This window comes from Lathamus discolor, chromosome Z (genome assembly GCF_037157495.1).
Source record: "Lathamus discolor isolate bLatDis1 chromosome Z, bLatDis1.hap1, whole genome shotgun sequence".
NCBI lineage: Eukaryota > Metazoa > Chordata > Aves > Psittaciformes > Psittacidae > Lathamus > Lathamus discolor.
Genome location: NC_088909.1, coordinates 54,871,385 through 54,943,473, shown reverse-complemented (window position 1 = coordinate 54,943,473; position 72,089 = coordinate 54,871,385). Strand labels below are relative to the sequence as shown.

The window sequence follows — 72,089 nt, the reverse complement described above, 5'->3', positions numbered from 1 at the left end:
CAACAAGGTGCTTGGTGACAGCCAGCATGGCTTCACTAAGGGGAAATCCTGTCTTACCAATCTGGTGGCCTTTTATGAAGGGGCTACAGAACTGATGGACAGGGGTAGAGCAGCTGATGTCATCTACCTGGACTTGTGCAAAGCATTTGACACTGTCCCGCATGACATCCTTGTCTCTAAATTGGAGAGACATAAATTTGATAGATGGACCACTCGGTGGATAAAGAACTGGCTGGATGGCCACAAGCAAAAAGTTGTGGTGACTGTCTCAATGTAGAGCTAGAGACCAGTAATGAGTGATGACCCCCAGGGATCAGTGTTGGGACCAGTCTTGTTCAATATCTTTGCTGGGGACATGGACAGTGGGACTGATGCACCGTCAGCAAGTTTGCCAATGACACCAAGCTATGTGGTTGGTTGATACACTGGAGGGAAGGGATGGCATCCAGAGGGACCTTGACACGCTTGTGAGGTGGGCTGATCCCAACCTTATGTAATATAACCATGACAAGTGCAATGTCCGACACCTGGGTTGGAGCAATCGCAGGCACAGCTACAGGCTGGGCAAGGAAGAGATTCAGAGTAGCCCTGCGGAGAAGGACTTGGGGGTGTCAGTCGACGAGAAAATGAACATGAGCTGGCAGTATGTGCTCGCAGCCCAGAAAGCCAACCGTATCCTGGGCTGCATCAAAGGGAGTGTGACCAGCAGGTCGAAGGAGGTGATCATGCCCCTCTGCTCTGCTTTCGTGAGACCTCACTTGGAGTATTGTGTGCAGTTCTGGTGTCCTCAACATAAAAAGGACATGGAACTGTTGGAACGAGTCCAGAGGAGGGCCATGAGGATTATCAGGGGATGGAGCACCCCCGGTATGAAGACAGGCTGAGAAAGTTGGGGCTGTTCAGCCTGGAGAAGAGAAGGCTGCGTGGAGACCTCATAGCAGCCTTCCAGTATCTGAAGGGGGCCTATAGGGATGCTGGGGAGGGACTCTTCATCAGGGACTGTAGTGACAGGACAAGGGGTAACAGGTTAAAACTTAAACAGGGGAAGTTCAGGTTAGATGTAAGGAAGAAGTTCTTTACTGTAAAGGTGGTGAGGCACTGGAATGGGTTGCCCAGGGAATTTGTGAATGCTCCATCCCTGGCAGTGTTCAAGGCCAGGTTGTACAGAGCCTTGGGTGACCTGGTTTAGTGTGAGGTACCCCTGCACATGGCAGGGGGGTTAGAACTAGATGATCTTAAGATCCTTTCCAACCCTAGCTATTCTATGATTTTATGATTTATATAAACTGAAAAAAAGAGTTCTATATAGCAAGGGAAAACACAAAAAAGAGGGGAGCTGTTCTGCACTCTTCTCACAAGAAATTCAAGGACTCAAGGACCACCACCTACGCACCCACACCACAGCTGTACCTGGGAGATGTTTAGAGAATACCGCAGGAGAATGTTTTACACAGTCACCACTTTGGGAGATGTGGTGACAAGAATACCACATTTTTTCCACTTCTTTGAAGCCCACTTAGCTTTTAGATTTCACCTGAAAAACCCTAGAGACTCAAGAGAAAAGTCAGTAAAATGCCTGACTTGCAATAGCTCCTTTGCATTGCAAGAAGCAATCCAAAGCCCTCTTCCCCTCAGGTAGCAGTGCAGTCAAAAGGACAAAGAAAATAGACCTTGTGAGAGGACTAGCAGGAGTGTGGGAGAGAGAAAGAAACAGGTGCAGGCATGTTTATGCAGGCCTTAAACAATAGCAAAGAGTTCCAGTGTTAATCATGAAACACAGCTGGACAAAGCACATGATCTTGCAGTGGAAATCCAGGAATCAGTAGTATAGTGTATGTTTTGGGCACAATAAGGAAAAGGGTCTTGAAGAAATACACTGGCCACAGTAGCTCTGAAAAGAGCTTTCTTTTGGTCTAATCAAATATAGGTTGAATGGTCTTGGGCATGCACACACAGGATCCACAGAGGAACAATTGTCAAATGCTAAAATACTTGGGCCTTTACACCAAAACGCAGAAAAAGACAGATGTAATTATCACTTTATTCTGCTTGGCAAAACAGTGTAAGACTGGATGCTCCTGTTGAGTTCAGAGAATGGCAGGAGAACAGAGTTTACAAGATGAGACTTGTTAGAGCTTGAAATGTCCCCCTCTGCCTATCTATTCAGCATTTTTTTAGAAGCACTTGCACAGTGGCTCACATTTGACTCAGATCAGTCGCATAGTGTTTATTTCCATAAGAAAAGGAAGAATAAAATAACCCCCAGGTGCATTGTAGGAATATGGCTCAGACTCAGACCTCTGTTATAGTAGATAACACAGCTGCCACTGGGCAGAAGACATAAAGTCCACTTCATCAGTGTGTGCTTTATCTATTCCTTTTTTTTTTTTTTTTTGCATAAGCAGTCACACCTCCTTCAGACAGACATGAGTTATTTTATTTAATTGGAAAACATTTGACCAGTTTTCAGGGTTATAAATTCCACTGTATTAGATATAATTTAAGCACGAGAACAGATGTCTTCATGTTTACAACACATTCTTTTGGCACAGCTTGTCAGTACACAGTCAGTCTTGGAAAATCTGAATATGATTGTTTTCACGTAAGTAGCCCACACAGTTTAAAACCTTGTAGTTTCTAATTAAGTACCCACAGGTCCATTCTGATCACAATATCCTAATACACCCCTTAACTCAGATGCTAATTTAGCTTCTATCTCTCACTCCTTTTAAAGCCAGCAAAACCCAACAGTGCTAGTACCTAATGAAATCGTTTAATAGATAGCTGGTTTCATTTCTGTAGGGAGACAGGGCTGACACAAATGCTCTGAAAGACCGGCACTTGAGTAAGGAAGAGCACTGCTAGAAGCCTTCCCAAAGTCAGACTGGGTGCAGTTCTGGGAGGCAAATGGAAACGACACCACAGCATGTCCTTCACTATATGCTGCATTTCAGTCTTTACAGGTGACTGGCAGCCTCAGCTCATGCACACCCTGGCCTTTACTAAGGCCTCTGGTGTCCTGCAAGGAAAGCTTGAGGACTGTTATCTCACTGCCTCCCTGAGCAGCCAGCTATGCCATTTTCACACCTTGTTATGATGGCACGGGTTTACCATCCCTCCTTACTTCCTCCATCTGAGTTTTGCAATGAATTCAAAATGACATAACACTGACAGGCAGAGAAAAATTCCTTAGCTTAGAAGGCACAAGAAACAAAAATGGGGCTGGGAAAACTAGATTTTAACAGGATGGGCTTAGTGGCCTGAGTGGATGTGGTAATTCTAAATGTAGAATTTTATTTCTTTGATTCAAACTTTCAAATACAATGTTTTCTTCTACACTTACTGGATATTTGTTGTGAGAGCTTGGAATGTTTTATTTATTTTCTTTTTTTAGAAGGATGTGGGTCAATACATGGATTCAAAAACTAGTGTTTTCAAGGGAACTCATGTAAGTAAGACTGTTGTTGCCTCAGGAGGTGGCCATTGATAGATGAAATGCCAGTACCTGAGGTAAATTTGCAAGAACTAACAGAAGGAAAAGCTATTGCACACATGTTTATGAATGACATCGTAGGAAGCCATTGACACAAACTTAGTTCTACCAAATGAGATCTTTTCTACAAAGTTTAGTCCCACTTAGAACTGTTTCACTTTACCCCAACAGCATCTATTAAGATACAGAAATTACCTATTTTTCAATAGTGTTTGTTTCTCTTTTCGCTATTTGGGCAGACAGCAGGCTTTCTATCCTCCAGGCATATTAGCTGACTTTCAAGAAGGAGTCTAGTAATATACGCATATTCCTATGCAGCATGCAGTTCTTTATATATTACAATTTTCTTACATCTCCAGTGATCAGCATTTGGCAAAAGAGAAAACATGTTATGAGGCAGAAAATGAAATATTTCCTTCAGCGTGGTATAGAAAATGTCTTAACTTTGTTCTCGTGGGATTAATACTGTTAATCTTGAAAATGCAATACAAGGAGCACTACACACGTCTGTACTTATCATTACTCATGTTAATCACATCTCTGAAGTTATGTAACAACCGAGACTGTGTTATAATACAATTCAAGCAATGCTTAAGTACTGTAAAGTCAGAAACCATTTGTTGTGTGGATGGCTAACAAATTTCAATACAACAGCTGTGTTTCCATAGCTGCTTAGGTTTCCTTCCTTCTTGGATAATCTTCTGCTTCTCCAAAAGATGTACAGGGACTTCACATCAGCTACCAGCAGATAAGGAAAAGATTGTTTTCTTGGCACTTGTCTAACCATTAATCCATACTTTTCAGTGCACTTATAATCAGCATGTAACTTAGAAATTCCTATAAGTTTAAGAAGTATATTATCCATGTAGTATTGAAAATGCCGAATATGTGAATGCGAAGATTGCACATGCAGAACACAGTATTAAAAGTAAATCTAGTTAAGTAATCTCCAGTTGCTAGAAAAGCTCTAAGGTTTCATGTTGACCCCCAGGACCTCAATGCAGTTGCTTTTGCCTGAGTTTCACTTGTATCACACCATCAGCAGGGGCATGAGACCATGATTTACAGACTGCCAGTAGCTCTGCACAGCTATAAAACCCTGATTTACCATTTGCACTGATCTCCACCCTATATGACAGCCTACAGTGCTGTCTTGAGAATGCTGAAGTTACTTGGTAACAGAAATCAAAGCAAGCAGAAGCATCTAAAGACAGGTAAATGGCTGTTGCCTTTAGCAATTCTAAGCAATCACTGTTACTACTAATAAAGTGTTAGACAGATCACTGCTGCTAACTATAAAGACCATTCATTTTAGTAACATTTTTCTGAGTTTATCAGAGCAATATATTAATATGACTTCAAGGTGGTGAGTTTTATTACATGTGAAACTCAGCCTAGCAATTTGTCCTCACAATACTAACACAGGAAGACACCAGCCCTAGTTTAAGGAAACCATGTCCCACACATGGGACAGCCATGGGACATTGAAGCACTGCACAGCCAGGGAGGTTTAAGTATTGTCACTGAGATCCTAGCTTCACTGAGTAATTCTTCCTCTTCTGTGGGACATATCTCTGGAAAAAGGCCAGAAACTAGAAAGCCAAAGAACTCTCTAATGGGTGTGCTAGTAAAAAAAAATGTGTTTATAAAGAAACTGGATAGAAGAAACTGATGTTTTTGCCATGTCACATTACTTCAGTTCCGCAACACCATCTGGGATAAGCAACTGTATGTTTGGTACTGGACTTGTTTTTGTCTCCTGTGAAGTGCATGTTCCTGATTTCATATTTTTTCCTATTTGGTTTAGTCTACTGGAACTGCTGCAGCTGTTAACACTCCAGAAACTGCAGGAAAAAAGATAACTTCTGAACCTACGGTCTTTGTTTTTTTATGAGAAAGCTCTTACAAGTTACACCACACCATCTTTTATATGAGGAAATTTTACTGCACAGTAGTAGTAGCTGACCCTCTTCTGAGAGGTATGGGGGCACTCATTTGCCAACCTGATATACTCTCTAGAGAGCTGCACTGCTTAGCGGGGCTTGTATCAGTCATGTCACCAAGAGACAACCAAGTGCACGCCACTGACTATTATCCACTGCTGCTATTTCACGTGAGCACCAGCGATACAGCCAGGAGCAGTCTGAGGAGTATCAACAAGGATTACAGAGCCTTGGGAGTGGTGGCAGGGACTCTGGAGGGCAGGTAGTTTTTTCATCAATTTTCCCAGTCAAAGGGATGGGTCCAAAAGGGCCAGCTGAAACTGATGAACTAACAAATGGTTACAGGACTGGTGCCACAGTCAGCGGTTCAGCTACTTAGACCATGGGAATTCGTTGCTCTGAGAAACCTTGTTTATTCAGGTCTGTCAGGAAATTCATTGCTCTAAGAAACCTGGTTTATTCAGGTCTGTCAGGGAAGGGAAAAGGGCATCTTTGGTCAAAGGCTTGACAAGCTGGTGAAGAGGGTTTTAAACTAGATTTCCTGGGGGAGGGGAACCTTAAGAAATCACACCCCTAACAGTTTGATGCCAGTGTCAGCAAGAGATGTCCAGAGCCTGGAGAGGGATCGCAGGTCAGCAGGAGAGCACCTGCAGAGCAGCACAAGGAAATACCAGCCTCCCCAGCCAGTAAGTCTGCTTCATCAGAGACCCAGCTTACAAGCCTTTATGCAAATGCATGTAGCATGGTGAATACACAAGAGGAGTTAGAGATGTGTGTGTGCCTGCAGGGCAATGACTTACTGGCATTACAAATATGTGGTGGGATGGCTCTATGACTGGAGTGTTGGGAGGATGCAGGCTCTTTAGGGAGAACTGGCTGGAGAGACAAGGACTGGGTGTCACCTTCTCTGTCAGTGACCAGCACAGGGCTCTGCCTGGAGATGGATGAAGAGCTGACCAAGAGCTTATGGGTCAGGACTAAAGAGAGGATAGAGGACATGACAATAGGAGTCTGATACAGGCCACCAAACCAGGGACAGTGAGTAGACGAGGCCCTCTATAAATAGATAGGCCTTATGTTGACAGGCCTCAGTCCTCATGGGGGCCTTCAACCACCCCAGTATCTGCTGGAGAGACAGCACAGCAGGACATAAACCATCCAGGACATTCCTGGAATGCACTGAGAACCTCCTTCTCCAAGTGACAGAGTAGCCAACGAGGAGAGATGCTATGCTGGCCTTTACCAACAAGGAGGCACTGGCTGGGAATGTAAACTTTAAGGGTAGCTTTGGCTGCAGTGACCATGAAATGTCAGAGTTCAAGATTCTCATGGCAGGGAGGAGGGCACGCAGCAAGCTCACTGCCCTGGACTTCAGGAGAGCAGACCAGCATCTTCAGGGATCTACTTGGTAGAGTATCATGGGATAAAGCCCTGGAGGGAAGAGGGGCCTAAGAAAGCTGTTAATACTCAAAAGATTTCTTCCTCCAAGCTCAGGAGAGATACATCGCAACAAAGAAGAAGCTGGAGAGGGACTCTTTACAAGGACATGTAATGACAGAACAAGGGACAATGGCTTTAAACTGACAGAGATCTAGATTAGATATGACGAACCGTTCTATGATTCTGTTATTCAGTATGCACTTAGCTCACACAAGATCTATCCCCTTGTCTTCCAATACAGAGAGCAAACAGAGAAAACAAAGATGTGGTTTTCACTTTTTTGTCTGATATGGCTACCTAGCCAATGGATCAAATTAATCTGCGCACAGAGCAACTTCTTATGCCGCAAATTACACCACAAAGCACCAAGAAGAACCTGAGGAAATCAAGTCAGAGGACTCAGGTTTCTGCAGCTAGTTTTGATACCCTACTCAGACCTTTAACATCTTTGGCATCAGTGATGGCCTGGTTGTTTCCACTGCAAGTGCAGGACTGGCAACCTTGGTCATTTCACTGAGAACCAGTCTTGAAAAGCAGCAGAACCGAGTGAGCACAAAGCATCCACAATGCCTGTGCTTGCTTTTTTTTTTTTTTCTTCTCTGCAGCTCATCCAGCCCTTTACAAACTGAAGGAACTAGCTCTACCCTGCTGTAACATGGTAGGTAGGGAAGAGGCTGGAGCAGCTGTTAGGACCCCACAGATAAGGATGGAAAAAGGGTGGAAGGAAAGAGGGCGGAAGGGAAGGGCTGAATGATGGACAGCTGCAGGCAAGGCTGCCTGACAGCTGAAACTCCCCCAAAACGCAAGTGCTAGTGAGGAGGCCATCGGGAAGGTGAAGGAGGAGAGCTCGTTATTCCGCAGCAGCCACACCGCTGGCAACCAGGCCAGCTCCGTGGCTGCCACACACCATCCAGCGCGGCAGACCACGGAGGGCCCCTGCCCGCTGCGCAGCCTCAGGCCCTCACTTCTGCAGGCAGCTGTTCCCCGACCCGGGCTGCCGGCTGAAGGCTGCTCCCGCCGCACACGCTGCCGGCCAGCGCCTCTGTCACGCAGCCCGCCGCCATCTTCCCACCTCACTAGGGGCCGCCATCTTCCCCGGGCCTCGGGCAGCCCTCGGCAGCCAATACGTTATGCAGATCTGCCATCTGCTGGTGACAGAGGGTGAAGGGACGCTTTGTGGTGCTGTGCTGCCCGAGCGCGTTCCGAAACAGCGGAGGATAGGATCATAGGTCGTAGGATCAGCTGGGTTGGAAAGGGCCTTTAAGATCAAGTCCAGCCGTTACCCCAGGACTGCCAAGCCCACCACTAAACCTTTTCACTAAGGACTTCATTTACACGGTTTTTGAACGCTTCCCTGGGCAGATTCCACCACTTCCCTGGGCAGCCTCTTCTAGTACCTGATCACCTTCTCCGTGAAGAAGTTTCTCCTAGTATCCAACCTAAACCACCCCTGGCACAGCTTGAGCCCATTACCTCTTCTCTTAATCACTTGTTACTTGGGAACTGAGACCAGCTAACTCTTCACTTCATCCTCCTTACAGAGAGGTCCCCCCTAAGCCTTCTCCCATTATGAAAATCTGGGTCTTTTTTCCTTTTTTTTTTTTTTTTTTTTTTTTAAATGAGTAGTTTTTCAACTTTTGCATGTAGTGTACCACAACTACTCCCATACACAGCATGCTTCCTCGGGATTTGGCATTTTGGCAAACGGAACACACCACAGCTGCTGGGCTCCCTTTGGCAGCACTGTACCACATGGTTTCCTCACCGCCGGCTCTGACGGGAGCGCACGAGTTCAGCCAGGGGCTGTCACTGGGAAAACAGCAGCATCTGCAGTGCAGGGGCCCCAGATGGCTACGAGTGAGCATCTGGGCATGGTCAGTGGGAAGCATAAAATCCCTGGAGCTTCACAGGATTGGGGTTTTACAAGTCCGCTGGTACCTCGGTCTCTGGCCACTAGGCTGCAGGCCCTGTTGGTACCTGGAGGCCTCTGCACACCCAAGGATTATCAAAGCAGCAAAGAATTTGAAAGGTGGGGTAAGTTGCCCTTAACCAATATCACCAATTGTTTATGAAGGGACTTATACTTTCTTCCAAAATAGATAACTGGGGCCTTGCAATTTAGTATTTTTAAAGGACAGGTGACAATAGAGCCATTAATAGAAGACCAGAAAGGTTACAGGTAAAGCCCTATAAAATCCAAGGAAGAGTGTTTGTTCTTCATCAGCATAGCCCACAATGTATTATTTCTTCTTAAAAAGCAAGAAGCAGAACTGTTGTGAAATTGCCAAGGTAACACAACATCCTGAAGAAAGCAGGTTTTTTGAACAGAGCTCTTGGAAAATGACTCCTTGGGGGGGAGGGGTGGGTGGGCGGGGAAGTGTTCCCCAGGCTCCAAAATTTGGCTTCGAAGGAGCAGTGGAAACAGATAAGAACAAACACTTGGTATCTATTTTAATCATAGCCTAGTTGGAATCAGAAACACCTGAATTAAAACCTAAAATACTGAGATCCTAGAATCTGAAAATTGTTTTCACAGTCTCTGGCATTTGAGCTCATTTTTAGGGAAGAGGCTGAGAGGTTATACTGGACGCTGAATTTTATTTAATGCCGTTATGTGTTATACTGTCTATAAACATGTATCCACACACCTGTAAGGAGCCCTTACTCTTGCTCTATATCATCACTAATTCTTAATGTATTGTTATAAAAAATTACTGGAAATCCAATCAAGAGTAAAATACAGCCATTTTTTACAATTCATGAAGTTTTCTTACCTAAACATTTATGTCGAACATTACTGTTAAACAGGACTTACATTGAACACTGAAGTTTCCATATGAAGTTTAAAAATGTCAGTGTGCAAATACATGTTGTAGTTATATACTGATTCGGAGAAAACTCCAGGAACAAACTCAGCAACAGTTTCAATTTGACAAGCAGGTATTCCTCATTGTGGCGCCGGGAGACATGGGGGATAGCTCCTCCTAATGTGTGTCCCCATATTGCTATACAGGCCATCCTTATATATGAGGCTACACATAGAATCATAGAATCATGGAATAGTTAGGGTTGGAAAGGAACTCAAGATCATCCTGTTCCAACCCCCCTGCCATGGGCAGGGACACCTCACACTAAACCATCCCACCCAAAGCTACATCCAACCTGGCCTTGAGCACTGCCCTGGATGGAGCACTCACAACCCCCCTGGGCAACCGATTCCAGTGTCTCACCACCCTAACAGGAAAGAATTTCCTCCTTATATCCAATCTACACTTCCCCTGTTTAAGTTTGAACCCGTTACCCCTTGTCTTGTCACTACAGTCCCTAATAAAGAGTCCCTGCCCAGCATCCCCATAGGCCCCCTTCAGATACTGGAAGGCTGCTATGAGGTCCCCACGCAGCCTTCTCTTCTCCAGGCTGAACAGCCCCAACTTCCTCAGCCTATCTTCATACCGGAGGTGCTCCAGTCCCCTGATCATCCTCATGGCTCTTCTCTGGACTTGTCCTAACAGTTCCATGTCCTTTTTATGTTGAGGACACCAGAACTGCACACAATACTCCAGGTGAGGTCTCACAAGAGCAGAGTAAAGGGGCAGGATCACCTCCTTCGACCTGTTGGTCACGCTGCTTTTGATGCAGCCCAGGATATGGTTGGCTTTCTGGGCTGCAAGCGCACACTGCCGGCTCATGTTCATTTTCTCATCAACCAAGTCCTTCTCTGCAGGGCCGCTCTGAATCTCTTCTTTGCCCAATCTGTAGCTATGTCTGGGATTGCTCCGACCCAGGTGTAGGACCTTGCACTTGTCATGGTTAAACTTCATAAGGTTGGCATCAGCCCACCTTACAAGCGTGTCAAGGTCCCTCTGGATGGCATCCCTTCCCTCCAGCATATTAACCGGACCACACAGCTTGGTGTCATCGGCAAACTTGCTGAGGTTGCACTCAATCCCACTGTCCCTGTCAGTGATGAAGATGTTAAACAAGACCGGTCCCAACACCGATCCCTGAGGGATACCACTCATTACTGGGCTCCAGCCAGACATCGAGCCATTGACCACAACTCTTTGCATGTGGCCATCCAGCCAGTTCTTTATCCACCGAGTGGTCCATCCATCAAATTGATATCTCTCCAATTTAGAGAGAAGGATGTCGTGTGGGACAGTGTCAAACTCTTTGCACAAGTCCAGGTAGATGACATCAACTACTTTACCCCTGTCCATCAGTTCTGTAGCCCCATAATAGAAGGCCACCAAATTGGTCAGGCAGGATTACCCCTTAGTGAAGCCATGCTGGCTGTTACCAAGCACCTTGTTGTTTTTCATGTGCCTTAGCATGCTGTCCAGGAGAATGTGCTCCAAGATTTTAGCAGGCACAGAGGTGAGTCTGACTGGTCTGTCATTCCCCGGGTCTTCCATTTTCCCCTTCTTGAAAATGGGGGTTACATTTCCCTTTTTCCAGTCGTTGGGAACTTCACCTGACTGCCGTGATTTTTCAAATATGATGGCCGGTGGCTTAGCAACTTCATTCGCCAGCTCCTTCAGGACCCGTGGATGGATTTCATCAGGTCCCATGGACTTGTGCACATTCAGGTTCTTGAGATGGTCTCGAACCAGATCCTCTCCTACAGTGGGCCCAAGGTCTTCATTCTCACAGTCCCTGCATCTGCCTTCTAAGAGCTGGGTGGTGCAGTCAGAGCCTTTGCCAGTGAAGACTGAGGCAAAGAAGTCATCAAGAACCTCAGCCTTCTCCAAATCCTGGGTAGCCAGTTCTCCCGAAAGCTTCCCCAGGGGGCCTATGTTGTCCCTAGTCTGATTTTTGTTTGCTACGTACCTGTAGAACCCCTTCCTGTTATCCTCGACATCCCTGGCTAGGTTTAATTCTAACTGGGCCTTAGCCTTCCTAACCTGGTCCCTAGCTTCCCAAACAACATCCCTGTACTCTACCCAGGCCGCCTGTCCTTGCTTCCACCTTTTATAAGCCTCTTTTTTCCTTCGAATTTTGCTCAGCAGCTCCTTATCCATCCAAGGAGGTCTCCTGGCCTTTCTGCCGCACTTCCTTCTAGTAGGGATGCAACACTCCTGAGCTTGTAGCAGGTGATCCTTGAATATCAACCAACAGTCTTGGGCACCTCCCTGCCCTCTAGGGCTATATCCCATGGAACCTTACTAAGCAGGCACCTGAAGAGGCCAAAGTCTGCTCTCTTGAAGTCCAGGGCAGTGAGCTTGCTACACGCTCTTCTTACTGTCCTGGGGATCTCGAATTTGACCATCTCACGATCGCTGCATCCAAGGCTGCCCTGGAGTACCACATTCTCAACAAGCCCTTCCCTGTCAGTGAGCACAAGGTCAAGCATGGCACCTCTTCTTGTCAGCTCCTCTATTACTTGCAGAAGGAAGTTGTCTTCCACACAATCGAGGAACCTCCTGGATTGCTTGTGCCGTGCAGTGCCATCGTTCAGACAGATCATTTTCCAGAAAGTTTCCCACATGCATACAAAAAAAAGTGATGGTGGTCTTTAAAGGTTGTTTACTTCTCCCAGCAATCTTCTTAACTTCTGGCAGTCTTTGAAGCACCAGCCTAATTAACATTACAGACACAGCAATCATCCAGTCCTTCTACTTACCAGTTAGTTTAACTGCTCCCATCCTGCACATCTGCTAGTCCCAGATACTCCCCATCCCCAGGTCCTGTTTTACTATTCTGCTTTTCATACACTTTTTGTACTAAGGTCCTAAGGATCTGAAACCATGTCAACTACCTTCAAGCACTGCAGTTATTTTCCATTACAAAGCCATCAAACTTAACCGTACTTAGAACTGACTACATTGTGCTTTTGTGCCTCCTTGTCTCAATACCTTATATCACCTTGGTTCAGAACTGAGAAGCCAGTACAGCTCAGCATCAACCAAACTTTCACCTTTTCAAAGCATTTTTTTCTGATCTCTAGGTTGTTATTTAGTCAGTTTCTTGCAGTCTTCTTTCAGAAATAGCAAAGCAAAGTTCAAAAAATTACACTACTAACATGGAGCAAGTCTACAGCAGAATTGGAACTCTTCCTCATGTCTGCTGGCCTGTAATTTTATATTAGCACAATGCCACCTACATCTTGGGGCTAGATGAAGTCACAGAAGTAGCCTACCGGACCATTGAGAATCTGTACGTATAAGGAAATCGTCTTACTAGGTTTTCACTGGCAATGGCATCCTTGCAGCATTTTAGTTCCAATCACCTGAGTCAGTGGTAACAGCCTGTGGACTGACCTGCCATTCCCCGCCTTTTTCTTTCCTCTAAGGAGTTTTGGTCTGTCCAGCGTTAAAGGCTTCCCTTAGTCATAAACTCTGACAGACCCCTTAACTGAGACTAGGATATAAATTTTTTGAGATCTGAACTTTTGAAATGGCAGCTGTAGGGATTGAAATACCTGGCTTGTTTAGTTAGAAAGAAAAAGTCAAGCATGTGTACGCAGATACAAAAATAGCTTTGCAAGAGCATTGAGTAGGTTACTATTCATGGTGAATCAGGATCCATTAATTATGAGGCATTTAAGAGTCCTATTTGAAGCAACCATTACTTACAATGTGTTAAATGTCTGCATAAGTGCTATAAACTGTCTCCTTGGCATTGGCTCAGAAATGACTCAGTAAAACTGTACTGTGGTCACTCAACTGTGCTTACAGAGTAGTGGAACATGCCATAACACAGTTTCAATAACAGCCAAATTATTAACCCCTCCAAGTACTATTGTATTCTGTAATTAAATGTGATGAGCCTGTGTTTGTTCTGATTTGGTTTTTTGTTTGCGTTGTTTTTTTCTCCAGGACAAAGGGTTTTGTCTGTTTTCACTCTGATGCCCTATGAGCTTCAAAGCAGATAACACAGGGTCCCACCTCCTGCGTCTTCTAATTACTGACAGCTCCCTCAGTTTTTGAGGTACTCCAGCACTTCTTAGGTCCTCTGTAAATTCACTTTCCATTAAAAAGGAAATCAGACAAATATGTCCCTTCCACTATTCCGAGTCTTCTAGAACTCTTTTTCCTCTTTTCTGCAGAAAATAGCTGTTAGAGTAAGTGCTGCTGAAAGTATTTTAAGCAGGTTAAATCTCTGTCTCTCTCTGAAACTGCTTTAAATGAAGCACTTAAAAAACAAGATGTAAGTGGAATTTGTAAGACCTAAGCTAGAAACTGAGGTCTTTTAAAAATATATGACATTCTCCAAAGAAAAGTCATTTAAGCTAGACGTAGAAAGGTACTGGCAAATTAATTTTACAAGTATTTTTAAAACAAAATTTAAATGAAAGTAAAAAAAAAAAAAAAAAAAAAAAAAAGCAGAAAAAGCCCCTGAGTTAATCCTGGCAGTTAAGATAGGCTGTATTTTTCCCATAATTTTGCAGAAAATTCCAACTGCTAATAAAAAAAGAAGTTGGAAAGTCCTGAAATTATACACAATATCCACAGTTATACATTTTGTGATGCTTTGATGAAACTGATTAGCTCGTGGAGTAATTCTGAAGGAAAACACTTGCAATATTTTTTGGTGTGCTGAATGCCTAATGCAGTCTAAGAGAAATTCAGACTACAGTTCTGAAGCCAATACTAACTCAAGACTTGTGTACCCAGTATAAAGATATGTAAACTTAGTTATAATTTTCTCCATTCTGATTTATCCATATCTTGTAAATCTACAAATTTGTTCCTTATATCCTTTCCTTTTATTGCATTCAACACTGTGACAAAGCCAGAATAAAAAAAATGTTTCTAAAGAACTCACCTTCTTGGTGTTGTTTCTTTGTACGGCTCTAACTGTACTGTATTGTTACCTCTAACAAGCAAGACATGATTTTCCACTGAGGCAGAACTGAGATTCTTCAGTAACAGTAAATGAATGTCACCTATACAAAATTATGGTTATTATTTCTGCTGTTCTAGGACTGAAGGAGATAAATGAGTGTATTTTTGAACTAACATACTAATAAAGTATTAATAGAAGAGCAACATCTTGGCTAATGAAAATACTATGGAAAAAAAAAAATTAAAGAGTATGTTGAGAATAGTAACATTTACCCTGTCTAAATTCAAGTTTAATAATATTCAAAATATTATAAAGTTATGAAAATGAGATAAAATGGATAAGATGAAGTAAAAATGTTGCATTACCAGATCTCTCCACTGTGACACATTAGTCATGCATGGTCATTATCATTTTTATTTACAGTTTGGATTTTTCTTTGCAGATCTGTAAAAACTTGCATTGCTCTTTTGCTGTCATGTCTTCAATATCTCTGGTGTGAATATGAAACTTTCTCTTTCGTTCTAAAATCAAATTCCTTAATAAGAATGAAAGGCACAGACAGAGCAAGGGATGTGTAAACACAGGTGAAAAATCTGTATAAAATGTGTGATTTGAATTTCTTTTACCCATAAGATAACATAATTTGCATGACATTGCTTAAAACATATTTAAAGAGCACAGGCTGCTTGCTTGGATTTTGGCAGTTCACCGTGAGAGCTGAGACTTCTGTTGTATCAACAAGTGTCTTTCTCACTCTTTGTTGATTTCAGACAAGCCAATTCTTTCAGCACACCATAAAGAAAAATGGAGACTCTGCATTCCTACAGAAGGCAGCAATAGCAAATATATTGATGACAGTTCTCAGGTGAGACAGAGCATATGCTTTCAATGGCATCAGAAGACAAGTCCAAACATACTTGGCTCTTGTAATTTTTCATTTCATACACCCGATGGCAAGTAGATAAATAACTCACAATTCTGAATAGTTTCCCATTCCTACCTAGCATCTGAGACTCATTCTTCTTTTAAGGTCCTTTTGTCACTTTCAACTAAATCAAACCAAACTGGTTATTTACACCCTTCATCAGAGAGGGCCAGTAAACCCTGCAGCTCTACTTCCTTCCTTGCTTTCATGACAAGTGTATTTCTGCATGAATTGTCATTACCATCTCCCAGCACTTACGAAATCACAGGGCCATTTTGTGGTCTCTGCTGTGCCAGTGGCCAACACTCAGCAGATCTGTTGCCTCTCAGCTAGTTTCATCTAGCAATGAATCAGGGGTTCCAGTCAGGAGAAAGAAGTCAGAATAACAAAGCAGTTGGATTATGTCTATATCTCATCAGGATCACTTTCAGCCCAGAAATCCAGTGAAACACATTTGTTCAATAGAGGTACAAACACTTCCTCACTGTGTGATGCTCCATGTATACATTTGCTCTCACAGCTCTGGTCCTTGATCCTGCCTGCTACTCTACGTTGCTTGCTGTCCTGGATACTCCTTGCTCTGCTCCTTGCTCCTTTAACCACGAATATTTTGGCCATTTAAATCATTTTAGAATGCATATAGCCTGTAACAGTTCCACACAGTCCTATTGTTTGTGCAGGTCCAAGCAACTCTGAAATAAATTTTCTTCCCCTCTTTCCTCTTCCCAGGCTTTAACATTTATACCCCAAAAACTTGGGCAGACTTACTAAAGTCTGTTAAGCCAGGTTTTTGTGCACAGTTGCAATACATACATTGAAATACTATGTGTATTTTGTGAGCATACTCTTACACATCTTGATTTCTTTTTTTAACGAAAGTGTCTCCCAAACACACAAGAATGGAGTGAGAAGTTCTTGGTAAAGTCAGTCTAGCCCACTGGCTACATGCTGTCAACATGAAGTAATGCAATGAAATGGTGCTGCTAATGATAGGTCATGCTAATTCCATAGCTGGAAGTGAAAGTGACCTCAGACTGCATTTAACAGAGAAAAGAATCCTTACTGTGGGACCAGGAAGATCAGGTTTTGAATATATCCTAGTCATAAAGCACAGAGATGTAGCTGTTTCACAAGAGCTCACTCAGCTAGAGTTGTGGGAGGGGTTGAAGCACAACAAGGTGTAAGATGATTTAAGTACCAAACTTACGCACCAGGTATTTACTGAAACACTGATGTGACAGAGGAAACAAAAATGACTGAGTTATTTAAGAGAATGATCCATCTATGTTTAACTAAAGTAATTTTCTTTTCAGCTTTATGCTAGTCACAGCTTCTAAATGGAATTTCAATTTATATCTCTTACATAATCAGAGCACAATTTCAGGGGAGAATTTGACCCTGAGGGTGGCAGAAGGACCAGAGAGACTTGCTAATAGTCGTGTGGTAAAAATAGTCTTTTCATAAGCCCTGCGTGAAGCATGGAGAATGCCTTGAAACATGCCCTATCTAGTGTAAGAAATAGCTGAGCCAGAGATGAAAAGTATCCTTCTGCTTAAATGTAAAGGGGAAAAAAAAAACCCCAAACCCTAAGATATTCTGTAGTAATCCTTATGAGTCACTCCAGTGTGCTAATGAGTTCATCACAAGCTATCATTTAAAATGGCATCCCTTTCTCATCAGCACAGAAGCACACCAGTTTCTTGGACGTTAAGCTTCTCATGCAACTGTTGTCTCCTTAAATGCCGAATATGCCAAAATCAGTCTCATTTCAGGGTCTGCAGGAATCAGTCCTCACAGCCCAGGTGTTGATCCACAAAAAGAAAAGTGATTAAACCTTATGATCCCTGACAAGCAGCACTTTCTCCATGAGCTGGTAGAAAAGCAGTTTCGTTCTTGGTTTTGCCTATACAACATACCTAGTTTACCTACCCTTTCTGCAGGTAGCAGCGCTCTTTAATCCCCTGTTGACTCACAGTGATGGGAGATTTGTCCTATTTCATGCTTGGAGAGTGAAGGATTTTGTGTATTGTTCTTCCAGATTAATTGCTTGCATCTCTAAACTTTCTCATGAAATGTGAAGATGCTTTCATGGAATATGTTGAAGGCACTAGGTAATTTTTCTTCCCATTGAATTACAGAGAACAAAATGTAAACAAAAGTCATCTCCTATTAATGGAATAAATACTTGGGACATGAGGAGAAGGTCACACTACTCTTTTCTGACTATGGAAGGGCAAAATCTTGGAGCAGATTATTCTGGAAGTCATGCTAAGGCACATGAAAAACAGCAAAGTACTTGGTGACAGCCAGCATGGCTTCACTAAGGGGAAATTCTGCCTGACCTGTTTGGTGACCTTCTATGATGGGGCTACGGAACTGATGGACAGGGGTAGAGCAGTTGATATCATCTACCTGGACTTGTACAAATCAGTCAACACTGTCCTGCATGACATCCTTGTCTCTGAATTTGGAAGACATCAATTTGATGGAAGGACCACTCGGTGGATAAGGAACTGGCTGGATTGCCACATGCAAAAAGTTGTGGTCAATGGGTCAATGTCTGGCTGGAGCCCAGTAATGAGTGGTGTCCCTCAGGGATCAGTGTTGGGACCGGTCTTGTTTAACATCTTCATCACTGACAGGGACAGTGGGATTGAGTGTGCCCTCAGCAAGTTTGCCGATGACACTAAGCTATGTGGTTCGGTTGATACACTGGAGAGAAGGGATGCCATCCAGAGGGACCATAACATGCTTGTAAGGTGGGCTGATGCCAACCTTATGAAGTTTAACCATGACAAGTGCAAGGTCCTACACCTCGGTTGGAGCAATCCCAGGCACAGCTACAGGTTGGGCAAAGAAGAGATTCAGAGCAGCCCTGCGGAGAAGGGCTTGGGGGTGCTGGTCGATAAGAAAATGGACATGAGCTGGCTTCAGTGTGCGCTTGCAGCCCAGAAAGCCAACCATATCCTGGGCTGCATCAAAAGGAGCATGACCAGCAGGTCGAAGGAGGTGATCCTGCCCCTCTACTCTGCTCTTGTGAGACCTCACCTGGAGTATTGTGTGCAGTTCTGGTGTCCTCAACATAAAAAGGACATGGAACTGTTGGAACAAGTCCAGAGGAGGGCCACAAGCATGATCAGGGGACTGGAGCACCTCCCGTATGAAGACAGGCTGAGGAAGTTGGGGCTGTTCAGCCTGGAGAAGAGAAGGCTGCATGGAGACCTCATAGCAGCCTTCCAGTATCTGAAGGGGTCCTGTGAGGATGCTGGGGGGGACTCTTTGCTAGGGACTGTAGTGATAGAACAAGGGATAATGGGTTAAAACTTAAACAGGGGAAGTTTAGATTAGATATAAGGAGGAAGTTCTTTACTGTAAGGGTGGTGAGGCACTGGAATGGGTTGCCCAGGGAAGTTGTGAATGCTCCATCCCTGGCAGTGTTCAAGGCCAGGTTGGACAGAGCCTTGGGTGGCATGTTTTAGTGTGAGGTACCCCTGCTCATGGCAGGGGAGTTGGAACAGGATGATCTTAAGGTCCTTTCCAACCCTAACATGATTCTATGTTATGAACCACTGCAATAGTTGATATTGGTCAAGAATTAACCAAAAGCTATCATTGTTAAGAAACTAAAATGCCTGTATAAATTTTATAAAAATTCTCTAAAACCACAGCCAGTCTGAAGCAGATATTTTTAAGTAAGTGTGTGGCTGGAAATCGGACTAAATCAGTTATAATACTGTGCATTTTGATACACTATAGAAACCCCAGAAAATCCCAAGACAGTGATAACATCTGTGTTTGAAGTTAACTATGCGTAGAATTCTGTCCTGATAATTACCTACTTAGTATGTGAACTATTTCTTGTTTGCTTATAAGGAGTAAGAACCTTACAATAATCCATCCTTGCAATTAGACACAGTTTAGTAAAAAATGCTGTAGAAAAGTATATCTATGAGATTTTGAATAAAATATTTACATTTTCATTTCTGGGTAGAATTTTTCTTTGTTGCATATTTACTCCTTTTTTTTTTACAGCAGCATTACGGCTGAGGTGTCCTTGTCACTAAACAGCAAGGGCAGAGTGTTTCACAAGACAGGGATATCCACGGTGACAGCGAGGTAGTGTCCTACCAAACAGAGCCCAGGTCTACAGGGCCTGCAGAAGGCAAACATGCATGATCTGTAGATAGACAAGTCCATGGAGATGAGACAAGTCCACAGTCAAGCAAGGAAGTCAAATCCATATGTCAGAGTTAGGATTTGGATCAACAGGCTGCTTGGCCAGGTATGGTTATGAGTACAACACAGCTCTGGCAGAAAACAAGTAAAAGCCCAGTAAAAGCAGCTCCTGGTGAAAAGTGGAGAGCCCCATGTAAAGGCTTCTCAGGCAGCTCTCCTTCATACAGCTTTGCTGGGGAGCTGCACTATCAGTGTTGGCTCTGAGACCAGACAGCATAACTTCTGGGAGAAAGGGGTATGCTTAGGGTTCTGGTAGCATCTCTGTCAAGACTGTGAGCATTTCCTTCTATTACTCATTGTAGGAACACTTGCACAAAAAACAGAGGAGGTTTTTCCAAGGAGTAAGTGGCATTAAATCATGAGGAGATTCAGTGGGCATCAGGCCTGTGGCTGCTATTTACGCTTTTGGGAATATCCTGCTTTTAGAATTTTAAAAACTGAAAGATTATTGTAGAGGAAGTGAGGTGTCTGGAGGGAAGTGCACAGCGAGAAGACAGGGCTCAACTTCTAATTAATATTTGTCAGAGCAGAGCAATGACATACTTCATGGCAGAATTGTACTGACACACCATGCTTCTTGTTAACCGGACTGTGCAAGCATTAAGCATATCCACTCCAGAGTGTGCTGTCTGAAGGAGGAGAGATATCAAAAGACAGAAGAAAAAGCTTGTTAGCTAGTAGCCCTGGGTAATACAGGAGCAATACAAAAGTGAAATAAATGAAAATAAAACCCCTCTTTATAAATACTGACTTACTATGCCTATGTTTGTCTTTGCAGAGTGTTCTCAAGTTCTCCATTCTGGGACTAGCATGTAATGGGAATAAACAAAGACATGTGCCAGAGATTTCAGTGAAAGTGAAGCTGAGCCTTAAATCAGATGATGGTTGCATGTGAATATAAAAGGATACCTTATTTTATCCCAACACATAAGTCACATCAAGTATTTGGATTTCAAATTCAAACCAGTTTTCTTTCTCTCTCTTTTTCCTGCCAGCATTAGAGCCACTGTTCCTTGTGTCAAAGCTACAGTGCAAATGGTAGATTGATCTCTGGGTGCTAAATGTGACAGGAAAAGAAGATGCTGGCTCTCCAGTGTTTTCTGACAGAAGGAAGGCATGTCTTGACTTCAGCAGAGAAAATAGGGTACCCAAAGAACCAGAGAATCCTGAATGGCAGAGAAATCTTTTCAGGTTCAGTAGCATCTGAAAATCCTCGGCTTCTCCCAAAAGAGTGGTTCTGACAACTAGCCAATCACAAAACAGTCTACAAAATGGCTTTGTGCCAAAGGACATTTACCAAGTTCACTCCACTTGATCAACAGATTTAGAAAGCTTATTGAGACAAAGCCTCCATCAGTATAAAGTCTGTGATGTTAAACAAACTCAATTTTTTACTTCTTTCTGGAAATGTGACATTTATTTTAATTACAGTATGAGAGTGGAATCATGATTATGATCCTGCGCTGCATTTGAAATCACTTGTTTACATCCAAAGATCCAAGGAGAAAGTGTTCGATCCCACTGTTGAAATATATGTTCTGCTTAGACTTACGCATTTTATCACTCTTTATTCCTGTACAATGTTGCTGAAGCTAGGATAATTATTTTTCTCTCTGAAGAAATGTGAGAATACATTTGTGTTACTAAAGACTTCCAGCATGTATCAACTGTACAGTACATACTAACTGTTCTCTGTGTAGCTGGGATAAGTACTGAACTGAAATAACAGCAAGATAGAATCTGGTGGAACCAGAGAAAATTCTCTAACATGAAAGTGTAGTGAAGCACAAAGGAAGGGGTAGAGGCTCCGCTACTGGAGGTCATTAAAAACAGGCTAAGTAGCCTGACATATGCAGAAATTATCACGACTTGAGGAACGGAAATAGTTTGGACCTCTGTTTCATTTTTGGCCTGTTCCAAAGAGATGATGCAAAAGGCTAAATGATCCTTCAGTTACAAATAGCCAAGAGACCCCCTATCTTTGTGACCTCTTGGTATTTCTTGGGAATTCCTGATTATGTGAGACCTTAGAAATTTGGAAGCAGTTGTGGCTTATGAGGGTGTCTTTTGAAGGGACGGAAAGTGCAGTGTCAACAAATCTGCAGTGCCAACGTGCATAAAAATATGGGCAGAAAATCATTCAAGAATTCTGAAAAAAGAAATGAGTCAAGCAATGACAAGTGAGGAGGAGAGAAAAAAAAACATTAAGGCAAAATGCAGATTTCAGTTGAATGCTGCTACATCCATGGAATGACCAGTGGATCTTAGGAGAATGATGCAGGTAAGAACAGAAATGTCCCTCGGCTGCTATCTGTCACTGACACACAGATCCTCCACAGCAGATGTTAAGAGCAGCCAAGTTTGCTATCCTTAAGCACTGCAAATATCCGTAACATTTCTGCCTGTGGGGGACGACTGAAGATGGGAGACATTTGAGAACATCAGTGATGTTCTGCTCAGTTTCTTCCTAAACAGAAAACTCAAAATTATTCTGTGTTGAAATGAGACCAGCTGTTCTTAAGCCTCTCAGGCAATTATCCTGTAAAATCAAAATTTATTCTCACATTCTCAGACTTGCTGAATGTCCTTTGAACCACTACAGCATTGACGTGCTGCATTATAGTAGCAGAAACCCAAAGGCTAGGGTTTTCTGAAGGTTAACTTGGATCACTCTGGAAGTGAAGTTCCTGTTGGCTTCTCTGAGAGCTGTGAGTTCTCTTATCCAGTCTCCTTAGAGGTTTTCAGTCATATGTTAATATGAAATTATTAAGACCAACATAATTTCCACTAGAGACATAATCACTGTTACCTGTTAGTTTTCTAGCTGTGAGTATTCTTGCAAAATTCTAGATCTCATCATTCATTCTTTCCACTCTTTGTCCTTAGAAGAAGAAAAATTACAGATTGCCTTACACAGTGAAAATCCTGGAATGTTGATTTCCTTCCACAGCAGCTCAGCTGCTGGTCAATCCCCTAAACAGAGAATAGTGCATATTCTTAAAGAGAAATATTTCTTCATCAAGTCTGTGACATTTCCCAGATGACAGTCTTTATACAACCTTCGGGGAGTATACATGATATATCTTGTTTCAAGTTTTTATGTATTTTCTGACATTTTTGAAATTAATTAAATATTTAAGCTTGTTTAATGCTGCAGATCAGATCCAAAGTGCAGCAACAGAACAAGCATTCCTGTGATGCCCCATGAACTAGAGTGGACCTGTGGAATGCATCTATAAAAGCATACATTTGTTCAGCATTCCAAATAACTTCAGAATCCATTGAATTTTGCCTGCCACCTTACCAATAAATACCATTTGCATTTTTGAGGTTTCTGTGATTTTGTGAGACATGTATAACATCATAGGTGGTAGTCAGAAGAAGCTGTTTCATAGCTATAGTTTTCAGTGCCTCTAATTATTGTTTTACAAAATCTTTCTCTGATTTGTCATGCTTTCATACTGCCTCTCAGCTCTTTTCCTTTGTGTAAACTGTGTAACTGTTTGCCCCTTTTGCTGTAGTTGCGTTCAACTGTCATCAAAGATTGACCCTCTAACATTAACCTTCAAGATATTTAGTAACAAATCACAGAATCACAGAATCCCAAGGGTTTGAAGGGACCTCAAAAGATCATCTAGTCCAACCCCCCCGCAAGAGCAGGGTAACCTACAGTACATCACACAGGAACTTGTCCAGGCGGGCCTTGAATATCTCCAGTGTAGGAGACTCCACAACCCCCCTGGGCAACCTGTTCCAGTGCTCTGTCACTCTTACAGTAAAGAAGTTCTTCTTGATGTTAACGTGGAACTTCCTATGCTCCAGTTTACACCCATTGCCCCTTGTCCTATCACTGGATATCACTGAAAAAAGCCTAGCTCCATCATCCTGACACCCACCCTTTACATATTTGTAAACACTGATGAGGTCACCCCTCAGTCTCCTCCAAGCTAAAGAGACCCAGCTCCCTCAGCCTCTCCTCATAAGGGAGATGTTCCACTCCCTTAATCATCTTACTTAATTACTTCTTTTTTGTTTTATGATTACCATTCTTTTAGCTCAAGGCCTCTTTCTTTGGAACTCTCTTAAACTTCCAGTGTCTGGGAGAGTGTGTGAAATGGAAAGATACTACAAAGTTAAGGAACAGTATACGTGCAAGGCTCAGGAGCTTGCTTGCTGCTCACCAGCATTTCACCAGATACACAGCTGTTGCCTGTTTAGCAATCCCAGCAAACTGATGCCACTCAGTACTTCTGAATCTACTCATCTACCTCAAAACTTATGGCAATGTTTAATCTTTAAGTTACCAAAAATTCTGGATAAAATCAGATACTGTTTTTTTAACCTTGCTAATCCTGGCTAATCCAGGGAAGGGGAGGGGTAGAAGACTATCAGCTGCTGTCACCAAACTTCCAGGTGAGAACCAGGGATCAGACAGGCTGTCTTGTAAGTACTGCTTCTAAGTACTTTTGTAGCAGCTTGGGCATCAACAGCAGGCTGTCCTTCAACCAAACTGCACACAGCAGGGAACCTGCCCGCCGTTGTTCTGCAATGAGACCACTAGAGGGAAGTGTCAGAGTGCTCTGACAATGCCTGCTCACAAGCCCTGCAAGCCTGGTGTCAGAAACTTTGCTGGCCTTTTTCTGACTCCAGTAAGAAAGGCTCTCAGACCCTCTGTCATTTAAAATGCCTTTTATTAGAGCTAACGCTATGAAATGAGAATAGGATAGATAATCCAGGCTAGGAGCCTGGAGTGATGTAGCATTGAGCAGGATGCTAACACATGTTCAGGATTAACATAGTCTGTGTAGTGGAGTTTTATATTTCACGAACTGAATTTTTAACTACTGATTTCCCAAATGACAACACTGTTCTAATAAACACTATCTTTGTAACTCCGTCATACTGAAGTGTCAAATGCGTCTTAGTAATGATTTTTTGAGATTGTTTCTTGTTGAAAATATGTATCTAGCATGAAAAATTAATCTAATTAAAGATGAAATAGTTTTAAAACCTCTGTTTGAACTTCACTTATTATATCAGCACAAGAACCATCTGGAAATTTGAATGCTAGAAAAAAATAAATATTTTCAAGGATATTTGAAGATTTTATCACAGCAATTTTTGTTTTGGTTTATTGCTGGAAGTCGCTTTCCTAAAATACTTGAAAGCATATAGTTAGCAAATTTTATTCAGTAACATCACAGTAATTATTATGTTGTACAAATAGTGCATATTTTTATTTTAGTTATAAGACTATTATCAAAACATTAATAAAGATGCATGATTTTACCATTATCTACATCTCATTAAATTTTGAAATAGCTTTATTTTCCCTCTGTTTGGTATTAGAAATTGTCAATGAGTTAATGAGTCAAATGGAAGTGATGTAGCTTAAGGGAGCATCTGAGCACAACAAACACAACAAAAATAAATCTGTAAACATAAAGTTTGATAAACTTCATTTCAATCAGTAGAAATTACCTATTTTTATAGACTAAGAGATCATTCTAAGAGAAGAAGCCAAAGAGCTGTGTCATTGTACTAAGCCAGTCAAGTGTCAGTAGGCAGAATTTAGTTAATCTACACTTGACTGAGTCTGACTGTGTTAATAACCTCATTCATAGTATGATGCAATGTTAAGATGTTAATGCAAATTATGTGATTGCATATAACTCGCAAACAGAAAAAAACAAATGTAAAGCAAAGATTATTAGGCTTGATATGACCATCTCACTTTATTCACATCTGTTTCTGTTTTTGTAAAAGAGTTGTAGATCTAAAGACTGTATTACTCACTAACCTGTCAATCCTTTCTTTTTACTAAGGTTCACATATTTATATTGCAAAATAGTTCTCACTGGTTTTCTTTTTATAATTTCCAGTGCTTAAATGCAGAGGTGGAAATGTGCTTCTCAAATAGCTGAAGTAGATTGTTAAATCAGAAAATCACGAGCCATTCGAACCCATACATCTTTAATTCAGGATTTCCAGAGCAGTTTCTTATACATTGCTGCTTTCCAGGAATTCTGAACTTGGTGGTATCAAGTGGCTATAAAAGTAATATATTATTTTTTGCAGTTCTTGAATCACGATATTAATGTCATGTGAATATCTGACGGTCCTGTTAAAGAAAAATAGTATCAGTCTGGTAGTCTTTTTGCTGCTGTAGGGTGTATCAAGATGTAATCCTCAGCTTCCCTGCCAGCAAATTCCTCATTACGCACAAGATATCCTAAGCCAAATCACCAGCAAAAACTCTCCAAGATGCTAATATATGTAGAGTTCTTTTAAGCAGATAATTCTCTTTCTACCAAATAGCCAGCTGAAATACTATATATTGAAACCTATGATTTGGGTGAAATGGTCAAGTGAAGAAGCAACATAAATCAAGTTTAGGATTTCACTACAGACATACAATTCCAGCCTAAAATGTTAGTGTTGATTTACACAAATATCTCTTATGAGTGAATCCAGACAGATTTTTTTGATTGATCTACAACTCCTTTCAAAATGAACTGGGCACACACTAATTTTTTTATGCAATTTTTATGCAATAAATAGTGAAGCCCTAGCATTTTGATTAAGATTCCCTGTGTCAGTTTGGGCTGAGAGCCAGAATTCCAGAGGAAACACAGGGAAATATTCAGGAAAGCTGAATCACAACTGAAGTTCTGTGTTGGCAATGATTTCAGCAAACGGAAATGGTTGTGGACACATCTATGTCTTTGTCATACCAGTATGGCTTGGCAGAAGTCTGTTTCACCTGTGTATGTAGTGGCATGCTTCTCAAGAAGAAATTGTCCTACACCTCCAGGGACTGAGAAACTGAAGTTGTAGGATCTAATACAATTTTGGTTAGAAGGAGCCTCAGGAGATCACCTAGTCCAACCTCTAGTCTTACAGTTTATCTTACATAGGTGAAATTTTCTTGCCTTGGAGCATATATACCTCTCCACCCCCAGGGCCACCTATGTCTCTGTTAATTTGACAGTATTGATTCATCTACCAAAGGGTCAGATGCTGCCTAAGTTAGACGAGGCAGTGAAATAAAATCCTTCCATTTCTTTTCCAGCTTTGAGCTGTCAGGGGCACAAACCTCAATGTTCCAAGAGCAGGCCTGCCCCTAAAACAAGTGATGGTTTTTCCAAGAGGTTCAGCAGAGATTCAGAGGGGTATTTCCACCACGCAGTGAGAAGAAGTGGGATAGGGGAGGAGAGTGAAGGAGGAGGCAGAACAGCTGCAGCAGCTGGAGTTGCCAGGATCAGCTTGCCTAGCAACCCCCATACTTAGGTAAGGGCATCTACTTCAGTAGCAGCAGCACACCAGAAGCAGCCTTGCCGTGGTGAGCTGGGTGCATGTTAGGAAGCATGGGAGCTGTTAAAACACCAGCCTTAGGGCTCCGAAGCCTCCTGAGTTTATTGGTAGGTAAAATACATAGATCCTTTTACCAGAACCTGTTCTTGTGGTCTGTGCATACAGAAAGATTGTATATGGCTTATTTCAGTTAGACAGCTATTTTTATAATTTGTTGAATGTTACTTTAGTAATGTAGAAAACAAGAGTAATATTGAAAGAATGAGTTGTATATTTCCATCTTATTTCATGAATGCTGTGATTGCATAACCGAGTAAATTATTACCCTCCAATAATACATGGAAAAGTCATAGCAGATTATATGAATAGGAACTATTCTCTTTTACTAAAGGTGGAATATGACCAGGGTGTATTAACATAACATTTGTTCTGTTCATACATGCCCTGGAGTATGTATTTTAATATATGATTAATATATCTATTATAATGTATAATGTATATTATTCTACTATTGCAGTTCAATCTGTATCTATTTTGATGCTATATTCTACCTGTAATAGGCTTATGCAATATGAATATTATCTATAATTATATATTTTACCATTTATATAATTAACAGTTCTATTATTTTATTAAAGGTATAACAAAAAAATGACTTTTTGTTTATGTATAAAAGATTAATAGAAACTAAGTACTTTGGAGCAGAGGGCTTGCCATTTTAACAAATTTTAAACAAAAAAAGTCTCTTTAAATCCTAGAACCACATGTATTTTTTAGAGAAAACCTTTTGCAAGAGAAGGATTCATCAAGTCCCCTCATTGCTTCAAGGCTAATTTCTGGATAGATCAAAATAATATACTGATTGAATTTGTATGCCCCTAAGAAGTCGTCATTTTTTACTCCAGAAGTTGAAGAGAGTAAAATGTGCTGGGCTATGTGTCTGCATTTGGTTTGATTTCATTAGAAGAAATGTAAACTTTGGAGATGGAACTTATCCTTCCCCTATTTCCACACTGACTTTTTTGGGTCTATTCAAATGCTTTTTTTCTGGCAGGTGATATCCGTGGAAGGGTGGCATGATTTAGATAATAAAGACTATGATTGTTGGCCCCTGGAAAAACCAGATGAGTATAACATGCTGGACTGTGGAGGTGAGCGAGTCCTCGAGCTGCTCAAGAAAGATTGTCTTGTGCCTAGGGAATGGTTGAAAGCCCAGAAGTGAAATACCTGGAATCATACTTGACTCATGAGGAATGTTATGCATGGTGAAAAGTATCTGAATCAGTGTCAGCCTGTCTTGCTAGGGAAATAAGTGAATGAAAACAACCAAATATACTTCAGAGCTATTATTTGTCCAGTATTCATTTGTTCCAGAAGAAAAAGTAGCAGCAACAGCTGAATCCCTTCTGCCATAAAGAAACTGAAAACATTTAATTTCTTATTAGAAAACCAAATGCAGCTTAATCCAAACAAACCAAGGCAGGCAACTCTGCATTGCAGCAAATTTTATTGAGTCATTGCTGGCATTTTGTGGTGTCAGTTCAAATGTGGACTGTGTTTAAACCCTTCAGCCAGAAAGCAGAATCACCAATTCTATGCATCATGCTTTTCCACCTTGCTCAGACCTGTGTTCTGTGAGTACTTAAAAAACATCTGAGATATTTAACCACATTTTTAGTCAATTTCAAAGATGAATTTACATGATGAGATAATAAGAAATTGAATATTTTTTTCTTTTCTGTCGGAAATGTTTGAGATTGAAAAATAATTAAAGAGCAACTGAGATATGGGAAATTCAATTTAAAGAGAAGAAGACTCTTTTATACTGTAAGGTGATCAAACAGTAGAACAGGTTGCCCAGAAAAGTTATGGTTTCTCCATTCATGGAGATTTTCATAGCCCAAGATCTAGAGCAATCTGCTTTAGCTGATCCTGCCTTGAGCAACGCAGGGTTAGGCCAGATGATTTCCAGATGTGTCTTTCAGTTTCAACTATTCTATGATTTTGTGACTCTGTAACTGATAAATAACTGATGTAAAGGAACACTTTTGTTTATGTTGTAAGAGATAAGACCAGAGACAATGTGTTTCAGTAGGGTTTTTTAAAAAACTAGAACCCCTGAGAAAGTAATACTGGTAAAACACTCCAGGAGCTAAACTGCTGGGTCACACTCTGAGCTCAGTATTGAAGTTAAACATTTTCCAAAGAGTTTTGTTGGAAAAGTGAAATTCAAGAGCTGTCAACTAGGACTTTTATACCTGTATTAATTTACTATTGCTGACACTGGAACAACTATTCATCAGAACAGCTGTTCTTATGAATAATCAAGGTTTGAATTGAGTACAAGGGAAACTAATATAACCAGGTTGCTTAATTAAACTGTATACTTTAACACCAATTTTAGAATGAACTCCAAGCTCGATTCTGCCTTTCTTTGTGGTTCTTCCTTGCCATATTCCGAGCACTGCTAAAAGCAAAGCAAGAGCTTTGTATATTTGCCAATATACTGTGGCCCCATTTCTGTGGATTTAACACAAAATCTTCAAAGCATCTAGATGTGAGAGTATCTGTCTTTGAAAGAAGTGTTTTGTTTATCTTTGTGAGAACTTTAAAGGCAAGTAGAAAGTAATTTAGCTGAAATTTATGCTGACCTTCTCTGAAGCTCTCCTGGCTTTAGTGCAAATGATTTTTTGTAATTTTTTATGTTGTAGTTTCTCTCATAGTATTAACATTTATGATGTGTGTTTACTTTTCAAGGAAGATGTGAAATCAAGAGGTTATTTTACAATTTGCTTCTTTATATATGAAAGGGAATTATGTTTAAGGGAAAAGATCGCAGCTTCAGTAACAGTGCAAGTGAAGAATACCTTGTAAAAGCATCTCCAGAATAATAAAAGTTTATAATTGAAAAACAAAAAACACAACAACAAAAAAGTTAGGATCTCTTGAAGGTCAGGTTTACCCATCATCTGCAGAAAGGATTTAGAACTTCCTGGCAAACTGAGAGCTACAAACTTGCATGATGTGTGTAATCTGATGCGGTGCAAATTAACACCTTCATCGAGCACTATGGAAAGAGGTAGGTGAATGGAGTGGGAAGATTTTGATAGCGTTGTTTAACATACGGATTAAAAACTTCTCCCACCTCTTATTTAACTTCATTCTCCAGTTCAGACCCACCTCTTCTCTAAATTCATTCTCTGGCTCAGAGCAGGTAATACAGTGTCTCAGAGTCAAGATAGATGGCTGGGATAAATTTTCCCAGTAAGAGTGTGGAAATGGAAGATGACAGATGTCTGAGTAGCATTCCTTCCAGTCATCTGTTCTAGATGTGATACAATTTTATAAAATGAGAATGCTTTCTTAAATATATTATTATTAGGATATATAAATCATGTTTCATGAGGTTAAGGGTTTTGACTGAATTTCATGTGTGCTAGTTAGCTGTTCTTCTTCCATAATGAGGTGTGCCTTATTATGCAGCCAGGAATGAAGAGCGGTGTTTGCTGCCTGATGAAAGAGGAAGGCAAATATATCAGGACAAGTAGCACTGAACTGTACTGAGAGGAAAGCTACTTTAGATAATACAATCATATTTTTTGTCATATTTCTGCAATTTGATCTTTTCTAAGTGAATGTCAGAAGTGTTCAATTAATGTGTGTTTGTGTTTAGCTATACAGCTACTAAAATGGATAATTGTTTTGGGCTCATGAAAAGCAATGGGACATTAGACACCACAGAGAAAGTTTTACATTTGTAAGCATCTGTAAAGTAGAAAAGTATAGCAAATATATTTGCCCATGATTATGTTGTTTCTAGGCCTGGAGATGGCATGGGTTCAAAGGCCTCCAGAAAAGACTGTGAGTGGGGAATTCTTCAACGTGACCTATGCAGTCTTTGCATCAGACAGCTTTTTTCAGTATGCAGTGCAAAATGGAATCCTTTCTCACAGGTATTACCTCCTATAATAATGCTTTCATGGTCATGAGTGTATGAGGATTCTGTGTGTACATTTTTAGTAGCAAATTGTAATACACCTCTGGGACTCCTTGCTAATTCCTTGCATCTCTTTAAGTCTGTCCTGGTTTGAGCAGCAGCACTCAGTTTTCTCCTTCTTAGGAGCTAGTACAGTGCTGTGCTTTGATCTTTTGGCCTGGGAACAGTGCTGATAATGCCGATGTTTTCAGTTGCTGCTCGAATGTTTGGTCTGGCCAAGGACTTTGTGAGTCTCATGCTCTGCCAGGGAGGAGGGGAGGCTGGGAGGAAGCAGAGACAGGACACCTGACCCAAACTAGCCAAAGAGGTATTCCATACCACAGCACGTCATGCCCAGGATGTACCGGGGAGTGACCTGGAAGGGCTAGAGGGACTGCAGGGTTGGAGGAGGTATCAGTCGGTGCTCGGCTGGGGGGAGTGGGGCGAGTTATTGGTCAACTGGTGTTGAGGTGTTGTATTCTTTCCTCTTGTTATTTCCTTTATCATTATTATAATTGGTGGTAGCAGTGGTGATTTGTGTTATACCTTAGTTACTGGGTTGTTCTTATCTCAACCCGTGGGAGTTACATTCTCCTGATTTTCCTCCCCATCCCTCCGGGAGTGGGGAGGGTCGGGGGGGGGTGGGGGGGTGGTGAGTGGACGACCTGTGTGGATTGGTTTAAACTACGACAAGGTCTCTTACAGTTATTTGCCAATGGCTTTACTCTCAGGGCAGCCACCAAGGCATGCGTAGCTGCATGGTGAAGGATAAGGTACATCAACCTGTATCTGCATTAATGTCTCAGTGTAATTATGAACATCATTTGCTGCCTTCTCTACACAAAGAATTTACAACTGAAGTTTAAGCAGAAGTCCCAAACTAACTGTGTATTATTTTAATCAGAAGTGTGTTTGAGGTACACAACATGTATATGAAAAAGAGGCTGGCTGAATCCTGAATCCACTGAATTTTGTGATGAACTTATTTTGATTTCTGTAGGACTGAAATCAGCCCAAAAGCTTATATAGATCAACTTAAACGCAGTGTTGGTAACTGTATGCAACAGAGGTTAAATACAGAATGTTTATGTGTTCAACTCCAAGTCACTAAAAGGATGATACACCCTGATTTTACACTTTTGCCTGTACATAGCATTTCTCCACCCATATACAGCAATGTCTGGGACAAAGGCTGCAACTGCATTTCCCCATTTTCTGTCCTGTACGTGGTTGGTGTAAGAGATGTTTATGGAAAACCTCACATTTTTCGTTGCCGGTCTGTGTTCACATCACAAACTTCAGATTGTAGAAGCTGTTATCCAGAGAATTTTTTTTTTCATATTGAAAGATGACCTGTAATCCATTTGCAATGGCAAAAAAAATTGATACTGTATTTTAATAATCTGTGTACTCTGGCTACAGAGTTTTGCAAAACTTTATCACATTTTCTGAAATTTATGGCTAGTACTAGTTCCTGTAACTTAACCGTAAAGCAGATTTTTTTCATTGCTTGAAAATTAATGTTTTTTTAGTCTTTCCAGGGAGACCAACTCCCTTAAATCAGTCAGGAATTCAGAAAATTCTGCTCTTTTTGTGCTTATACATTTCTTGCATATAGATATCAGAGGGCAAATATTTAAAAGAGATAAATCTGTGCTGCATTTTTCAAGGGGATCAGATTTGGACCTCATTTTAACTAGATTGTCTAGTTGACGCTTACTTAGCTTATAGTGGCTCACTCAAATATGGCTCAGGCTAACAAGTCAACGTATGGGTGTCAGCATAACTGGGTGGAGCCATGATGAAGATTTTGAGTAAAACCAACATAATACAGGGTAAATTTCTGAAAGCAGCTGTGAGGACAAATACATGATAGAAGCAGGTACCAAGTTACCCAAGTATTTTTTTAACTGCCAGCATGGGCTCAAGGGCCAATGGATTTTGTCTATTTGGATGTTTCAGGGATTTAAAAATTTTCTTATCTCAGGTTTCAAATATAAACCCTACAACTAAGCCTGGCTATATCTACCAAGTAAGCCATGTTTGCAGAAAATTGTTTTATTTTGAAGCCAAATTTATTGGGGTAATAATCAATTGAAAGAATAATTGAGGAAACAATGGGAAGAATTGTTGTATCACACATTTCCAGATAACTACATTTTTCTTTAGGGATAAAGTTACAAAAGGCTTACCTTGTTTTGCAGAACAGCCTTTTCCTAAAGCCCACTTATTGTTCTAAATTTTGGGTTTGGCAAATTGTATCTGATGTTATTGTCCAGTATCATTATTTTCCTTGGTGGTCTGGATTTTGGAGCAAAGACTGGAACTGAATAACACATATGAATCACAAGCACAGATGAAGCTGTATAATTGACAACACTGAGAATGAATGTAACCGGGGACTCATATTTCTGATAGTGGTAATAGAGTAATATTATCTTCTTCTGTGCCAGATGTGGCAAAGCCAAGTGACCCCATTTAGTCATGAAGTCAGTCTGGGGAGACAAGTGGAGGTTGCTACCTGCTTGCTCATCTATGTGCCAGAAGTCTCTACTGCTTGGCAGTAGGCAGTGGTCCAGTTGGACATCAATCTTCATGGCTTCAGGAACACTTCAATCAGACGCAAAAGGAAAGAGAAAGAAATGGTGCAACAGTGTTTATTTCATTGCGTGTATTTTTGCTGCTATTATTCTTGTGCAGGATAAAGAACAGGCTCTAATGTGCTTTTTGCAGTTCTGAGGAATGAGGAATAATGTAAAAGTTTCTCTCTCTCTCTCTGCTGCTTGACAAGCAATGCTACTGCTGCAAAAGAATTCTGTGAGGAACATGAATGTCCTGCCAGCTGGAAAGATGCGAATGGGGAGAACTGCTGTGTCTACCATGCCAACATCCACTCCTGTCCTTTATCCTTCATGGTTAGTATAATGTGCTCTGTTCTTGCTACTGGATGAGACATCATTGTAATAACCAATTTCAAGTTCATGAAGTCTTTCTGGGATTACAGTTAGACCAAATCAGTAGTTCACTAAAACCACTGTGGGAATACCTGTCAGGATTAGAATATTTTGATCTGGATTATGAGGCTGCAAAGCAAACAGATATTTGGGCAAGTCACTATTCAGAATCTCTCATTATGTTTAGTGGGGCCAGTTTTATCTGTTTAAGATTACTTGACCCAGATCTTTGTGTAGTCAGTAGAGAAAGAGAGATCATTTAATTTTAAAGCAAGCAGGGCAAATTGTCAGTTGGATCTGTTACTATCTCTAAAGCTTGCAGAGGTCCCCTGAACTGAAGGATTTGTTTGAGTTACTGAAATTTCACGGGGTGTGTATCCCTGACTTGTGAAGCCTGTATACACATGTCCAGAGATGGATGGTTTTTCTGTGTTAGATCAGAGAAAAAAAACCAACCAACCAACCAACCAACCAAAAAACCAAAAAAACCCCAAAACAACAACAACAACAAAACCCCACAGAGAAAACCACAAACAAACAAACAAAAAAAAGAATCCAAATACAAGATGGCAAAATTTGTTCATGCAGTGTAAGTAGGATCCCTTCTGAACTTGTCTGCTTGGCTTATAATAAGTGTCCATTCTTCTCTGAACGAAAAATTAAAGTTCTAACAACCCTAACCCTGTATAATCACCTTCAGTGCAGTTGCCCAGTCTTTCTAGTTGATCTCCATTTTGGCAGTCTGATACTTTTTCTGTGGTCAAAGACGGTGTAATAGAAGATCTAGTCTACATGTCTTGCAGCTGTTTCATGTACCCTCCTGTGTGAAAGCTTAATGTTCCCACAAAAGCTCCATCTTGCTTCTTGGCAGTCTCTTCTTAGGGAGCTGTTTTACTCATGACTTAGCTGATACTAGGAATTTGGTTTAAAAGAAGAATCCCTCCTGGAACCATCACATCAAAACTTTTGTCTAGAACCATAGCAAAGAACTTCAATACCCCATCACTGTGCTGACCTTTCAATTATTCCCTAATTTTATTATTAGCTATGCTTGTGATTAAGGTGTGGAAAAGGTGAAAACATGTAGCCAATATCCATCATCTTGCTTCCTTGTAATATTGGAAATATTTCAGTTCCTGCTTAGAAGAAGGCTAAGCAGGTTGGCTATCATGCAGCAAGAAGACCATGAGTATCATTGCGTAAGATTGACAATGCACTTCAAAGCAATATTTTTCCATTATCCAAGAGGAGATTTCTGGGTTTTTTTTTACACTTTTGTAACTTTTTACACATTCTGTCTTGGTTAATATGAATACCATTTCTTTTGATTCAGTCTGTGTCTTACATTGCACAGAAAGAAGTGCCTGAAGAAGTATCTGGAGTTAGGACAAAAAAAATAAAAATTAAAAAAAAAAAAAAGGCGCAAGATCTTTCGACAGCCAAAATAATGCTCAATGGTTGCAATTACTGGCAGATTTACACCTTAACAGCTTTACTGAGAAATGGTCTGCAAACAGGCACAGAAGAGTTGCCTTCCTTCCTCATTAAAGAAGAAAAAATTAAAGCTGCTGTATCAAAAGTGAAACCACAATAAAAACCGCTTAAAAAAATATTAAAAATGGGTTATGATTCTGGTTCTACTACATCAAATCCTGAAAAAGTGTATTAACCTCCTAGAATTAATGCTGATAAATTTGGGACCATATTTTGCTTCATCTATTTAAAAAAAATATACAATATTTGTGAGATTTTAACTCAGTATAGGAACAGTTGTTTTTCCTCATATCTTTTGTCACATAACAATGTTGCTTGTACTTTGGCATTTTAATAGATTTGGCTGTAAAATATCACTTTAGTTGCTGTTAGAGAACACAAGTAATTTTAAGAAAATAAAAGAGGAGGAGCTAGGATTTTCATTATGTTGAAGTTCACTGACATGACCAATATGTCTGATAAAGGGTCGAGGTGGAATATGTGGTCCGTGGATCCCAGATGATGGCCAGATATTTACTCACACTTTGTCTAAGGCTGGCAAAATGAGCCAAAGAAACTGGACGGCCAAGGTAAGGTACATTTATTGCATACAGGATTTTACATGTTTTGCTCTTTTCAGAGCCTGCTAGTAGTTTAGCGCTGTTCATATACTTGTTCCCAGCCTCATTATTTGTCAGTGTTACACCTGTACGTGATGTGTGGCTGAATAGTATCAATTGCCAAATGACTTGGAAGTAATAGCTTTATAGACCACTACTCTTTAGGTAGTTAGTAGAAGTAATAGGAATGGGAGGGAAAAGAATAGCCTAGTCTGTCCATTTAAGGCCTAGGCTAACAATATATTGTATTACTAACTGGACTGTGTTACAGGTTAATATGGTCATTAGGAGGCTTCTACCCAACAGAAGCAACCAGGAAGCAAATAATGGCAGTGTGCATAGACCTCCTTGGTTAAAAGAATACATACCAGCAGGGGAATCAGACATGCCTTTCCCACAGGGGTTGTCTCTCCTGCTTCTGTTTGTCTTGTTACTCAAGGATACCTGTCTTTCCTGGTTCTGAAAAAAAAAAATACACATATTATCATAGAATCACAGAATGGTTTGGATTGGAAGGGACCTCAAAGATCATCTAGTTGGGCAGGGACACCTTGCACTAGACAAGATTGCTCAAAGCCCCGTCCAACCTGGACTTGGACACTTCCAGTGATGGGGCAGCCACAACTTCTTTCACAAGTCACCACAAATGGATAGTTGTTATAATAGCCTACTGTATGCAAGTGAAGTTTTCGTGCTTGATGCTTTTTCACTTGTTTGGCAGGTTGTTTTAGTTCACGTGGGTGTGACTTCTCTTATTGCACACGTCAGAGTTGGGAGAATGCAAGTTGCTCTGGAAGCAAAAACCACAGTCCTTCCTGCAGTAGGTATGACATAAAATGAAGGTGTGAGTGAGTTGCTTACTGACTGCAAATGTCAATGCTTTTATCATTCATGTGTGGGTACCAGGAGCAAAAGAGACTCCTAGCCCATACCTCGCCATTGAAACGAAATGTAAGTCTTCCTAAAATTTTTCTTCACATAACGATGAACATCTGAAAAAGTGAGCTTCTAACCTGTGTGTGAATCCAGAACAGTAGGAAACAAATCTTGTCAAATAAGTCAAATCAAATACCATCACCAATGACTTCAGGTACTACAAGGCTCGTCTGCAGTTGATGGGCATGTGAAAATATTCTTCCAGCTAGTGTGTTGTGAGGATGTGGACACTTTTCATCTGAAGGGTAGCAGACTAGCCTTAAGCATATTGCAAAGATAGAAACCCATCTTGGTTCCCTTGTTCACAATAAAATTCAGTTGCTCCCAAAGGCATGTCTTTCACTTTAGTTTAGCTGTATGCAGGGAAGCAGAAGTAACCATAACAACTCTCTTAGTGATGTAAAAGTTAAAAAGTGGACTTTATTTAATAAATTAAACACACAACCTTAAGAAAGATACTGGCTAAAATAGTAATGTGATCACAGTACTCTTACTGGCTACCCTTCTGTAAGGTTGAGAATATATTTCCTGATGTTATGGAAAAAAAGGAACCAAAGTGACTGCAATGTGGATGAAAGCATTTAGCTATAAAATTTACTCTTCATTTCAAGACAGTTGAAGCTGAGTTTTCCAAGAAACTTGTAATCTATCAGAAAAGAAATTTTAAAAATGCAGCTCTAACCTTGAGGCAGAAAGTGATTTCTGCACTTATTCTGTTATTCAACTGGAATTAAATGGATAGAGGCAGAATTATCACTGAGCAGTGGATTTTGCTTTGTTGAGGCTTTTTTTAAAAAAACAAAAATATTACCTAGTGACAGAATAATACTTTTGGCTTCTCTCAGAAGGCTGAAGTACAGCATGATATTAGTTTAGTCATAAAGGTGAACTTGAAACACCATTCAGGACATGGGAGAAGGAGTTTTGTTCTTTAGGGCTTTTGTTTTAAATCACATCTGATACTGCTGATAATTTTCATAAGACCTTGGAGAAAAATAAATCCTTGAAGTATGGGTCGTAAGGTTTCATTCTGCAGTACTCTGTTGTCTGCTGCTGCTGAGGAAGGGTCACTGGCTTCAGGGGATCTCAAGGGCTGGACTAAGTACAAAGAATATGAAAGACAATGCCTGACTTGAGGAACTTAAAGTTTGAGATAAAACAGATAGGCAATGAGAAACAGAGTAATGATAAAGTGATTTACACACAAATCATGTCATTATTAATCTGTACATAGTGATCCTGTATCACTTTAAAAATTCACATTACTCTTTCATCTACTAGGGTGCTATATCTGGGTTCTTCAAAATTTAATCTTTCCAGTAGTCTGAGGTTTCCCAGCTCAAGAACCATGTATTTTAATTTGAATACAATCTCATGGATGGATAAAACTGGCTTGAATATTCTGATACGTGTTTCCTTTTCTAATCAGTCTGTGGAGATGACTTTTGTGAAGAAAAAGAAGAAGGGTGTTCTATCTGCCCAGTAGACTGTGGGGAATGCCCGCTGTCTACTGATACTAGGATAGCAATTGCCTTACCAACATGTTTAATCTTCGCAGGCTTCATTTTCACAGTCATGGTAAGTGTTCTTTCTCTTCTCTCCTATTTCCTTTTTCTTCTATCATTTGGTTAGAGTGGCGTTCTCTCTTTGTAAAGGGATAGATTTTCTTCTGCATTCAGAAGCTGTAGGCTATGGAAGAAAGCAGAAGGAAAGGAAACAATGTTTTTGGCTTCTTTATGAGAGCAGGCTCATTCCATGGGCTAGGAATTTTCATCCTGTGAGACAGAAGAGTGAAGAATGTAGCAGTGGAATGGATATATAATGGAAAAAGAGGAAGACGTTTTTCACCACATGAGAACTAAGGAGTGCTAGTAAAGTAAGAGTACTTTTCACACAAAATAAAACTGTTATGAAATCAGCTGCTTCAAACCCCTATGGAAGTCAGGAGTATAAATGAATTCAAATATAAATTAGGTAAATTCATGAAGGGATTAATTCCACCAGGGGCTATTAAACTCGGAGTCCAAATGCAATTTATAATAGAAAACATTTGACTTGGGTTATTCTCAAAAGAAATAAAGATAGGAATGAAATAATAATTTGGAGTAGGTGGGTGCTCTTGGTGTAACTGAACCAATTTGATTAATTTTTCATGATAGTTGTCAATTATAACAGACTCATGAAGAGGGTAAAAAAGGGGAAAATGATGGGAGTTTATGAGTATGGGAGAAGTAATTTTGGATTTCTTTGACTAAAAATGTCTGTATAATGAGGATACAGCATGGTATTATGGCATATTACTTCACAGTGCTTCTGGGAAAGGGTTCCACATTCCTTATGTGTCTTCATCTTTTTAAAAAGTACATTTCTGAATTTCATAGCAAGCATTCTATGATTTAGCAGGTGGGTATGGCAGTTGTAGAGGCATTATATTGACTTTGTAAATAACAGATAATTTATTTGGGGTTTGGCTTAGGAGTCCTGTAAATTGATAGGCTCCTCTTTCCTCAGCGATTCCTTCTCTTTTCATCTTTATTGCAGTTGCAGTAAGTACCTGAATTAGGCAAGTATGCTGAGAGGGAATGAGCAGGCGAAGGCTGCAGAATTAGAAACTGGCTGGATGGCTAAACCCAAAGAGTGGTGGTAAATGGTATCACATCTGGTTGGTGATAGTGACTAGTCACTAGAGGTGTCCTTCAGGGTGCAGTGTTAGGACCAGTAAGATAGGATCATAGAATCATAGAATAGTTAGGGTTAGAAAGGACTTTAAGATCATCTAGTTCCAAACTCGCTGCCATGGGCAGGGACAACTCACACTAAACCATGTCACCCAAGGCTCTGTCCAACCTGGCCTTGAACACTGCCAGGGATGGAGCATTCACAAGTTCCCTGGGCAGCCCATTCTGGTGCCTCACCACCCTTACAGTAAAGAACTTCTTCCTTATAGCTAATATAAACTTCCCCTGTTTAAGTTTTAACCCATTATCCCTTGTTCTATCACTACAGTCCCTAGCAAAGAGTCCCCCTCTAGCGTCCTTATAGGCCCCCTTCAGATACTGAAAGGCTGCTATGAGGTCTCCACGCAGCCTTCTCTTCTCCAAACTAAACAGCCCCAACTTCCTCAGCCTGTTTTCATACGGGAGGTGCTCCAGTCCCCTGGTCATCCTCGTGGCCCTCCTCTGGACTTGTTCCAACAGTTCCAGGTCCTTTTTATGTTGAGGACACCAGAACTGCACACGATGCTCCAAGTGGTGTCTCACAAGAGCAGAATAGAGGGGCAGGATCACCTCCTTCGACCTGTTGGTCACGCTCCTTTTGATGCAGCCCAGGATACGGTTGGCTTTCTGGGCTGCAAGCGCACACTGAAGCTGGCCCATGTTCATTTTCTCAACGACCAACACCCCAAGTCCTTCTCTGCAGGGCCGCTCTGAATCTCTTCTTTGCCCAACCTGTAGCTGTGCCTGGGATTGCTCTGACCCAGGTGTAGGACCTTGCACTTGTCATGGTTGAACTTCATAAGGTTGACATCAGCCCACCTTACAAGCGTGTCAAGGTCCCTCTGGATGCCATCCCTTCCCTCCACCGTATCAACCGAACCACATAGCTTGGTGTCATCGGCAGACTTGCTGAGGGCACACTCAATCCCACTGTCCGTGTCAGCGATGAAGATGTTAAACAAGACCGGTCCCAACACCGATCCCTGAGAGACACCACTTGTTACCTGTCTCCAGCTGGACATTGAGCCATTGACCACAACTCTTTGTGTGCGGCCATCCAGCCAGTTCCTTATCCACTGAGTGGTGCTTCCATCAAATTGATGTCTTCCAAATTTAGAGACAAGGATGTCATGCAGGACAGTGTCGAATGCTTTGCACAAGTCCGGGTAGATGACAACAACTGCTCTACCCCAGTCCATCAGTTCTGTAGCCCCAACATAGAAGGCCACCAAATTGGTCAGGCAGGATTTCCCCTTAGTGAAGCCATGCTGGCTGTCACCAAGCACCTTGTTGTTTTTCATGTGCCTTAGCATGCCTTCCAGGAGAATCTGCTCTGAGATTTTGCCAGACACAGAGGCGAGACTGACTGGTCTGTAGTTCCCTGGGTCTTCCATTTTCCCCTTCTTGAAAATGGAGGTTATATTTCCCTTTTTCCAGTCATTGGTAACTTCACCTGACTGCCATGATTTTTCAAATATGATATACAATGGCTTAGCAGCTTCATTCGCCAGCTCCTTCAGGACCTGTGGATAGATTTCATCATGTCCCATGGACTTGTGCACATTCAGGTTCTTAAGATGGTCACAAACCAGATTCTATCCTACAGCAGGCCCAAGGTCTTCATTCTCACAGTCCCTGCATCTGCCTTCCACGACTTTGGTGGTGCAGTCAGAGCCTTTGCCAGTGAAGACAGAGACAAAGAAGTCATTAAGAACCTCAGCCAGTAGGGTAGCCAGTTCTCCTGATAGCTTCAAGAGAGGGCCCATGTTGCCCTTAGCCTGTCTTTTATTCGTAATGTACCTTTAGAATCCCTTCCTGTTATCTTTCACATCCCTAGGCAAGTTTAATTCTAACTGGCCATTAGCTTTCCTAACCTGGTCCCTAGCTTCCCGAACAACATCCCTATATTCTTCCCAGTCCGCCTGTCCTTGCTTCCACCTTTTATAAGCCTGTTTTTTCCTCCAAGTTTCCTCATCAGCTCTTTATCCATCCAAGGAGGTCTCTTCTGGCCCTCCTGCTGCACTTCCTTCTAGTAGGGATGCAACACTTCTGAGCTTGTAGTAGGTGATCCTTGAATATCAACCAATGGTCTTGGGCTCCCCTGCCCTCTAGGGCTATATCCCATGGAACCTTACTAAGCAGGTTGCTGAAGAAGCCAAAGTCTCTTGAAGTCCAGGGCATGAGCTTGCTGCACGCTCTTCTCACTGTCCTGAGAATCTCAAACTCGACCATCTCATGATTGGTGCAACCAAGGCTGCCCTGGAGTGTCATATTTCCAACCAGCCCTTCCCTGTTGGTGAGCACGAGGTCAAGCATGGCACCTCTCCTTGTTGGCTCCTCTATTACTTGCAGAAAGAAGTTGTCTTCCACACAATTGAGGAACCTCCTGGATTGCTTGTGGCAGGCTGTACCATCCCTCCAACAGATATCAGGGTGGCTGAATTCCCCCATGAGAACAACGGCCTGCATTCATGAGGCTGTTCCTTTCTGTGTGTAGAGTGCTTCATCTTCATTGATGATTAGGACGAGGGGATTGTGTGCACTCTTAGTTGCTGACAACACCATGTGGTGTCGGAGTTGCATGGGAGGGTTGATCAACTGAATGATAGGAAGACTCTGCACAGGGGTCTGGACAGGCTGGATTGATGGGCTGTGGTCAATAGTATGAGGTTAAATAAGGCAAAGAGCCAGGTCCTGCACTTGCACAATAACCCCATGCAACACTACAGGCCAGGGGAAGAGCGGCTGGAAATCTGCTCTGTGGAAAAGGACCTGGGGGTGCTGACTGAGCGCATGAGAACATAAGCCAGCTTGTGCCCAGACAGCCAAGAAGGCCAACGGCATCCTGGCCTGTATCAGCAATAGCGTGACTAGCAAGATGAGGGCAGTGATCATCCCCCTGCACTCAGCCCTGGAGAGGCCGCACCTCGAATCCTGTGCTCAGGTCTGGGCCCTTCACTGCAGGAGAGACTTTGAGGTGCTGGTGCAGGTCCAGAAAAGGGCAACAAAGCTGGTGAAGTGCCTGGAGCACAAGTGTGATGAAGAGCAGCTGAGGGACCTGGGAGGACCTTATCACTCTCTACAGCTACCTGAAAGGAAGTTGTAGTGATGTGAGGGTCGGTTTCTTCTCCCAAGTAACAAGTGATAGGACAAGAGAAAGTGGCCGTAAGCTGTGCCAGGGAAGGTTTATACTGGATATTGAAATTTGGGAAAAATTGCTTCGCAGAAAGGGTGATCAGGCATTGGAACAGGCTTCCCAGAAGAATGGTAGAATCACTGTCTCTGGAAGTGTTCAAAAAACATGTAGATGAAGCCCTCAGTGATACGGTTTAGCGGAGGTCTTGACTGTCCTGGGGTAATGGTTGGACTCGGTGATCTTAAAGGTCTTTTACAATCTAGTTGATTCTGTGATTCTCTAAGTCTGATGGCCCACTGAGTAAGGAGATCTGAATCACAGTTAGGTATTTCTTCTACTCTGTGCCTCTCTGTGTTGCTCTGTAAGTTAGGGACAGAACTGTTGAAAACTGGTTTAAAATTTATAATCCACAGGGCAGTTGTGACAATGTGTTTATAGTCTTTCTCCTGTAAACCGTACAATCTAATAGAAATTGGACAAATGTGAAGTTCAGACACTTTTAATCAATTGTCATTTTAGAAAAAGCAATAGTTTCTTGGCCTTGTGTAAATTTATCTAATGGTCTTGTAGGAAAAATTACCTATTTTTTCTGCTATTTTTCTGGATTTTTTCCTTCTTGCATTTCTATATACTTACTCCTGCTAACTTCTGTAGTAGCTTCTTTTCTTTTTTATGCTTTATTTAGATGATAAATAAACAAGATCCTTTCATCTAGTTCAGTAATTAATGTAAAAAAAAAAGGTAAGTCTGGAAAACTGATGCCTTCTTTAATCATACAAATAGAGGAGAGGATTTCTTGATATCAGTGTCTGTAGCAAGCCTAATGGTCACTTCTAGCTAATATGCCTTTGTTCAGTCATACCTTTGCAAGATAAAATGTAGATATCATTCTCAGAAACTTTTGAAATTGATGGGAAGACTTAATTTGATTCAGTGAGCTCTATATTTGTCATAAATTTCTACCAAAATATTGACACAATCTCCACACCATGTTCCTTGCAAATTATCTGGGCTTTTGTTACCTGTTCCAATCAATACACTTATATTAAGTTCCACACAATAGAAAGTGGTATAATGATGGTAAAATGCAGCTGTGATTTGACATTTTGGCATTGACTGCAGCAATAACAACTGAATAATTTAATCTGCTGCTCCTCTTTTGAAAGCTTGTGTTTACACTTTCCGTGTTAGTTTCACATGTCAGCTCTACAGAAGATCTACTATTATACCAATAACTTCTTTGCAAAGTACCCACAGATGACCTGCCTAATATTCTTTATGCTAGAGTATCTGATATAGTATGACCTCATTTGTGGATCAGGGACTAATTCTGTTGCAGGACATAAGTTGTACTGCTCCTTAACTTAGGGTTGGGAGGTCATGTGTTCTTGTCATGCACCTATATACCATAGGATATTTCCATGCCATAAGGTGATGTAAATCTCTCATCTGATGTCCAGGCTGAGATGTAAATTCATAAGAAATATTGACAATAAGGGAGAGTTTTTAACCAATGCAAAATGTGACAAGTAATTAGATAATAGAATACAGACTACAGTTTTTGAGATATTTATTAGATACTCTTCTCTTCTAAGCCTGTTCTTGGTTCTAATATTACTCCTAAGATATATGTTGGATGCCTAAACATCAGATTTTGTTTGCATACTTATAAACTTTCATATGTAATAAAAAATATTCACTGGTTTAATTCCTTCGAAGACAGTAGGGCTACACCAGGAAGTAACTAGATTTATTTTTGTAGTGGTTTCAATATCAGAAACAAAAGATGTTTTGGGACGAAAGCTGGATTATAGACTTCACCTGCATCAAACAAGGTTAGTAACTTGTCAATTGATACTATGATCAGTTTTGTTAAAGAAATACTTTTGAGAAATAACCTCAATCACAATTACATGTTTTAGGAGTCGTACAAACGTAGAACAATTTGTGAAAAACATATCCAGAGTTTCATCCCTGTAACTTCTGTGGACTGATCACTGGTGTATTTGTTTATTGAAACTTTAGAAGTCAAAGTAATTTGAAATAGTTTCCTTCCTCTGATGGTGATTTGTTAATTAAAACAGAGAGGCCTATCCCAAAAAGAGAACTTCTGAACTTGGAAAAATAAATTACTATTGCTTCAAAGGATGTATCATTCTGTACAATTGCTTTCACTAAGTTTCTCTGAATTTGCACAAATATAATGAAATCTTGATTTACTGTCTGCTGCCTATGACAGACTTGCTGCAAAAAGTAATTCATTGTGGCCAGCGTTGTTTTTTAATTTTACATCTGGATGTAAAATATGATTTAACTGGTTCTAACTAAACATGTTAAGAATAAATCAGATGTTATAATGTGTTTTAATATACTACACTTAAAATAGGTATAGATTATTTACTTTGTTGTTCATTGTTCTGGCCTTTGTAAGGAAAACAATGCCTAGACCCTCAAAGAGGGTGAATATAAAGTAGAAATCTGCTGGTGTTGATGGATCTGTGCTGATGTACACTTCCTCATTTTCTGCCTCTGTGAGGAATTTCTGGAAAGATGTCTGCTTTATCTGTCTTATATCCCATGTTGGTAGTAGAAGTGTCAAGGTATACTTCTGTTAACATATAGTAGAGATGTCTTCAGCCTTGGACTTGAACATTACTTTCTGTGTATTTTTGATATGATGCCCTCACTGCTGTAAAGAACAGATGTCGGCTAGGTATCAGGCCTAGGAGTGCTAATTAACAGTGGTGAGTAATGAGGAATGATAATATGATGAGATCTGGAAACAGACAGTATGTCTTTCCTGGACAGAGCTGTTCAGAGATATTCATAGTAGCCTGATAAAGTTATCTAAATGGAAACACATGAGCAGCGCTGTTCTCAGGGTATGTAGCTTGTACTATGAAAACCTGGCTATATTTTTTTTCAAGATAACTCCTTTTTTTGTGTGCATTGCACCACACACATGCACATGTATATACATGTATATACATGCACACTTATTATCAAAGTTATCTCAGGGATCTCTAATATGTTTCTGGGTGGAATCCATGGAATGACTCCAAATGTCAATGCAATTTGGAACTGCATATAGATAATACTATTGTGTGGGAACATGACAATCCTGATGCAAGGCAAGATGCTGAGCTTCCTCAGCCACACTTTACTGGGTACTGCTACCAGGGAGAGTTAAAGTTTTCAGCAATGCTGAGACTAATTGTCTAAATCTGGATTTCAACTGGAGATGGTGAAATGTTACATAATTAAATTCCATTTTAAATCCATTTTTTTACCTTAAGATGGTCAACAGAGATTAAAAAACATATGTTGAGAGCACTGACTTTTTTTCATCCGACTGTATTGTTTCTCTTCTCTGGCTTCCCTCTGGTGTTAGCATCACTTCCCACATCCCTGTACTTTACAGTGTTTTAGACGCTCCAAATAGACTTGTTAAAGTATGGCACAGGGCTTGCTCTGCTTCCCTGGGTTCTGTTGTCGGCCTCAAAGTAGCAAAAAAGGCTAGTCATCCCAAGAGCAGAGAAACCAAACTTGCATCAAATCCTGAGGATTAGTGGGAAAGTTCTGTGGCAATGAATCACTTCTGGAATATTTTACTTTTTGGCTTTCTGTCTTAATATAAGCAAGACCAGTCAAAATGCAAATATTTGCAGAATTCCTTATATTTGACTACCTCTGGGGTCTCTACCTTGCTAATAACATGCATCTTCGGGTGGTTTTTCTCATCCCACATCCCATTTAGATCACATAGTACAGACAGCAACGGGAAGCATCATGAGTGCTCCCCCAATACCCAGTGACTCCAATGCTAGCTGTATCACAGCTCTGAGCTCCTGCACAGCTGCTGCTAACGTGTCCAGGAAACAGTACTTCACCCAGACTGGGAGATAGTAAGTCAATATATTACTCGTTTAATGCACTACCTGTTATACCATAGTTTCACCTTTCTTTCTGGTTTTTGCCACTTTACTGTTAACAGATAGAGTAAAAGCTTGCATTTCTCTTGTTACGTCAAATTCGGTAAATTAATACCATCATCTGACTTCTATACCATATACTGGCTCTGGAATATTTTACATGCTAGACTTCTGTTTTGGTTGTCGTGTCTCTTTTTTTTTATGCAGCCCTTTTTCTAAAATGTGGGCAGAGCACAGCTGGGTTCTTTGCACTGAAAAGTGGCATCCTACACAGTAGCATATTAAAAATCTTGTCCTTAAACTAGCTAATATGACTGAAAATACTGAGCATTTCACCTCTCGATCATACTATGTGCGCATCATAATACTATATGGCAAACAGTATAGCCATATTCTGCTATCCAGAAAGCAATTTTCCACATAAAAATAATATAATTAGCGGGTAAGGACAGAACATGTGCAAAGATGAAAGTAATATCTACCATTTGTATACACAGGACAGGATCTGTGCTTTGCAGGGTAGAGGAGCTTACTTAGAATCATCAGCTTAGGGGAGCAGCTGCCTTTTCAGCACAGATCACCGTTCTGGAAGATTACAGCTACTTCATTGATGAGACACTGTGTCCAGCAGAGATGCTTATAGGTAGTGAGCATTTTTTGCTGTTTCTTTCTGAATGATGATATTTTTATCATCATCGTCATCATCTTCCTTAGATGAGTCAAGGTCAATCACATTCATCAAGGGTGAAAGGTGTAAGAAGGGGGCATTCAGTCTCATCAATGAAGGACCTACATCTGATACACCAGAGCCCCTGTACTGTTTGTATGGTGGGTACCTCTTAAATTCCTGCACGTGTCTCCACTGGATTCCTTTATTATTCCAAGGAAAGTTGCTTTGCTATCAAACTTAGCTGCTTCATCACTGAGAATACTTCATCTGATGAGAGCAAAAGGATGTTAAATATCAATGATGGGTCTTCAAAACAGTAGACAGAAACAACAGATAGAAGGAATTTCATTGCATGTGTTTCACTATCTCTGACATTTTCTTTTGCTGCTACTCCATCATCAAACTGCCTCAACTGACTGTAACCGTCTTGCATTCTAAATGTCATCCCAGATCAAGGATGCTTGAGTATAATATCTAATGTTTCTCTTGCCATAGACAGAGGACCCTGTCATCTGTCATATACTTAGATTTACACCCACATATGAACATGCTTAATTTCTGTACCTCATCTCTAGAGATATAAAGCTGCCCACTATAGAAGAAATATCCAGTCTATTTTCATAGTCTGTTTGGTTATGAAGTTGGCCTAAAGCTCTGTGAACAGCATTTCATTCTGTTTCAGTGATGGCAGAAGAGTGGCCATAAAAAAAATAACGAAGAAGGCATTCACACTGTCCAAATCCATACGTAAAGAAGTAAAGCAAGTGAGGTAAGAAGTGAAACCTGAGAACTGTATGTTGTTCCCTTTTGCGCTGGTTGTTTAAGGGTTACAGTCTGTCCAAATGTGACTGTTAATTCATGTTCCTCTTTTTTCAAACTTTGTTTTGACACCTGTTTTACTTTTGTCTCTACCTTGTGAGACAAAGCACTTGGTTTTCCAGTTACCCTACAAAAAGCAGGAGGTATATCCATGAAAATTGCAGGTGTGCTGTGATTTCTGTTGATTTTCGCAGGGAACTTGACCATCCTAATCTCTGCAAATTCATTGGAGGTTGTATAGAAGTGCCAAATGTTGCCATTGTGACAGAGTACTGCCCCAAAGGCAGCTTGAGTGATGTTCTGCTCAATGAAGACGTTCCTTTGAACTGGGGTTTCAGGTACAAAAAAAACTTCTGAACAGCTACATGAAATAAACTGTGCTATGTGTAGTTTAGGACAAGGTGTTTGTTTTAGATGAAGTCCTTGGACAGACAGGCCTGTACTGTACCTTGGAGAAAATGAAGAAGTAAGGAAGAAATTGAATTTAAATATACATCTCAACTTGTCTTCTGCATTTTTGAGCAATCATATCTTTAGTGATGGACATGCTAAGCCAATGACTTTTCAACCGAGTCCAATTATACCACAAGACTGCATTTAAACCTTTTATCTCATGTAGCTTCATTTTGTTCTGAAATATCTTTGGCATTCCCACTTAATTAAAAATTAAGAGAGAAAATGAGATCACATTGTCGATGGAACTTCCACAAACAAAGTGACATTGTTTTTCAAGAACAATCTTTGTGCACTCTTTCTACTTCTGCCTTCAGCAGAGAAAGAGATTGTAAGCGAGGAAGCCCTCCAAATAATGTAAGAAACTTAATAATTTTTTTTTTCTTGTAAATACTTGGACTTACTCTCACAGATACAAAGTTAGTGGGAATTTCTAGAAGAAAATATCTTAAAAGAGGCTAAAGTTCTGTGGACTCAGACAAACTGAGTGGGAGTTAAGGGCTTTCAACAACCCACTGTGTTTTGGTAAAATGAGCATGGGGGCACAAACTGAAAGCTATTGCAGTCACAGAGAGGCTTCCTGACAACTTCAGTAGGCTTTAGAGCCATCTAAGTGAAGGTTGATTGGAAATACTAGCTCACTGATTTTTGTCTTTCAGATTTTCTTTTGCTACTGATATTGCACAAGGAATGGCTTATCTTCACCATCACAAAATGTATCACGGACGGCTGAAGTCTAGTAACTGTGTTGTAGATGACCGATGGGTTTGTAAAATAACAGGTAAAAAGAAGAAACAAAATTTCGAAACTTTCCAGCTAACCCACTAATGCATATCCATTTCACACTCAGTCCTCCTCCCAAGTACTTCCATGTTGACATTTCATGTGGAAAGGCTGAATGTGCCAGACTTTACTATAACTCTCTCATCTTGAAGCAAGTTTCATGTTATGCTACAAGGTCAAGTCATTTATCATGTGTCACTGATGCACACAGCAGATCCCAGAAATTATGGAGTCCATCAGCATCAGTCTGACCAGAAATTAGCCTCATTCTCAGTTTTGATACAGGGAGAAAACCTGAGCCATGGACAGTGCTATGAGCGCATGTAATAATGCTGACTGATTGATAAACACAAGATACTTTCATGGAGAAAAGCAGAATCAACACAGACCTTTTCAGTCCTGTACACAAAACTGAATTGTATTCTCCCAGCAAGAACTACAGGTCTGGTCTGCTCCTGGTAGGGGAAGACAGCTCGTGGGAACAGAAAAACCACTGGAGAGTCTAGTTTAGTTTGCAGCTGCCAAAGGGGATGAAAGCAGTGATCGCATCTACTTCTTTCCCAAAAGAGTTATCACGCTGTCTAACCCACAGTCATATCAAAACCAGCAGCAACAGATTTGTCTTTCAGTGGTTCATCGTATGGTTCATGTCTCCTTCACAGGGTTGTGCATGCTTCTCCAACTCATTTAGTATCCTGCTGCCTTCAGAACTGCTTACTTTGCTTAGAGCCTTTTCTGGAGAAAAGCATTAAGCATTGAGATAGCTGGATTCTATCAACTGCACCACAGTAGCAGAGCTCTTCTGAATTAAGTGGGATCTCTGAAATTGTTCAGAATTTAACTGGTGGCACCAAATATTCATGGTTTATCTGGATGCAATAATGTTAAAGACAGCTCATAAATAACCAATGTGGGAGCTATTTGAAAACCTCCAATAACCTCCCACATAAAGAATGAAGTTCTAGGACCATATTAATTAAAGGTCATTCCGGACAAACCTAGACATCTACATCATGCCTTCCTATCCACTCATCAGAGTGCTGTTTGCATCAGAAAGAAAACTGAAGTCAGTTGGCTTTTTCTCCTCTTCAGTGCTGAGTCACATGCTGGGAATCTTTTCTATGTTATATTGAAAGTATACCTGCAAAGATGTTTCACATTTATGCTGCTTTTGTTTCGAAGCTAGTGGTGTGCAAGTAAAGCCCACCATCTGATTGTCAATAGTTCTAGTCTGTCTAAATTGTAATTAACAACCTCCCATCACAGATAAGGATCAGGGGATGAGTAGGAGAGAAACCTACATTTGCAAGCTAACTCTTACACTGAAATGAGCTTGTTTTATGAATATTATTTTATAAAATCATAAAATAATTCTGATTGGAAGGAGCCATGTAGTTCAACTTGCCTGCTGTCATGTAGTCTAACCCAAATATTTACTCTCCAGATCCTGTATTTGCAATTGCATTAAGGGGATGAGACCACCAGACACACATTATTTTTAGACTAAGATGTGTATTTCAAATAAGGAAAATTAATTCCTTTAGACTAGTTCTGTTACTGCCTACTAATGCATGTGTTTCAGAGAAGTACCCACTGAATAGGTTGCTTCCTGTTTTCTTCTGTGTTAGATTATGGTTTGCAGTCATACAGAAAAGAAGATTCTCTGGAGGGGTCAATCTCATACCAGCAGCATTTGACACAGATTTACACAGCTCCTGAAATCCACTCCCTTTCAGACTATGAACCTAATTCTATGACAGATGTCTACAGGTAGTTAATTTTTGCTCTTTCTCACAATTAATAATCTAACCTCAAATTGAGTATTCTTTAATCACAGTTAGGCTCAGAGTAATTCTGTGGTCACCCTGGTAAACGTTTGGTTGTACATTTAAAAGCATCCATCTTGGAATACAGAACAGAGAAGAGATCACAGGATCTTCTCTTTCAAGTCAGTTAACCAAATACTGAATTCACTGTTATCGTATAAATGAAGAGTTGGCCTCATGATTTATAAGAAGTTACTCTGGACTGGTATATTACAAAGGAATAAAAATCTGCTGTTATCTAGTAATCTGGTTTTGTTGCCATTACTTATTAAAAAAACCATATTGTTTTCAATAATGGCAATACTTTAAAAGTTAATAGCATCAATTTTCTAGGATGTCATAATGCATATGCACATCCCATAATTCTATAATTACTGTCAATACATTATTTTGCTGCATCAACACAGGGACAATGTTTGATTTGCAGTGAAAAAAAGAGGTAGGAAAAAGAAAATAGGTACACTAGTGAATGGCTTCATTTCTTTCCTTTCGAGAAATTTTATAGTAGATCACATTGCAATGTCTTATTTGGCTATCAGATATAGCCTTGACAGTGATGGATAGTTTCTATCCAAACACTTTTCAGATAAACAGGATTACAACTGAATTTTCAGAGAATAATAATCTGATGACAAAGTCATTGAACTAGGTTTAAAAAACCCAAACCTATTCCTATTAGTTCTCATGTGATTTTTCTGTGTAAGTAGGAAAAACACTGTGTTCTTGGCATATTCTATTTCATAACAATTATACTTCCTCTGTCTGCTTATTTCCAGTACTTTGCTAAAAGCATTTGAAAGGGGAAAACACAGAATGGTAGTACAGGATATTTCTGGCCCTTTTTTCTTACTTTTTGTTGCTATGTTTCCAGACCAGCAGAAGTTTTCTATTTCCTGGTGACTTTGTTAGCTAGCAGAATGTAAAGAACTGGAATTCAATTAGAGACTGAAATGCTGATACAGTGACACAGCTAAGTGTAAGGATGCATGATTATTAACACTGTTTATCAACAGCATTTACCAAAGGGTAGCTATTACTGCTTTTTATCAAAACACTGAGTTTTACTCTGGCTTGCCCCAGGCCACAACAAATTCTTACTGCCTTAAGTGATTGTTACCGAGAATTCATTGAAAAACTAGTAGCAGAAACAGAGGACGTTGTTTATGTCTTTCCCTTTTTTCAATTAGGATTCATTAAAAATTATATAAAGACATAATTTTATAAATAAGATTTACTGGATTAATACATATTACTCCCTTGTAAAGAAATGTATGTTTATGCAATGTGCTTGAACATTATTAATTGTAGTCCATTCTGTAAGGTAATGTAAGCAATAATTTGAAGTTTCAAGAGTATTTATATCGACATAGGCTTGAACATGCCCTTAGAATTTTCTTCAAAATAGCTCAGGTAACAACAGTTTGTCACTGTGTTGGTATTTCGAACTGTTGTCATTTGTCCTGTGTCAGTCTTTACTTTTCCAGCATTCACTGGTCTTAGGAGGTATTGTGCTCCAAGTAAGCAGTAATTTTAGGATTGCTGTATAAATTGCAGTTTATTGTTGCCCCACAACCAGCAGACATTCCGTAAAATGTTTCCTCGGTGCTTGTCTGGTTTACACATGGCCCCTGTTCAGGTTAGATATCATTACTTGACTATGCAGTCAACCTGACCTCCTGAAGCTATTTCTTGCCAAAGCACTCCCCTTAAAATAGTGCTAAGAGCTGGTTCGCTCATATCATGGATGACTACAATGACCTTTTGACAGATTCAGTGAATGCTTGCTAAATCCATCTTGCTCTCAGTCCCATGTCTGCAAAATCCAGGTCTTCTTTTGTTATACTGCAGTTATCTTTTCTTGGTGAAGAAAAAGAAAAAACAGTAAGAAATGAAAACAGAAAAGAGAGAAGAGCAACATACAGTCAGGGAAGAAAGGAAGAGATATACCATGCAACATTAAAAGGGTTGTCTTCTTAACTGAGCTATTTTTCAGAACCTGCATTCTAACACAATGCAGGTTTGATGATGTGAGCATGTGCTAAGCCTTCTTGATATACGTATGTGAGCTTATGGGCCAGGGAGCAGTGTCTCAGTCTTGGAATCTTCAGATTTTATCTGTGTCCACTAATATTCCAGAAGGTATGGCCCAAATGAAAAATGAGTAGCAACTGCAGGAGTGTCAATTGTAATTTTGTGTGCTTTTACAGATGAATCATTTGTTTTTAAAGTTCCTCAGGGAATGTGTTGGTCAGGTGGGAAAGCTAAAATGTAAATGAGAACAGGAGCATGAAAGCAGCTCCTCTTTGAGCTGAAGAGGCTGTTTCTAGTCACAGTTTCTCCTAGATTGGCTCCTCCTGAGTTGCAATTGTTATGTGAATTTCACTATCCACTATGTTAGGACTTTTTTGAGCAGTATTTCTAAAGCTGAACAAAATCAATACTGCTTTTATCAGAGTTGCCATCATGAAAGTACTCTCCTTGAAAATCTGTTTCAGCTTTGCTGTCTCACCAGGGTTGCTATTCCTTTCTACTACCGAATAACCCCTAAATCACAGAATCACAGAATCCCAAGGGCTGGAAGGGACCTCAAAAGATCATCTAGTCCAACCCCCCTGCAAGAGCAGGGTAACCTACAGTACATCACACAGGAACTTGTCCAGGCGGGCCTTGAATATCTCCAGTGTAGGAGACTCCACAACCCCCCTGGGCAACCTGTTCCAGTGCTCTGTCACTCTTACAGTAAAGAAGTTCTTCCTGATGTTAACGTGGAACTTCCTATGCTCCAGTTTACACCCATTGCCCCTTGTCCTATCACTGGATATCACTGAAAAAAGCCTAGCTCCATCATCCTGACACCTACCCTTTACATATTTGTAAACATTGATGAGGTCACCCCTCAGTCTCCTCTTCTCCAAGCTAACACATGAATCTCATCAGATTAATTTCTACTGTATTGAGTGTAGTTTACATACATTATTTTATTTACCAGTGGTGGTCCACAAGTGGACTGACAGATAAATAGACATACCGCATTATATAGGCAGAATTATTTACCAAACAGAGCAACCCTTAGCAATACAACAGATTGCAAGCACCATAAAAATAAATGTTAAAAAGTAATGGTGCATGCTGAGAGTTAATTATTACATAGTTTAAACACACAAAGGGCCAGGAGCATCTTTATCAGGAGTGCTGGCTAGAGGAGGTGCTGGCTTCTTAGAAATCGCTGTTCTAGATCTCCAGTGTGTTCATTGAGGAAACTGAATACCCAGTTGTTATTTCACTTTTTCCATTCTTCACCCTTGATGAATGTGTTTCGCCTTGGTTCATCAGAGGAAGAAGATTATGATGAAAATATAATTCAGAAAGAACAAGCAATAATACTTACTGTAAAAGATATACTCTGGACACACTGTCTCATTGACTTAGGAGATTCACCAAAATGCTGAAAAGAAGCTACTCCTCCAGGTGATGATACTGATGAACCTGTTTCTGCTTGTTGACTACAGCACAAACCTGTTCTGTATGTTTAATTGGTAGATATTATGTAAGTCCCTGAACATAACCCCTATAGATTCCATTAATTCTTCCAGGGAAAATTGCTTTGCTGTCCATCAAATTCAAACGCTTCATCTCTGAGACTCACAACGGTGAGAGGAGACTGCAATGAAGTGATCATTGACAGATCTCTGAAAACACAGATAGCAGCACCGTTGCTAACCTCCCTTTCGGTATACTGGGCTTTCAGTTATAAAATAGGGAAGAATAAGAAATCATGGAAAGATAAAATCACTGACTCCATTAACTGTTATTTCATTGAGATTTTGGTTTGTTTTTATTCTGCAGTTATGCCATCATTTTACTAGAAATTGCCACAAGAAGTGACCCTATGCCAGTAAGTGAAGATGAACTTTGAAGTTTGCTTGACAACTTTAATTTAGGTTCTGCTGAAGATGCAAACCAAACTCTGAGTAATTGCACCTTTGATTTATGTTTTGAGCATGTGTTTTCCTCTTGATTTTGTGGGAGCAAGTTCAGTTCCAAAGGGGTATGCAATCAGGGCTTCCTCGTGCATCTACCAATCTTCCCTCAGGACTTTGAAGAAGAGTGTATAAAAAAAATAATGTAACTCCAGAACTGCCTTTTGGTTAGCTATGTGAGGCTTAATGATGGGTGGGGGGTTGGATCAGGAAGGTATGCTGTGACATCCTTTTTCTGCTGTTGTTCCTTCCCTTTTTTTCCATGCACAGACCCTTTCAGTGCAGTCTTACAGTGATAAAAAAATGCTAGAAGAGCAAGTGAGCTGCTCTCCATGAGCAAAATGTCTACTTTGCACCTGTCTTGTGAACAGTGCTAAATGGCAAACACAAAAAATGCACCTTTAAATTGAAACCAGATATTGTGGATGCGTAACCATATTCTGCCTGAAATAATTTAAGAAGAATGTAACAATGAATCATAGAATCATAAAATGGTTTGGGTTGGAAAGGACCTTAAGATCATCAAGTTCCAACCTTCCTGCCATGGGCAGGGGTGCCTCACACTAGATCATGTTGACCAAGGCTCTGTCCAGCCCAGCCTTGAGCACTGCCAGGGATGGAGCATTCACCAGTTCTCTGGGCAACCTGTTCCAGTGCCTCACCACCCTCACAGTAAAGAACTTTCGTATGAAGACCTGAATCTGCCATTCTTCCATTTCTGATAGTTTGTGATAGTACACCAGTGTAGGCCTTGTGGTTTCTCAAAAGTTTCTCAATATCTTGCCAGGTATTCATTTATTTCAAAAGTTGTTTACCTCATATAACACTGAGATTAAAGTCTTTTAGCCTTGAAAAAGCTTTTCCACAAGGCCATCCCATTTAGACTGAGTTACATCTTTTTTTTTTTTTTTTTTTTCTTTCTTTGCATTCCTATGTAAAAAAGCTGATCTGGAAGTGACAAGGAAGACATCATAAAAGTAATGATGATCACAGGAATATGTTTTCAATGGGTAATATGAAAAACACACCACTTATTTCAACACTGCTTAATCCCTTTTTCTCTAGAAAGACGATGTGCGTTCAGGTGAATATTCTTCATGCCCCCCTTTGGCAGAATTAATTTCAGGAAAGGCTGAGAATTCTTGCCCATGTCCCACAGATTACATAGAGGTGAGTGAGATAGATACAAGATTTTGTACAAAAATTCTTTACTGAAGTGAATTTAAGACATGTTCCAGAAGTCTTATGGCAATATTACCTTTGATGAATGGAAACAACCCAGGAGCAAAGTACATCTCAAACAAAGCACAATGAAATGCTTTAATATCCTGTCTTTCTGACAAATTGAATATTTCCGTTGTCCCTTCAAATTGTCAGTGTAATAAATGATGTTTTTAATATTAAATCATTGGGGCTTGTGCGTTTTAACTTTTTTTAAAGTGATTAGTTCCATACATATTTTAGATTAGTAATATCTAGTTAGATTAGTGGCAAAGGACTTCCAACTGGTGAAGCATGTGTCTCAGACAAATTATGAGTTTGGTTTGATTCTCATGAAAAATGACTATGTGTTCAGTAGCCTCAAGCTGTCTAATAAAACAAAGTACACTCCTTCCCAGTTCAATTAAATCACAAGACTGCGGCATCTTCATTCCAGCTTAAGAGCTATATAGTTCACCTTTGGTGGCTTGTAGCACCCAAAATACAACAAACTTTTCATAAGCAGCACTGAATTTTAATTGGGAGCTAACATTCTTAAGGAGTAGTTGAAATTTTAATCTTTTGTGCATTTTGTGTACAGACAAGCCCTCTGAAAACAGTGACTTCAACAGCATAACCCTGTCTTAAAGCGCAAGACGAGAAATTAAGCAGTGTTTGGCAGAAGGAATGTGATAATCTAATCTATTATTTCCCACAGCAGCATTTTCATGAACTAACATCCTTCATTCAGCATAGATCTACAGAACTCCAGAGACCTCAGTATAGACCAGCCACTTTTCACCAGCTACAGATAGAGTTTCACATGCACAGTTTGCACTGAGAAAATAGTAGTATTAATTAGAAAAGCTGCCTGTGCTTATAATGACAAAATGCTGTTTGATTTCTCACTCTCTTTCTCTGCTGCAGTTAATCAGAAAATGCAGAAAAAATAATCCAGCCCAAAGGCCTACATTTGAACAAGTCAAGAAAATGCTGTGCAAGATGAATCCTAATAAAGTTAGCCCTGTTGACATGATGATGACTCTGGTAAATCTAGTTTTTTAATCCAATCCAAGTCAACCTGCTCACTTGCAATAACTTTCACCTCTGTCCTTCAGGTCTGTTTTTTGATCTCATACCCCTTGTTTGATAAGAAAATCCAAATTCATTTACCTCTGATGGGCGATTGTAGCTGAAGTTCTGCTTGAGAATCAGCTTTCCCTCTCATTCTCTTTCTGTAATTTTTTTCTTAACTTTCTCAGCTTTTGGGGTCTTAATACTTTGTTTCTTCAGTAAAATGTTTGGGTTTTAATGCACTCACAAGTAACCATATTTGCCTTTTCCAAGTGTCTTGGTGTTGGTCTTACAGTACTGGGGAAACAGAATCCTTGAATGCCGCAAACAGCGTGTTTATAGATGGATTCTTAGCAGAGTATCTTAAACACCTCATCATAGAAAAGAGACTTGTCTGCACAGCCTGTTGCATCACACAGAGCAAGGATGCAAAAAACATAGCATAGAAGGTTAATTTATACAACAGCATTTTGAGCTTTTGACAAAAGATTGAGACACTTGGTTTTGATAACATACTTTAATCCATGTCTGCCTCTTGGTCTCTGCATTTGATTTGACCCCTAATGTTTAAACAGATTTTGAAAATGCCTCTACCATCTTACATGTAAGCAACAATCTCAAATCTAGAATCATAAATTTACCTAGGGAGAAATCTGATCTTTGGATTTGTAAGAAAAAATTATCTATCTCAGACCTGAGCCTTTGCTTATCTGAATGTTTTGAAAGCAGAATCATACAAATGTTTAAACCTTATCCAACTATGAACCTGTTTCAGTAAAATAATTATTTTATGTAATTCTCTATGTTATTTAGATGGAGAAATACAGCAAACATCTGGAGATACTGGTGTCTGAGAGAACCCAGGATTTAATGCATGAAAAACAGAAAACTGATCGTCTGCTGTATAGTATGTTATATAGCAAAAATACTGGGTATTCTTAATAATAATCTGATTTTAAATGTTTAATTACAAATGGAAACCCTTTGATAGGTGATTCTTTAATAGATAACTTTTAGTTGGCAATGTAATAGCAGACTTGTTCCTTGCAAAGCTGGAAAGATATTTAGGTGCTTTTAATAATTTCCCCCTAAAGATTAGTGCACTCATCTGAGAGCTATGACTCCAGAATCCACAGTAATCTTACTCTGATCTTGCATGGCAGTCATTTGGTACAGTTATGTATGTTGGAAAATTGCTTTTTGGACTGATGTTACTTTTGATGTTAGTGTATATTCTGGAATTCTACAAGAAAAAAGGGGTAAAAGAATGGGCATAACATCTAGGAGAAAAAAAAGAAAATGCTGTGAAAGTGCAAGATAGGAGAAATACATATAAAAAAATCAGATTAAAGATAGTAAACAAACTTAACACAGGAAGAAAACAATAGCAAAGAATTGACAAAGAAAGAGTTAGTAATACCCCAAGTCACACTATTAGATTCTAACCTTACTCTTGCTTGGAAAGTATAGATATTAGTTTGTTTGAACTGAAGTTTATGGCTCATCTGAAAAATATGGACTTGTTATCAGTGAGATTTACTGTGAATTCTCATGCTACAGGCGAGCAGATTTTGGTGCTTTCAACTTTAGGATATTTCACATTTACTAACATTGCTTTTATACCTTGAAACAAACATATTTGGTTTATTGTATGCTTTTATCCATGTCAAAAGAGTAACAGTACTCTACTTTCTACAACAGGTATGTTGCCGAAGCAAGTAGCAGATGATCTCAGGCAGGGAAAACATGCACAAGCTCAAAGTTACTTAAGTGCCACCATCTTCTTCAGGTAAACAAAAATGAAAGACAGGATTAGAACTGACTCCTACTGAAGAGACTTCTAGACTCCTAGTAGAGGTGAAGCTCCTACCTGAGTACAGAATTTCTGCCTACACTGCCATTTATTGTACTGGTGGCAACATTTCACTCAGCAAATGAGCATCCTTCAAAATTTTCACGTCTCCATTTTTCATTATAATTATTTAAGTGAAAAATTAAATTACTGTTGGGCTCCAGCACACAGTAACATGTCATTTTATGACTGTTATTACACACACATGCCTGTATATTTTGTAAGATAGGTCTAAGTAAAGGTTCCAGCATTTAACTGTGTAAAGGAAACGTGTCTATCCCTAGACTCCACATGGATTTACAGTTTACGACTTGTTAGGTATGCACAAAGCAACATATAAATTGCATGTCTTCACTTGTCATAAATGAACAGCTATAAAATTCTCTTTTTTTCAGTGGTACATAACCCAAAATTGAAGACAACTTTGTCATGGATTAAAGTCTATCTGTAAAAAGTGGTTTCCTGTATTTATAAGCAAAAAGACTTAGGTCAGTCAGCCCTTTTAAATGGAGAGACTCTGTTTTCCATTTAAGTACATTTCTGAAGACAAAACTATTCTGTAAGATCCTTAGTGAAAGAACCACTGAAAAAGATGTAATTCCACTGACAAATTATTACTGTGTGTTTGGGATTACCAATCTGCAATGGTTAAAATAGTTGATAAATTCTTTTTGTTGTGTTTTAACAGTGACATTGTTGGCTTCACTCAGCTGTCCAGCAGCAGCACACCTTACCAAGTGGTAGATCTCTTGAACAAGCTCTACACCACTTTCGATGAAATCATAGATAACTATGATGTCTATAAGGTGGAGACAATAGGAGATGCCTGTAAGTTCCTCGAGCTGTGGACCATAATGGGGCATGGGTATTTATTTAATCATAATAGAGACTGATTTGATGTCAAGGAAGAACAAATGAAAGAGATTTGGAAAGTTTATTACCACTGGAAAGACCACACAAAAGAGGGGAGAAGTCCTCACAGACCCCAAACAAACTGCAGGAACATTTTCCTGCATACGTTTCATAATTTCTGCAATTGATAAATATTGTGGATGGGACAACTGAGTTGACTAAACCATTTCTGTTGTTTATTTGGTTCCTATGACCTGTAATGTCTGACTTTAAACCTTGGCAACAGACTAATTCCAGTTGGCAACTTATGTTTCACAGTAGCACAACTGAAAAATTCACTTTCTACATGGGACCATAGATGCCATTCCATAAGCTTTATGACATAAATCATGACAACTTTTTCTTAATATCCTGTAGGGGCTTGCTGCCTCTTCTTTTTGGACTTCTAGGAAGATTTCTTTCTATTTGCTACCATGGGAATCTGCTGGAGATTGACTTCCTTTAAAACTGAGTTTAATCAAAAAACTAGCAGAATCTAGAAGTTTTTGGATGAGAGACAGGAGATCATACAAGAGATGCAAAAAAAAAAAAAAAAAAAAAAAAACCAAACCAAAAAATTAGTTTTTGTTGGGTTTGGGTTTTGTGTGTTTTTTTGTTTGTTTGTTGGTTGGTTTGTTTTTTGTTTTTTTTTTTTTCTGTGGCAAGGTTGAGCATTTTCTGGAGCATAAAATTCCTGAAAAAATGCATCCAAAGGATCCTGAAGATATCTGTTTCTTGTCCTACACAGTAAGAGTCAGTGCAGAAAGCACAGGAAAATGCCTAGTCGGAATCATTGTCTCTCTTTATAGTATCTGTCCAAAGACAAAAGGTGTTGAACAGTCACTTCCCACTACCCGTCTCACTTGAAGCATCCTCAATGGAGGGAGGGAGGGAGGAAGAAAGGATAGAAGAGAATAAATCTTATGTAAGTTCCTTAAGTAAGAAGGAAATCCAACTTTCTTTAGAGCTAGTGTAGAGTCGTAGATCCATAGAATCAATTAGGTTGGAAAAGACCTTTAAGAGCAAGTTCAACCATTACCCCAGGACTGCCAAGTCCACCACTAAACCATGTCACTGAGGGCCTCCTCTAGACAGATTTGAACACTTCCAGGGACAGTGATGCCACTGTTTCGCTGGAAAGACTGTTCCAATCTCTGATCACCCTTTTGGTGAAGAAACTTTCCCTAACATCCAGTCTAAACCTCCCGTGGCACAGCTTGAGGCCATTACTTCTTGTCCTATCACTTGTTACATGGGAGAAGAGACCAGCAGCTTCTTCACTTCATCATCCTTTAAGGCAGTTGTAGAAAATTATAAGGTCCCTGCTGAGTCTTCTCTTCTCCAGATTAAACAGCCCAGTTCCCTTGGCCATCCGTCAGAATTAATTACACACGTGAGCTGTTGCCCCGTCATTCATTTGTTTCTGGCTTTCTCTGCTCAGCAGGCAAAACTTTGCCACAGAATATGAGGGAAAAGGGCTTTATTTTTTTCTAGCTTAGGCAGCATCCTTTGGTAAATCTGTGTGTAATGCCAAACGTTAACACAGTTGCATTGTTGTGTTAAGATATGGTGGTATCAGGAGTACCCAAAGAGAATGGGATCCTTCATGCTGGTGAGATTGCAAGCATGGCTTTAGACCTTCTGGATGTCTGCAAGACTTTTAAGATTCCACACAAGCCCAGCACCCTCCTAAAGATAAGAGCAGGAATCCATTCAGGTATGTTGAGAGGGCTGCAAGAGTCCTTCTCTGGTTTAACAAATGTTTCTGGAGTGGCATTTCCTCTCCGTTAAAAATTAAGTTAATTTCTTGCCATGGGATAGAACTCCTCATAGTAATTTATTACAACAGAATTTATTCCAATAGAATTAATTACTGGATAACTCAAATGTTGGGAACACAGCACAAAATACAGCATTAGGTACATGACATGGCCCCAGTGCCTTTTCTGATTTCAGTGAGGACTTCCATTCTGTGTCTGTTTTCAACTGTTCTCTCAAAACTATGACTTGCTTCTTAGCTTTTTGATCTACCCTTCACTCTCAGACTTTCAGCTCCCTTATCTAAGCTGATGTGTGATTGCAAATCCTTGATAGACAGTCAGAGCTGGGTGTGTGCTGTGCAGCACAGCATCTGCAAATTAAGTGACTTACATTGTCTCACCAGAAGATCGTATCTCTACATTTTAAAAGTCCCTGTGACTGACATGAAGGAATCAAAATGCTCTTTTTCTGCCATTGTCATCAGCAGGTTACTTCCTGTTCTTGCTCTTTTATGTGATCAGTAAGCATTGTGTACACAGCTGCTATTGGCAGCATTCTTATATCACTGCCCCTCAAAATATCCTGTTATCATGTGGAAACATGGATCTGCAAGTTGCTTAATTCGTGCACGCTGCCTACATCCCATCATCACTTCCTCCACCATCCTCTTTTGAGGCCCTTTTGCAGTTTCCCCCATGGCTCTTGGAAGCCTTCTAAAGTCAGAGGTATAACTCAGAGAAGACAATTCTGACACTCAGTTTTTATCTTGTTAATGAATGAGACACAAGCCAATGTTGGATGCAGCCATGATACTTTATGACTGATTATGTGACTTATAGCCACAAATGTCTTGCTTTTTTTTTTTTTTTTCCTTTAACAGGGGCAGTTGTAGCTGGAGTTGTTGGGACCAAAATGCCACGGTATTGTTTATTTGGAGATACTGTGAACACAGCTTCCAGGATGGAATCTACCAGTGAAGGTAACAAGGAGCAAACTGCAGGTGTGCTTTTGACTATCCCTAAACGAGTCCTGGAAAAATGTTATTCTGAGTTTTGATTCCTGTGCTGTTTAAATGACTGCAAATCCTGTAAGGAGGGTGTTGGTTTCTGGTCCAGTCTGCCTATTAGCAGATTATGCCAGTGATATTCTCTACAGCCTTTGTAACAAGATGTCCTCATTCCCCAAATCTCAAAAAGGGATGTTCATGTCTCTGACGTTTTCTTAAAAAAAAAAAGGCGAGCATCAGAAAAATGAGAGGTAAGTAGGTTTGTTCACTGTTTCTATTGCTCCCTGGAATCCAGCTGAATTTATTTATATTTTTATTTTATATTAATATTTTTTTTTTGTGACTCCTCTTTTTCACTGATAATTTCCTCTAATGAAGAACATAAGAGATGGTAGGACACCATGGGAGCTGTATCTGTCTTCAACCAGTATAGAGGATCATATATGCGTCCTCCAGCAAAATGATTAGACAAAAATCTCTAGAGATTAAACCATGGAGATATCCTCACTTTCACTTCTTCCTAGGAGATAACAGAGCTCCATGTTCAGTTAGCAAGCTTCATCTTTAGCTATCTCCTCCTCCTCCTTTCAAGCCCCTTGTATCATCTCATCTGAACTGATTTGAAACTAACGCGTTCAAAATCTGCTACCATCATTCTCCATGTTTCATCTTTTGTTCTATATGCCAGTCTATTTCTCATATGGTGCATCAACACTACAAACATAAAGACAGAGCTTTTTCTCTTTTAAGCCTTTGTCTTATCTCCTTCGTTCTCAAGCCATGCACATCTAAGGATCTCAAATTGCATTAACATGTTTTAACTGTAAGATGGTAACTTTAAAATAAATAATTACTAGCAATATAAGTTAAAATTGCTGCCAGCTGGAATCTGAGTACTAGTGTCTTGTTCCCAAGTAACATGACTAGTTAAAAGATCACATATCTACTGGAAAGAGCATTTCAGAGATATGTATCTGGCTATATCGAAACTTGTATTTCCTGGTCTACAGGGAGTGTTTTGAGACTTTCAATTAAAAAAAAATTAAACAAACAACAACAACAAAAAAGTAGATATTACAAACCCATCATTTTCTGATAAATAAAAAATTGGTAAGACTGATAGCCAGTCCTACTATCATCTGCGATATTTTAAAAGCAAAGAAACATAACTATTTACTCTGTGTCACAGAATGTTAAAGGCAAAAAACCCCAAGTGGTTACATATGGTTTTCTTTGCAAGATGAAAAGGATGCTCATCAGTAACACCAGCCAGGCAGTTGTGAAAAGCAGACAAATGATATTAGATGCAGGATGTAAAGAACAGTGTTGGCAGCTGTACATTTGTCTTGAGATGCTCTCACAAATAGGCCAGGATACGGGCACTTGTGTGTGAACATTTCAAATAGCAGTAAGGACAGCAAACACATAACAAAACAAGGGCACATTCATTAATGAGTCTTGAAGCCTTTGGCACACAGAGGGGACCAGGCCTGTTTCAGATTTTTAAATTCTTGCAATAATACGACAACTGTCTCTCTTTCCAGCTCTTAAAATACAGTGCAGTTCAAGTACATACCAGCTGTTGGAGCAGATTGGAGAGTATGTGTTAGTATGTCGTGGAAATTTACAAGTCAAGGTGTGTATGCAACATTTATATTCAGCTTTTCAGAGAGGAGAGTGTGAAAGTACTCTGGAGTCCCTGAATTTTAACCCATTCAGTCCTCTATGTCTCAGAGCCCTTGGGTTAGACTATTTCCTGTCCCTGAAGAGAGCAGGCCCAAGTTTTATATCAGGACTAATTCCACTGGCTTTTTTCATGGGATAACCCTGATAATTCAGAGGTGAAGTATGCAGCCAAACTTGGAACTACTGTCACTCTGGCAAGTCATTCTGTCATAACTGTTTGAAATTATCATAAGAGTTCCATAAGAGGATGAACATACTTCTGAACCCAGTTTTGGGTGGGACTTCAAAGAACTATTTTTGTTGGTAGTGCTGCTACTGTCTGTTAACTAAGTTTCATGTCTCAGTTTTCCTGTATATAAAATGGCTAACAGGCACATTAGCCTCTTTTGGGGACTTTATGTGAATTGTAGTAAGATTATTACATAAATGATGGGTAATATGATAACCTCATGACTCATTTTCTTCCTTAGGGGAAAGGAGACATGGTAACATACTGGCTGGAAGGTAAGAAAGCCTCTGCCATCCAGAAGGCAGTCACCAGCACTTCCGTGACTCGTCTGGACTCCAACAGAGCTTCGTTTAGTTTGATACCAGGTGTCCTTCCCAGTGATCCTCTCTCAAGTCCTGCTTACTAGCCACTCACTAACCCCAGCATCCATCCTGCTTTCAGTCTGTTAGGTCATTTTTTTTTAGAAAGAAAGAAAGAGATGGTATGCCCCTTTGACCTTGTGGGTGTATTAGGTCAGAATTTATTTGCAGGTATCTTTTTCCCACCAGTGGCAGGAAAAATACATAAAAGCAAAAACTTATCTTAAGGAATGATACATAAGAATGGTTCACCAGCTGCTAGGGCAGAAAGTAGCTCCCAGTGTTACTTGGTGTGGTTTTGCTGGGTAATCCCCTGACAGCAGCCTCCATCACTTCAAAACTAGCTGGCTGAACATTCCAGCCTGTAAACTGCTCCCACAGGAAAGAAGGAAACAGTGTATTGCTATTTAGTGGTATGAGAAACTTCGTGTTTGTGATTGGTTTTGTGCTGCGAATGGGAAAAATGAGATGTGTGTTGTGTTAGAAAGCAAGGCCCATTGGAAGAGGAGGATGGAGCAGCGCAGTCATAGTGGATACAGATTGGAACAGGAATTTGTGCTCCTGTTCCCGTTTCATGTCCGTTGCCTGGAGCATAGAAAGAACAACTAAGAAGGAAGTCAGATATTTCCATAGAGTCAACACTTAGCAATACATGCCATCTTGGTACAGAGATCTGAAAATCTTGGGAGAGAAATGAAAGACATTACATACTATTAAACAGCAGAGAGTACTGCTGCTCTTGTCTTTGGCTGCTCTGGGATTTCTCTGAAAAACTGTCTTAATGTTTATTTATATTAAGAAGTTGCTTTTGACTAAAGCAGTGGTGAACCTGCTATTGCTGACTGACTGACTGACTGTGAAATCAGGTAGCCCTCTGAGTCACTGTGTAATTTAGGACACAGTTTAGGAAAGGTCATTCCTGAGCAAGCATTTCCTGTAAAAAGAGACCTCTCACTACAAGCTGAGTAATCTATTGATAACCATGGTTCTGTAAGCGCTGCTGGTGTTGACTTTCTTTAAAGACAAAGTATGTGTACAATGGACCCTGTTTATACCTTTTAGGGTTTTATTTATCACAACAGATTACCTTTCAAGGCTAATGTGTTTTGAGGAGTTTAGCCAGTTTCAGTTGACCTGATTAACGAACAGTCTGACAGAATTAGATATTTGAAATACAGCAAGAAATGATACCAAGAGTCATAGCGGTTCCACTATATTGTGAGCTGAACTGGTCAAAGCTAACTGGGAAGAGGTATAAAGGAAGGACTAAGAGAGACAAAGCAGCATTTACTCCTCCTTATTCTGCTCCCTTACCGTTCATCCTGTCCCTGATCCTAAGTGCAAGTACAAAACCACAGATGTAGATGCAATTTTTCTGGTATAAATTTGTGTAGCTTAAACCAGTAGCTGCGTAGCTGTCCATGTTCCCATGTAGCTAGCATACTTTTAACGCTGAATATGTGCTGTGCAATAGTAATAGGAGAATCAAATTACAGTCCTTCTTCAGCTTGTGCTGTGGTAACTTTAGGTTTTTCAGAGATAATTAATAGAGGTAGAAAGCTAAATCCTTCTGAATTGTGGAAAGCTAATTTTAAAACCACAAAAAAATATAGAACATTCTGAGTGAAATTCTGTCTAAGAAAGAAGTCTGTGGGAATACTGTCACTTGAATGGGACCAGAATCTCAGCAAGGGATTTACACATAGCTGTACCTTCTAACATCAGATTCCAAGATAAAGTTGGTCAAATTTTTTAAAATTGAAATTTTTAAATGGTTTCACATTGTTTTCTAAACTTAAAAGATTCTCTATTTTTGAATTTCATATTACTGTATGGTACAGTACAGCTACAGTACAGTCATGTTATTTGTAAGCTGAGCAAAATAGACCTTTCAGTTATCCAGAGCCCAGAGATGTCCTTTAATACAACCATTTCCTTTATCCAAATGCTGCCCAGATGTCATGAAACTCTCTGCTCTATTACAGTGCTGCACGATGTATAATATGGTTTACGTTATTCTTTTAATGAGTTAGTATTTTTACATTTTTATTAGAAAGGTGTGTATCATAGGGTCTTTTATGAAGTGTGAATGTAAAAGCATGTGCTTTGTTGTGTGTTCATCTGTAGCAGTACTTCAGTTTTGACTCTTTTGCCTTATTTTAGTGTTGGTTTTAGAATTAAATGTTTTAAAACAGGTGTCTTCTGAGTTTAAAGTCATCTAAATAGCAATGAGTGATGAGTGACCATTAGCAAGCTGATTGGATTGGCAGCTTTCACCACTGACATGTCCTTGGGCAGTATTCAAATTCTGATGAAGGTAATAGAGACTTGCTGACTGCAAGAGGCTTAGAGTCTGGTGGTTATCTACAAAACGGGTATATCCTGAAGAACACCAGTGTCAGCCTGCCTCTGCTTTCTTGTTATACCTAGATCCTCTCCTCAAACAAAGCATCTCCAGAATGAGAACTAGATGCTTTTCTAAGGACTGTTGAATCTGTGATATCTTTCCTGAGATTTCAAGCAGAAGTCCTTAGGAGTGTCAGTTTGTCTGATGTCTGTGATGATACAACTGTTCTTCCTCCAGAAGATAGAAGTACAGGTTAATGAAAGTTATAGATGCAGACAGAAGTGTCCTCAGTTAACCGACAAGTATTTAAGATGTATCATCTCAGGCATTTTGTTAGATGTATTCAGCAGCTACAGCCATATTTCATTGTCAATTACCAAAGCAATAGGTGAGTTTCAGGAACATTTATTTGGTTACACAGATTTTTACTAGGAGACAGAAACAATGGAGCAATCATTAGAGGTTGTATGACACAGCAAATTCAGCAAAGGTGGTTGCAGCATGAAACTTGTGAGATGTGCTTTGCTTTTACCTCTTGGGGTGGCATAGCTGCAGAGACATTTCTTTCAGGTACTGGTGTGGCCACACAGGCATACTTATGTATAATAATGTATCTATATAATATATATTTGAGAGAATTAGATATTCTTATATGCTTAAAGTATGTCTGGCTATAAATAAAACTGTATAAGGAAAGGTTAATGCAAATCAATATCCAGTATAAGGACATGAAGTTGTTGACAATCATCACCTTAGGTTTGTCCTCTGCAAGCATCAGTTTTTGAATGCACCAAAGGAACACAGTAGTGCTCCGCAGACAACTTCATATACAAGAGCAGATGGTCTTTATGTGAGAGCACCTGCAAAACAAACTGCCGTCCCATTTCACCACTGTAAATCTGTATCCTTGTGTGGGGTGGCACTTGTGACTGATGTTACTGCAAATTCAGATCTCCAGAGGGTCCTGTTATAGCTCTGGTATCTCAAACTGCTCAGGAAATATAGCAAGGAAGCTTATTGTTGCTAACACCGTAGCTGCTGAATAAAGTCCTGATAACCTTGTCACTGCAGGAAAGCATTTAGTGGCTTGTAAAGCTGAGGTATGGTAACCAGCATAGTGTTCATCTGTGGGAGGCCCAAAATCCAGAGGTTCACATCCCAGATGTGGAGCTGGTCAGCTAATCTAGCAAGTGTTCTTTTCTAAAATGGTACTTTATACAGATAAGTATTTGATGTGTTCCTCCTTTCCTTTGAAATTATATCCCTACCAGAAAACAGGGAAGCAATCGTAATAACAGAGCTGAAGAACTGAAGGTGGTATGTACTTTATAGATCAACTCAGTTCTTCCCTCAGTGACCATTTATTGTTTGCAGTCATGCAAAGTAATGCAGAGGATGCTAATACCATATTAACGATGAGTGATTTTATGAATAGATTGTGTATTTTGATTATTGTTTATTGCAGCTCAATCTGCATACAGGTAAAGATGCAGACAGGCACATTAAATAAATCACACAATGCAAAAACTGACTCAAGAAAGTCTTTAATTAGATTGATAAACTTTCACTATATTGTTTCAGTTCGAATGTTGAGGAATAGATTGAACAACCACAATATTTAAAAAAAAAATACCAACAAGTAAAAAAATGGTTAATGTATTTCCAGGTGTAAAAGTTCCTAGATTTTATTCAGACCTTTGGCACTTTAAGAAGGTTGTGTTTTGCCACCAAAAAGTTAGTCTTTATCCCCTAGATAGATAGCAAACATCTTTTATTTACCTTGGTATCAATATGCGCAGAAGGTATCCAGTTCCATGGTTCTTTTGTGTAAACAAAAAAAGTTATTTTTTTTCTTTCTGCAGCTAAACAGTCAAATCAGAAAAAAAATATTTAATTTATTAAAAAAAATAAAAAATCTGGTGTTCTTTGCAAACAGTGCAAGGGCATATTATGAATGTTGAGCCTGACTGTACAGTCGGAGGATGCAGGGTCTCATGAAGATCTGTATGTGAAGAAGAGGTTGGTGTGAGGTTCCCTAGCATGTAAAACATCTCTCTCCCACCCTACTCAGACCCCTAAAAGTTATTAATAAGACCATCCGTCTGAAGTGACCTCAATAGTAAGAGCCTTTGATTTCTTAAGAGTGTACTTCTCATGCTATGTCATGGCAGGCTGCTATAGTGGACCAGTAAAAAGATCAGGCCATGCAAGATTATTCTGATTATTTTCCATGTGACTACCATCTGCTTTTCAGCTAATGAGTAATCTGTCCTCCTAATTCCTGTCTGAATTTTCCCCTACTTCACACCAGTCAATGTAAAACATTGGATTATACATTATTACTTTCTAAATTGGAATTCAAATATAAAATCATATGCAATGCGATGTTCTCACCAAAGAAAATAGGGGAAAATTCTCTCTCCTCACTATCTAAAATTTGCTAAAATGCACTTTCTGATGCTGAGATGTAAACCAAGCAGTATGAAATCTGGGGGAGTGGCTTTTGTAGAATTTGTTGGGAGCCCTAGTGACTGAAACCTTCCAATGAGCATGCATGAGTCTAAATGATACTATTGAAATGAAACACAGTCCTAGGACATCAAAATCTGTGTATCCTCTTGGAAGAATTCTCACTCCTTAAAGAGCCACTATGGAGTTCTTAGAGAAATTCTCCTAAAGGACGGAGGAATTTTGCAACAATAGGCTTGAGGCAGAAAATTTGAGTGAGGCATTAGAAAGACAGAGCGGTCATCTGAACAGATCTCAAATGAATATATTCTATGCTTGTGCATTTTGTGACCTGCTTTTCCAAACAAATGTGTGATGTATATACACCTATGCATGATGCAGCGTTTGTAAGTAAAAACATTAAGCATGAACACTTCTGTGTGCATTTCACAATAGCATAGTCAGAGCTAATCCATGCAACTATTCTAAACAGAAGATGAACCATGATTTAAAACACAACAATAGCTGGATCTCCTTGCCTGATAAAGACATACAGGGTCTGGAATTCCTTCACTGAGAGGACTGATAAAGGTAATGCTTACTGATGAAAGTTTTCTAGAGAGCATTAAAAGTGAATTCTAGGTTCCCAAGGGCCTATAGTACCAGAGAAGTAACAAACCTGCCGACAGTCACCCCAGTAGGGACTGCATGTTCAGTTTGGCTGCAGAATAGAAATGGGCTCAGCATGAGCTGCTTTGCAGCTGATGCCCCATGCTGTGTCTTAAGAACGTGTTAAGAAAACTCTTCCAGTCTACGTATTAGGAAACTCTCTACAAGTTTTAATATGATTGATATTAGCAACTTTCACAGAAACCTTTCAAGACTCAGAAAATCCCCCATGTCAGAACCATTCTCTAACAATATGGTTTTACTGGCAATGTGTTAAGATTAAAGTTTCTGAGTACAGACTGTGCTCTGCATATAAGTAGATCAGTCCCTAAAGGTTCATGAAAATCAGGCTGGAAGTGCCTTTGAGGTCTGACAGTCACCCCTCTCTAACCCACCTCTGTAGCACCTTTGGTGTGAAAGGTATTACACAGAGATGCACAATCCCATACCTGTGCTGCAAGAACTGACAATTTAGTTGGATGTCTCAGCATAATAGCTTACTTGGGATGGATGATGTGTGTAGCTTCATGTCCTATCACCCTGGTCAAGAGCAGGAGCTCACTCTGCAAACAGTCTGGTATGTACCAGGAGAAATACTGAGAGGGGGTCTTTGTGGCTGTTACTCTGCTAATTACAACATAATAAATAGTAATTGGAGCCAGAACAGTGGAGAGGCTGGACTGGATGGGGTGCATCTGCCTGTGAAAAAGCTTCAATTTCTGCAGAATACAGATTGAGAATACAATATTGGTCTCAGGGGACACACACCCAGAACACACCTCTCACTCCTTCGGATCCAGGCAGAAAGGACCAGCTATTATTTAGTGCTCCAGGAGAAAAAAATTGAACACTGTTCAAAACTCCTAACTTTCTGTCAAAAGCTGTGCAATGATCAGTGTGTATGACTATAAAAATGGTATTTATAACAACAGAAATTTAAACAAAGCAGCACAAAGTTGCCCTGTGTACAGCTGATCTGTGTATTACATTTTTTCGTAAAAGGTAAACTCCAGTGTAACACTATGAAAAATGCTACTCTAAAAATGAATTTTATGTATCTTACGAACCTTCTCTGAATGTCCAAATTGCTGGTTTTCTTCAAAAGCTAACATATGCCCTGCCACCCGTACTGTAGGACCAAGCAGCGTGTGGC

At 40.1% G+C, this 72,089-nt stretch overlaps 1 protein-coding gene across 1 annotated transcript; it reads left to right on the top strand.

The window, feature by feature from the left end:
• The first annotated feature begins 27,192 nt into the window (after positions 1–27,192).
• Positions 27,193–65,519, top strand: LOC136005960 (atrial natriuretic peptide receptor 2-like). Its single transcript, XM_065663856.1, is given in 23 exon segments — positions 27,193–27,246; positions 28,194–28,290; positions 30,960–31,092; positions 33,907–34,030; positions 36,028–36,132; positions 36,884–36,986; positions 38,528–38,676; positions 44,714–44,786; positions 46,709–46,856; positions 48,236–48,322; positions 48,567–48,710; positions 49,485–49,606; positions 51,237–51,378; positions 55,281–55,351; positions 56,499–56,584; positions 57,542–57,661; positions 58,502–58,595; positions 59,390–59,477; positions 60,229–60,368; positions 61,996–62,148; positions 63,073–63,171; positions 64,743–64,834; positions 65,355–65,519. Coding segments are annotated over 23 exon segments (2,589 nt in total).
• The last annotated feature ends 6,570 nt before the right edge of the window (positions 65,520–72,089 follow it).